The sequence below is a fragment of the Pristiophorus japonicus genome, chromosome 19 (genome assembly GCF_044704955.1).
Source record: "Pristiophorus japonicus isolate sPriJap1 chromosome 19, sPriJap1.hap1, whole genome shotgun sequence".
In the NCBI taxonomy this organism is placed as follows: Eukaryota; Metazoa; Chordata; class Chondrichthyes; family Pristiophoridae; genus Pristiophorus; species Pristiophorus japonicus.
Genome location: NC_091995.1, coordinates 39638658 through 39710746, shown reverse-complemented (window position 1 = coordinate 39710746; position 72089 = coordinate 39638658).

The window sequence follows — 72089 nt, the reverse complement described above, 5'->3', positions numbered from 1 at the left end:
TGCTGTAGTAGATCAGCCATGTTCTTATTGATTGGCGGAGTAGGAGACCAAGGGCCGAATGGCCTACTACTGCACTTATTTCGTATGCTCTTATGATCTTATATCACATAGGTGGCACTCGCTATCAGCAGTTATAAGACAAGGTAGAATATGGCATCAAAAAGAGGAGAAAATTGTTGCACAATTTCTGATCATGATATTATAACAACGAATTAACATTTGTAATAGCGTACAATATTATTCAATGATCTGTCTATTCGTGTCATTCGGTTGATAGTGTGAATGTTCTTTCTTTTATGTCACTCTCTGGTGAGTCTTTTCTCCTTAATTTTTGGTCCCTCCTCCTTCAATTGTGCGTTTCTCTTTTCTCTTTCATCTCCTGCTCCAATCTCCATCTCTGTACCTTCACTGTCTGTCTCCTTTTTGACTTAAGAACGCACATAAGAAGCAGGAGCAGGTGTACGCCATACAGCCCCTTGAGCCTGGGTAGAAAAGTCTCCTCCACTCCCCTCCTGATCTTTTCTCAATGGTTTTTAATCTATGACCATTGGCTATTGACCCAATCGCCAGAAGGGATAATGTTTTTTAATTCTATCAAAATCTCTCATCATCTGCAAAAAATGTTTTTTTACGTTACCTCTTCACTTTTTCTGTTCAAAGGAAAACAGTCCCAACTTCTGCAACCTCTCGTCATAACTGTCTTCCCTGGTAACATCCTGGTACACCTCCGCTGTACTATTTCTAATACTGTATTGTATGGGGTTAATCACATACTGTTAATTATGATATTTAGGCATTTACAGTGTGTTTCTGTCCCATGCCCCGTGGAATGTTGTTGCTATAGAGAGAGAGGGAGGGAAAGCAACCTTGAGACGCACACCATCTTGTTTATAAGACGGTCGGCAGCTCGAGATCTCATGCTTTGTGGACGAGCAGATGGGGCCTTACAATTTAGGAGTTGGCCATAAGCCACATGCACCCATGTTTCGTTCAATAGTATGTCTGTTTAATAGTATAAAGGAACAGCACTGTCCAGTAGCTCTTTGAACTTCACCTTGGACTGTGATTCGCGAGCGGTGCCGGGACACCCAAGGCTCCAGACCAGCCGTCGTTGCAGAGTTCCTGAAGGGCTGACGGCTGTGAGCTTTGTTGCATTTTATCATATTTCTCTTTTTCTTCATAAACTGTATTATTATGTTTCTTTCCTCTCAGTAAATGGTATTTTATCTTTACTTCATTTGTCTTGTCTCTTATTTAACAGTCATCCAGATCCCGAACCTGGATCTATTATTATCGATCCAAAACATTTTTGTCGTCACGAACAGGATCTGGTAAAATGTTTAAGAGAAAAGACAAGAAGCAGTATCCTCCTACGGGAGAGAAGTATAGAATACCAGGGTGGAGCACGAGGGATGAGGGTTTTGGCTCTCTTGCCAATGTGCTTGCCCGGTTTGGACCCCCGCAATATTGGAATATGCAGTTAATGGAACAGAGCAAAGATAGATCCGTACCCGATGTGGCACTGTCTCTCCTGGAGGAAGTGGGCTTCCTACAGGACAAAAATAGTCCCCCACAAATGGGATGGATTTTGTTGCCAGCCTTAAGGGCGATGTGTAAACAACTTAAGGAAAGTCAGGCAGAGAACCTACAGTTAAAAACAGCTGTTAAGGTTTTGGAAAGTCAAAACTCGACTCTGACTGAAGCGGTCCACACTGCATAAGAACAGGCGGACAAGGTCAATGAACAATCAGAAACTTTAATATGCCGTCTGGCGACAGTACAAAATGAAAAGATAGCCAGACGACAGAAATTACAGATCGATTAGTCAAAGGTACGTGCATTGATAGCTGGACCCACTTGGGATCCGGCTCGTTGGGACGGAGACATTTGGCACTCCTCTGAATCAGAATATGAGTGGACAGATGGAGAATGGGGTGGGGAACGGGAGGAAATTAAAAACCCTCCCCATATGCTCCGAGCACAGAAGCTCGACGCCTTATGACTATTGAGATGAAACAGCAAGATGGGGAACAGCCGGTAACCACTAGAGATGTGCGTGACTTCACCACTAGTGAGTTACAAGAAAAAGGGTCTCGATTTCGTCAAAAACCCAGGGAATCATTGTCAGAATGGCTAACCCAGATTTGGGACCAGGGAGGATTGGGCGTAATACTTAACTCCAAAGAGTAACAAAAATGGGGACTATGACTACCGACCACCATATCACAGCAGTGCTACGGAATGTCCAGGAATTGTTAGGACAGTTAGAGGATTCAGAAGATAGTGTGCGAGAGTTGAGAACGGCTAATGTAGAGGGGGATCGGGACTAGCAATACGGTTCAACCTCTGGGAAAGGTACAGGATCAGGAAAGACAAAAAAAAGAATTACGCGGAGGGACATGTTCACGGCTTTACTGAAGGCAGGGGTCCCCAAGGGAAACATTGATGGAATCCCAACTGGAGCGATGTACTCTATGTGGAAGCAACACTACGTCCCGGGAACAGGGAAGCGTGAAAGGAGGGAGGTAAGGGAGACTAAGTCGGATAGCGATAAGTCTGTGGATGTGGAGAAACCACCTCCTGCTAGCCTATACCCCAACATAGCAGAGCTGTCGAAGGCTGGTAATCCCCGTACGCTCCGTTAGAACCAGATCAACCCAGGCTCCCGGGGATCTGAGGCCACACATTCCGATTAAGATACATTCGCGGGGGGCGGGGCATACAAAGAGATGTGGCTTTACTAGACACAGGGGCAGAAGTTACTAATATCCATGGAAATCCTAGGAAACACACATGGACCCGTATGATGATTAATGGATTCGGAGGGGCAGAAACGCCCGCTGTCCAAACAACTATCAGAATGGTGTAGGGAAATGGGCCTCCGCACTGGGTAACTGTCTTAATATCGGCAGTAAAGGAACATATTATTGGGATGAACCTCTTAAAGGGAACCACACACAACACCTCGTTGGGCGATTCTCATTTGGGATACGGGCGATCACTGTGATTGCAGGCGAAGCAAAGTGGGAATCAATGGTAATATCATGGCCATGGCGTATAGTGACTACGAAACAGTACCGAATACCTGGGGGACACAATGAAATAGGGGAAACCATACAAGGGCTCTTGGAGGCAGGTATCATTAGACATGCGGTGTCCCTCTACAATAGCCCTGTTTGGCCTGTGCAGAAACCCAACAAAAGTTGGAGGATGACAGTGGACTACCGACAACTGAACAAATTTGCCCCTCCCCTGGCAACCGCTGTCCCAGATGTAGTAACTATAACAGAGCGGCTGTCTGAAGAAGGTGCGGAGTGGTATGCGGTAATCGACCTGGCCAATGCCTTTTTCTCCATTCAAATAGTGGAAAAATGCCAGGACCAGTTTGCATTCACTTGGGAAGGGAGGCAATACACGTTTAAATGCCTACCTCAAGGTTACCTACAGAGCCCTACCCTGTGCCACGGATTGGCGGCCCGGGACCTGGACATGTGCACGTTGGCTCCTAATGTCTCACTGGCACACCACATCGATGATATACTAATAAGGGTCCCACCGAGGCAATGGTGTCAGAAGCCCTAACTACTTTAGGCCAACACATGCGAGACAGGGGCTGGGAGATAAATCCGAAGAAGGTGCAGGGCCCTAGCCAGACTGTCCACTTTCTGGGGATCCAATGGTCTCGGGGTGAGTGCATCATACCCGAGAATGTGAAGAATAAAGTTCAATAAATGGCCACCCCCAAGAATAAAACTGAGACACAACGTGGGAGTTCGTGGGGCTATTGGATTAATTGAGGAGACACATACCTCACCCCCGAATGTTATTAAAACCGCTGTCTGCTGTAACATGAAAAAAGGCCCACTTCAAGTGGGGAAAGGAACAGCAGGTGGCTTTTGATGCATCCAAAGAAGCCGTAGCTCAAGCTTTACCCCTAGCCCCGCGAGTGCCTGGACAGCCTTTTGAGCTACAGGTATCCGTTACCAATGATACTGCAGTGTGGAGTTTGTGGCAGGTTCAACATGGCACTCGTATACCGTTAGGGTTCTGGTCTAGAAAATTGACAGATGCTGCTACTCGTTACACTCCATTTGAGAAACAGTTATTAGCATGTTATTGGGCCCTAACAGAAACAGAAGGACAGACAGGGGACGACAAAGTCAGTTTAAGACCAGACCTGCCCATATTATCGTGGGTTCTCTCAGAAAATGAGACACACAAGGTCGGGCGAGCCCAGCAAAGTTCCATAGTGCGCTGGAAATTGTATATCGCAGACAGAGCAAGTAAAGGAAAAGAAGGAATCACCCGACTACATGAGTATGTGCCTGAATACCCACAAAAAGCTGAGAGTGAAATTACGCAGTCATCTCTCAGTTTAACCCAAGAATCACCGATCTCCTGGGGCGTGTCTTTTGAACAGTAAACACCTGAATAACGCAGCCATGTCTGGTTCACAGATGGCTCAGTGGTCTGAGGAAACGGCCTTTGGCAATGGCGAGCCACTGCCTTCAATCCATAAACCTAGACAATTGTGCATGATGAGGGCGTGGGAGGCTCTAGCCAGCTAGCAGAACTAGCAGCTGCAGCCCTTGCATTAGAAGAGGAACAGTAACAAGTACACATATATACTGACTCATGGGCAGTAGACAATGGCATGGCGTGTTGGATGCGAAACTGGCATGAACATAACTGGCACATAACTGGGAAAGACTTGTGGGGAGAGCACCTATGGGAACAAATATGGCCCAAAGCCCAGAAGATGAAAATAACTGTATATCATGTGGACGCTCACATGAAAAACACTTCAAAGACCTCTGAATATAATAACACCGTTGATAATATAGCCCGGGTACGGGCCGTCAAAGAGGCGGAAGAAGAAGAATATGGCATAGGCAACTGGGCCCACCAGAAATCTGGACATTTGGGCATTCAGGGTACGATACAATGGGCACGAAATAGGGGGTTACATTTGACTATGGACGGTGTTAAACAGATCATAAACACCTGTGAAATTTGTCAAAACGTGAAGCATTTTCCCCTACGACAACCCGGTGCCCATATTAAGAGAGGGAGTCAACCAGCACAAATATAGCAAGTTGATTATGTAGGATTTTACCATTGCAACAACGGTTCCAATATTTGCTCACTGCTGTTGATACCTATTCTGGACTTTTGATAGCTTATCCAGTGACTAAAGCGAATCAACAAAGTACGATTAAAGGACTGGAGAATTTAATCACATACTACGGTGAGCCAGCAGAAGTACAGTCCGATAATGGGTCGCACTTCACAGGTCAAACAGTGCAACAGTGGGTGGTAGACAATGGGATCTATTGGAGGTTTCACATACCTTACTATCCGCAAGTTGCAGGTTTAATAGAACGCATGCATGGACTACTTAAGCAACAGATTAAAATATTAACTCCCACTAACACATTACAAGGGTGGTTAAAGGTCTTACCACAAGCAGTGCGCAGTCTAAATCACCGACCATTTCGGGGGGGAACTCCCGTAAGCCACATGTTAGGCAAAGTTAGTGTCCCTACTATTGAAAAAGGAAATCAGACTCAGGACACAGGTTGTGAAGGAGGAAAAGTGTGGGTGCAGTACCCCCAGATACCCTTACAAGCAGGGGAAATCTTGTGAAAGGAGAAGGAAACACTTATTGGATGCTCCTGACTGGTCAAGATATACCTCTCTGTGTTGACAAGGGTAAATTGACTAAACGGGGCTGAAATTAATATACTTATGCTTCCTCCCACAGGAATTCTGCCCAAAATGCCGACTTACCAACTCGTGCTGGCAAATCTCTGTGTCTCGTTATCTGTGACTGTGCTACTTCCATCCTCAAACACAGCATGGGATGGCTGTACTGATCGCACGCAAGACAATTTTACCTGTCCTTCGGGGCAAGCCTGCATTATAGAACACTGGAGCATCACTTGTGATGCATGCGGGTACTGGGGAGGCCCAGGACAAGTCGTATTAACAGTAAGCACGGGGGCCAACGTCACGTTATCAATCAATTGGCACAAAGATGTGACAATGATATGCAATGTGCACTCCAATATGTCATTATTGCACAATGTCACATGGTTAAGGTGTTGGGCCCGCAGCATTACGTCAAGCAATGACACTATTTTAGACGAAATTAAGTTGAATGCATCTCTATGTTATGGATGTACAAATGCCTCCGTAATCACTGGTGAGGGATTATGGGCCATTTTTGGTCAATGCATGTAGATAAGCATTCTAAGAGCCCCGTGGATCATTTGCAATGACGACACTTTACATGTACACCTGTGCTTACATCCCCACCGATGTTAAATCTCACACTACTAGTCCGGTATGCGGACAAACCATCTGGCACTTGTAATATAACAACAATTAAAGCAAATCTGAAAACGTCAGTGAGATAAAGGCGTGATATATTAGCCACAATATTAGGAGGTGTAGCAACAGGAATAGGAGCGTTAAGCTCTATGGATATCGAGATCTTACAAAACAAAATACAAAAGGTAGGGAGACGCAGTGGAGATGCAATTCGATTGCGAAATGCATGGGACAAAGATCTCACAGAACAGATGTATTCTATTTGGCTGTCAGACGTAATGTGATGGGAACACATAGATAGGGAGTGTCACCGGGCGACAACACGAATTAGGTCATCACACACAATGCATGTTTGAAGAAGTAACCCGGCAACTATTAAGGGCTGAGTTAGAATGTATTGCCATGTCAGGGCATGCAGATAGTTGGAACAAAATATTCCACTTCGGCAATAGAAATCTAGGGGTAAAACCTGATATGCAACATACACATTGTGATGACTAGGGTTGTGAAACTTTACTATGCGAATAGTCAATATCACAAAAACCAAAATTTTGTGCCAGTTTATAGTGCTTCCCCACCTGTATGGCCAAAATCTGTGGGTAGCCGAGTTCAAAGGTGGATGGATTGATGCTAGCAATAGAACTCACCAAGCTCAAGATTGTCAAATATGGCCTTTTGGTATGGTGTGTCCTTTGCACACACCTGTGTTTGAACCATGCTCCCTACAGCATACAGCAGGAACATGTATTTGGACAGTTGTACCATACAATGATACAATTTTACATGAAATCGGACAGAATCATGTTTGTATTACTAGTGTCTATCCCATTTATCTTGAAGGCGCCTGTAAAGAACATCCTCTAAATGCTGGCTCTAAAGATGTGTATACCATATATGACCTATATTCTAAAAGGTCATATCGATTGGGACGATGGAAAAATGTTGTTTGCCATCGCACCGTCCTAGGAATTACTGACCTTCTTCCCACTGTAGACCTAACTCATTTAGCTCAATTTCTAAAAGATAATCAAAAGGTCACTGACGAATTGAGCAAACATGGACGTACTCATCATAATCTGCAAGTTGCTATGAGCTACAGTGAAGACGCCTTGGTCAGAGTTGTGACAGCGGTCACCGACATTACGGTACACCATTGGTGGGACATCTTTTACGGATGGTCCCCAAAAACATCCGCCGCTTTGAAGCTGTTAATACATCCAATCGTTGTTTAATTCGTCACGTTATTACTGATATTACTGCTTGTATGTATTCTTTGATGTAGATTGCGGGCATTGCTTGCGCGTATTCAATGTGTAACTTATGCATTACGCCTTCAACTTGATTATATTACTTAGAATGTCTAAATATCAAGGGTGGAGTGTATTGTATGGGGTTAATCACATAGGGTTAATTATAATATTTTGACATTTACAGTGTGTTTCTGCTTCATGCCTCGTGGAATGTTGTTGATGCAGAGAGAGAGAGAGAGAGAGAGATAGACCTTGAGGCGCACAGCATTTGTTATGGGACGGTCGGCGCCTCGAGATCTTATGCTTTGTGGAAGAACAGCTGAGGTCTTACAGATTACGAGTTGGCCTTAAGCCACATGCACCCATATTGGTTCAATAGTATGTTTGTTCAATAGTATAAAGGAACGGAACTGTCCAGTAGCTCTTGGAACTTCACCTTGGACCATGATTCACGAGCGGTGCCGGGACCCCCAAGGCTCCTGACCAGCTGTCGTTGAGGAGTTCCCGACGGGCTGAAGGCCGTGAGCTTTGTTGCATTTTAGCATACTTCTCTTTTCTTCGTAAACTGTATTACGTTTCTTTTCTCTCAGTAAACGTTATTTTATCTTGACTTCATTTGTCTTGTCTCTTATTTAGCATTCATCCAGTTCCTGAAACTGGATCTATTATTATCGATCCAAAACATCTGCATTTGGAAAGGCAAGGATTCGTTAGTGTCAGTCGGCACGGATTTGTTAATGGAAGATCGTGTCTGACTAACCTGATTGAATTTTATGAGGAGGTAACCAAGAGGGTTGATGAGGGTAGTGCATACAATATAGTATATATGAATTTTAACAAAGCTTTTGATAAGATCCCACATGGTTGACTGATCATGAAGGTTAAAGTCCATGGGATACAGGGCAAAGTGTCAAGTTGGATCCAAAATTGGCTTGGAGGTAGGAAGCAAAATGTAATGATTGATCGATGATTTTGCGACTGGAAGGATGTTTCCAGTGGGGCTCCGCAGGGCTCAGTCCTGGTACCCTTGCTTTTTGTGATAAATATCAACAATTTAGATTTGAATACAGGGAGTATGATTAGGAAGTTTGCAGACAACACTAAAATTGGCTGTGTGGTTGATAATGAAGAGGAAAGTCATGGCCTGCAGGAGGATATCAATCTACTGGTCAAGTGGCAGAGCAGTGGCAAAGGGAATTTAATTCAGACAAGTTTGAACTGATGCACTTTGGGAGGGCTTAGAAGAAAAGGTTATGCACATTAAGCATTGGTCCACTTACGAGTGTAGATGAAGAAGGGGACCTTGGAGTCCTTTGCCACAAATCCCTGAAAGTAGCAGGCCAGGTGTACAAGATGGTTAAGAAGGCACACGGAATGTTTGCATTTATTGGCTGAGGCATAGAATATAAAAGCAGGGAGGATATGCTTAAATTATATGATACTTTGGTTAGGCCAGAGCTGGAGTATTGCATCCAGTTCTTGTCACTGTATTATAGGAAGGACGTGATTGAACGAGAGAGGGTGCAGAGAAGATTTACTAGGATGCTGCCTGGAATGGAGAATCTTAGTTATGAGGACAGATTATATAGGCTGGGTTTGTTCTCATTGGAACAGAGGAGGTTAAGAGGAGACCTCATTGAGGTGTACACAATATTGAGGGGCCTGAACATAGTTGATATTAAATGTATATTTCCATTGGTGGAGGGGTCTATTACGAGGGGCATCGTTTTAAGGAGATTGGTGGAAGGTTTAGAGGGGATTTGAAGGGGGGGGTGGCTTCTTTACGCAGAGGGTTGTGAGGGTCTGGAACTCGCTGCCTAGAGGAGTGATAGATGCAGAAACCCTCACCACTTTTAAGAGATGGTTGGATGGGCACTTAAAATGCAGTAACCTGCATGGTTATGGATCTAGAGCTGTAATCGGGATGAGACTGGATGATCTTTTGTTGAACGGAGCAGATATAATGGTAAGTACTGCAGAGAATAGAATACGGCTGGGGTGATCTCCTGGACTAGTTTTGATCACGTGGATGGGCCGGAGAGTAATTTTCCCAGATTATTTCTTCCTAAGTTGGCCTGGGTTTTTATCTGGTTTTTGCCTCTCGAAAGGATGTCGCATGGCCTCCGTTGGGGTGGAGTGCAGAATATTTTAGTAAAAGGGGTGTCGCAGTTGTGGTCAGGCGGACTGGTTGGACCAGTTGCTCTTTGCCTTTCCTTCATTGTTTATAGGTTTATATGTAACCTTTAGGGCTGCTGACCAAGAGCCCTGTGGCTCTTTGTTGGCCGCCCTGGATACGATAGTCTGAAATAGCCTCCTTCTGTGCTGTAAATTTCTATGTTTCTATGTTCTATAAACTTATTTATTTCGTATTAGGTCACCTATCATTCTTCTGAATTCCAATGAGCAGAGGCCGAACCTACTCAACCTTTCCTCATAAATCAAACCATTCATCTCTGGAATCAACCTAGTGAACTTTCTCTGAACTGCATCCAGAGCAAGTATATCCTTTCGTCAATAAGGAAACCAAAACTGTACGCAATATTCCAGTTGTGGCCTCAACATTACCCTGTATAACTGTAGCAAGACTTCCCTGCTTTTATACTCCATCCCCTTTGCAATCAAGGCCAAGATTCCATTGGCCTTACTGATCACTTCCTGTACCTGCATACTAACCTTTTGTGCTTCATGCATAAGTACCCCCAGGTCACGCTGTACTGCAGCACTTTGCAATTTTTCTCCATTTAAATAATAACTTGCTCTCTGACTTTTTTCTGCCAAAGTGAATGACCTCACACTTTCCAACATTATACTCCATCTGGCAAATTTTTGCCCTCTCAGTTAGCCTGTTTATGTCCTTTTGCAGATAGTTTGTGTCCTCCTCAAACGTTCTTTTTCGTTCCATCTTTGTATTGACAGCAAATGTGGATACATTACTCTCGGTCCTTTCTTCCAATTCTTGTAAATAGCTGGGGTCACAACACTGATCCCTGTGGCAGCCCACTAGTTACTGATTGCGAATCAGAGAATGAACCATTTATCCCGACTCTCTGTTTCTGTTAGTTCGCCAATCCTCTATCCATGCTAATATATTACCCCCCAACACCGTCGCTGTGCATGAGGGCAAATTCTGCAGGGTGGATCAGCAAAATGAACACAGTCCAAAGGTACAAGAGAGTAGTCAAGTAGGGGAGTGAAAAATAATGTGTTACTGGTAGGGGACAGTAATGTCAGGGAGATAGATTTTATTCTCTGCTGCTGCGAATGTTAGTTCTGAAGGTTAGGTTGCCTGCCCGGTGTCAGGGTTAAGGAAGAACTTGGAGTAGGTGGGGAAGGATCCAGTTGCCATGGTTCAGGTTGAAACAACAGCATATGTGGAACTAGAAATGTTGCTCATCTGGGGGATTTTGGGGTGTTAGGGTCCAAATTAATAAGCAGGACTTCAAACATAATAATCTTTGGAAGTTTACGTGAGCCACGAGCAAATTGGCATCAGGTCAAACACATCAGATAGTTGAATGAGTGGCTCAAAGAATGGTGTGTGGGACAGGAGGATCTGGCTATATATGGTGCACTGGCACCAGTACTGGGGAAAGAGGGAACTGTTCTGTTGGGACGGGCTCCACTTAAATGAAGCTGGGATCAGTGTCCTGGCAAACCCAATAACCAGGGCTGTAGATAGGATATAAACTAAAAAGTGGGGAGGGTTCAGTTGAGGAGAATTTTATAAATTAATTGAGAAAAGTCAATGCCATAGAGCAGTGTAGCAATTTGGATAAAGATAAGAAGAATGTGACAGGAAGGGAAAGAGAGTTTAACAATAGTAGTGCATCAGTGAATTAAGTCAAATCAGGGAATTAATGCAAAGAGTTAAAATTGAATGCTCTTTATCTGCATGCACGAAGCATTCCTAACTATTTAGATTAACTAATTGCACAACTCGAGATAAATGGGTTTGGCCAAATAGCCATTACAGAGAGGTGGTGGCAAATTGAGCAAGGTTGTGGAATAAATAATCCAGGGTAATTGACGTTTCAAAAAGACAAACAATATGAACAATGAGCTGTTGGTAGCCCTGGTAATAAATAACATCATAAGGACAGTAGTGAGGAAAGATCTTGACTCAGAAGGCCAGGAAGTAGAATCAGTATTACGGATCTAAGTAATAACAAGGGGCAGAAAAGGCCGGTGGGAGTTGTTTATAGGCCCCTTAACAATGGCTGTACTGTTAACAGAATAGTTATCACAAAAGAGCTTATAAAAAGGCAATGCACTAATCGCGGAGGACTTTAGTTTTCATGTGAAATGGCAACATCAAATTGGCAAAAATAGTTTAGAGGACAAGTTAATGGAATGCATTCAGACAGTTTCCGAGAACAACACATCGTACATCCAACCAGGGGACAGGCTATTTTCGACCAAGTATTGTGTAATTAGATGGGGTGAATTAGTAATCTCATAGTAAGGAATCCTCTGGGGAAGAGCAATTATAGTATGATCGAATTTTAAGTTGAGTTCGAGAGTGAAGTACTTAAATTTGAAACTAGAGGCTAAAACTTAAATAAAGCCAATTACGGAGCTATGAGGGCTAGTTTTCGAAGGTATATTGGGACATTTGATTAAAAGGTAAGATGTAAGATAAGCAATGGCAAACAATTAAAGAAATGTTTCATAATTCTCAACTAATATACAGTCCATTGATCAATAGCATCTCCATGTGAAATGTGATCCATGTATGGCTTCCGAAAGCAGTTAAGGAGAGCATTAGATAAAAAGCAGTGGCTTATAATGATGTCAAGTTAGTAGTAAGCCGAAGCATTGCGAGAGTTTTACAAACCAGCAAACAATGACCAGTAAATTGATAAAGATGGAGAAAATAGAATATGAGAATCAACAAGAACGAAATCTTGAAACTGATTTTAAGAGCTTCTACAAGTATGTAAAAAGAAAGTGAGTTCCGAAAGTAATTGCGGGACCCTTTGAGACAGGGACAGGAAAATATATAATGGTGAATAATGCTGGCAGAGATGTTAAACGCATGTTTTGTATCTATCGTAACAGTCGAGGATACAAAAAAACCCAGAAATAATGAGGAACCAAAGGTCTAATAAAAGCGAGAAACTTAAAATGTTTAATATTTGTAAAAAAAACATGCTGGAGAAATTAATGGGACTAAAAGTCTAAAAATCACCTGGACCTGATGGCCTATGTCCTAGTGTTCTGAAAGTGGAGCTGCAGTGGATACATTGTCCCATTATCATCACCGTTTGCCTTGCACCATCATTCATTTAATCTTTCCTGCCTTCCACCCTTTCACAAACGTTCTCTTTTGTTCCTTCGTCCCTTTCCACTTTCCCTGCCTTTGTTTAATCTGTAATTCTCCAGTTCTGATAAAAGGTCACGGATCTGAAATGTTAACTCTGTTTTGTTCTCTACAGGTACTGCTGAGTTTTTGTAGCTTGTTCTCTTTTTATTTCGCATTTCCAGCATTTGCAGCATTTTGCTTTTGTATTAGCGAATACATTGGTTGCGATCTTCCAGAATTTCCTAGATACTGGAATGATCCTAATGGATTAGAAGTTAGCAAATGTAATCCAGCTATTCAAGAAGGGAGGGAAAATGAACACGGGGATTTATAAAAGGGAAATCAGGTTTGAGAAATCCATTAGTGTTTTTTGAGGATGTAACTAGCAATGTAGATAAACGAGAACCAAATAATGTAGTGTATTTAGATTTTCAAGTTACCTTCGATAAGGTGCCACATGACAGGTTGTTCCTCAATAAAAGGATTCATTAGTATATATAGTGGATTGGCTAAATGACAGAAAACAGAATAGGAATTAACTGGTCATTTTCAGATTGACAGACAGTCACTAGTGGGGTGCTGTAAGGATCAGTGCTGGAGCCTCAGCTATTTGCAATCTATATTAATGATTAGATGAAGACATCGTGTGTAATGTATTCAAGCCCGCTGACTATACAAAGTTAGTAAAGTAAGCTCTGAGGAGAACACAAAGAATGTTCAAAGATATATAGGCAGATTAAGTGAGAGGCCAATACGTGCCAGATGGAGTAACATGTGGGGACATGTGGGGCTATTAAGTTTGGGAGGATGAATAGAAAAGCACAATATTTTTCAAATGGCGAGAAATGATTAAATCTTTGTGTTCAGAGGCTGTCCTTGTACACGAAGCGCAGAAATTTAACATGCAGGCACAACAAGCAATTAGGAAGGAAAATGGTATCTTGCCATTTATTGGCCGATAAATCCGCTGGAACTGATGGCAAATATCCCAGGGTTTTGAAAGAGCTGCCTTTGGAAATAGTTGAAGCATTGGTTATCATCGTGCAACATTCCATAGATTCTTGAACGGTTCCCACAGATTGGAAATTAGTTAATGTAACCCCGCTATTTAAGAAAGGAGGGAGAGAGAAAACAGGGAACTGCAGCCCAGTTAGCCAGATATCAGTAGTAGTGAAAATGCTAGAAATTATTCTTAAGGACATGGTAACAGTGCACTTAAAGAATAGGATTGGACTTATGGAATTGAAATCATGTTTGACAAATCTGTTAGAGTTTTTAGAGGTCCAACTAACAGAATAGATAATGGGGGCCAGTGGAAGTGGTGTATTTGGATTTTTTGAAGCCATTCAATAAGATGCGGACTAAGAGATTATAAAATAAAATTAGGGTTCATGGAATTGGGCGTAATGTACTAGCATGGATTGAAGATTGGTTAATGGACAGAAAATATAAAGTCGGGATAAATGGGTAATTTCAAGATTGGCAGGCTGTAACTAGTGGGGTGCCACAAGCATGGGAACTTGGGCCCCAGCTATTCACAATCTATATCAATGATTTGGATGACTGGACCAAATGTAATATATCCAAGTTTGCTGATGATGCAGAGCTAGGGGGGAATATAAGTTGTGAGGAAGATGCAAAGAGGTTTCAAGGGGATATCGTCAGGCTAAGTGAATGGACAAGAACATCGCAAATGGAATATAATATGAAGTAATGTGATGTTACCACTTTGGGAGGAAAAATAGAAGAGCAGAATGTTTTTTTTTTAAATGGTGACAGATTGGAAATGTTGGTGTTCAGAGGGACCTGGATGTCTTTCTACACACCTCATTGAAATTTAATATGCAGGTACAGCAAGCAATTAAGAAAGCCAATGGCATGTTGGCCTTTATTAGGAGGATTTGAGTATAAGAGTAATACATCTTAAAGCAATTATATAGGAGCATGGTGAGATCACAGTTGGTGTATTTTTTACAGTTTTGGTCCCCTTGCATAAGGAAGGATATAATTGCTATTGAAGGAGTGCAATCAATGTCCAGCAGACTGATTCCTGGTATGGGCGGATTGTCCTATGAGGAGAGGTTGAGTAGACTCGACCTATATTCTCCAGAGTTTAGAAGAATGAGAGGTGTTCTCATTCAAACATATAACATTTTTACAGGGCTTGACAGGTTCGATGCAGGGTGGATGTTTCCCCTCGTGGAGGAGTCTAGAAACAGGGGTCACAGTCTCAGAATAAGGAGTCAGACATTTAGGACTGAGACGCGGAGAAACTTCTTCACTCAGAGGGTGGTGAATCTTTGGAATTCTGTACCCCAGATGGCTGTGAGGGCTCAGTCATTGAATATATTCCAGACAGAGTTCGATACCTTTTTGGATCTTAAGGGAATCAAAGGACATGGGGATAGTGCAGGAAAGTAGAGTTGAGGTAGAAGATCAGCCATGATCTCACAGAAAGCCGGAGCCGGCTCGAAGGGCTGAATGGCCTATTCCTGCTCCTAATTATTGTGTTCTTATTGCCATGGAGTTAGAGTACAAGTGCACGGAAGATTGCTGCAATTTTACAGCGCTTTGGTGAGACCACACTTGCGGCATTCTGCACAGATTTGGTCTCCATAGCTCAGGATACACTTTCTTTCGAGGGCTTGCAAAACATTTCACTAGATTGATTCCTGGGATGAGATGGCTGTCCTATTAGGAAAGGTTGTGTATAATGCGGCTACATGCATTTTGGGAAGACAGAGTACAAGTGACACGCTTTCCAAAATTGTAGATGAACAGAGAGAACTTGGTGTCTATACAAAGAAATCCTTGAAGGTGGCACAATTTTATAAGGTTGTTAAAAAGCATAAGATTCACGAGCTTTCTTTCCATGTTGAGATGGGTGTGCTATGAGGAAAGATTGAGCATAATGGGCCGAAACTCTCCGGTTGTTAGAGGAATGATAGGTGATTGCATTATTATATATATGACTCTGAGAGTCCTAGCCAGGATAAATACTGAGAGTTTTTTTCTCCTGGATGGAGAGTCTAGAATGAGGGGCCACAGTCTCAGCATAAGGGGTGGGCCATTTAAGACTGAGATGAGGAGGAATTTATTCATTCAGGGCATGTGAATCTTTGGAATTCTCTATCCCAGAGGGTTGTGGATGCTGAGTCATTGAAAATATTCAAAGCTAAGATAGATCATTTTTGGACTCCAGGGGAATCAAAGGATATCCAATTCGCGAAGTGAATTGGAGTTAAGGTCGAAGATCAGCCATGATCTGCTTGAATGGTGGAGCAGTTCTGCTCCTAATTCTCAACTTCTTTAATTCTTATAAGCCGCAGCCACTGGGGAAGTAGCTAATATTAGCACTAGGCGAGGCAAAGGCACAAGGAAAACAGGAACTAATCGAATATGTAAGGGTGATTAGTTTATTTTTGCAAGATTATGATATAATTAAATTTAAAATTTCGGATTGATATCTCCATTTTCTGATGTTTTTTTATTTTTGTTGTTTAAAACAAGATGATTTAATGATCAGATAGAGGAAAGGTGAATTTCTGGTGAATGGGAAGGTGTAGTTGTTGTTACTGGTATCACTCATTAATTACTTCATCACATAGAGCCCGGGCTTAGAGGGGTTGTCTACATTGCAGCCTGCCTTCCTCTTCCTGTTCTACCACATCCTATAGAAGAACATATGAAATTTGACCAGGAGTAGGCAATTTGGCCCCTTGAGCCTGCTCCACCTTTCAATAAGATCATGGCTGATCTGATCTTGGCTTAAACTCCACTTCGCTGCGTGCTCCCCATAACCCTTGACTCCCCTATCATTCAAAAATCTGTCTCTCTCCAAGCTAAATACACTCAATGAGGCAACCTCCACACTCCCCTGGGGTAGGGAATTCAAAAGAGTCGCGACCCTCTGAGAGAATAAATTCCTCTTCATTTCCATTTTAAATGGGCGACCCCTTATTCAGAAACTATGCCCCTTCGTTCTAGATTCCCGCATGAGGGGAAACATCCTCTCTGCATCTATCCTGTCAAGCCCCCTGAGAATCTTATATATTTCAATAGGATCACCTGCCATTGTTCTAAACTCCAATGAGTGTAGGCCCAACCTACTTCTTCATAAGACAACCTCTTCATCTCAGGAATCATCCTCCTGAACCTTCACTGAACTGCCTCCAATGCAAGTATATTCCTCCTTAAATAAGGAGACCAAAACTGTACGCAGTGCTCCAGGTGTGGGCTGACCAATGCCATGTTCATATGTAGCAGGACTTCCCTACTTTTATACTCCATCCCCTTTGCAATAAAGGCCAACATTACATTTGCTTAACTAATTACTAGCTGTCACTGCAGACTAACTTTTTGTGTTTCATGGACAAGGAACCTCAGACCCATCTGTACCATCGCATTGTGTAATCTTTCCTCACTTAAATAAGAATGTTTTTTTATTTTTCTCACCGAAGTGGATAACCGCACGTTTTCCCACATTATACAACAGCTGCCAATTTATTGTCCACTCACGTAGCCTATCTTTATAGCTTTGCAGATTATTTGCCCCCTCCTTAAAACTTGCTTTCCCACCTAACTTTAATCACCTACATTACACTCGGTCCCTTCACTCAAGCCATCAATATAGATTATAAATAGTTGAGGCCCCAGCACCTGAAAATGACACATTTATCCCGACTCTTTGTTTTCTATTCGTTAGCCAATCCTCTATCCATGCTAATATATTACCCCCAATCCCATGAGCTCTTATCTTTTACAGTGGCCTTTTATGTGGCACCTTATCGAATGACTTTTGGAAATCCAAATACACGATGTCTACTTTATTCTCCATGCTCGGTACATCCCCAAAGAAATCCAGCAAATTTATCAAACATGATTTCGCTTTCATAAAATCATGCTGAGTCTGCGTGACTGTATTATGCTAAATGTTCTGTTACTACTTCCTTAATAATGGACTCCAGCATTTTCCCAATGATAGCTGTTAGGCTAACTGGTCTATAGTTTACTGCTTTCTCTCTCCCTTCTTTCATAAATATGGGGCGTTACATTTGCGATTCTCTAATCCGCTGGAACCTGTCCAGAATCCAGGGTATTTTTGTGGATTACAGCCAATGCATCCACCATCTCTGCAGCCACTACTTTTCAGTCCCTAGCATGCAGGCTATCAGGTCCAGGTGACTTGTTCACCTTTAGTCCTATTAGTTTGCCGAGTAATTATTCTCTGGTGAAAGTGATTCTTTTAAGTTCCCTCCTCCCAATTGCCCCTTGTTTCTCAATTATTGGGATACTTTTGGTGCCTTTTACTATGAAGACCAATACAAAATATTGTTGAAAGTCTCTGCCATTTCCCAGTTTCCCATTATGAATTCCCCAGTCTCATCATTTAAGGGACCAATGTTTACTTTAGCTCCTCTCTTCCTTTTGATATATCTGTAAAATCTCTTACAGTTTGTTTTAATTTTCTTCCTTGTTTACTCTAATAGAATATCTTCTCTCTGTGTTACTTTCTTGGACTTCTTTTGCTGGTTTCTAAAAATATCCCAATCCTCTGGCATTCCACTATTCTTCGCAAAATTGTCTGCCTTTCTTTTCATTTTTATACCATCCTGTACTTCCTTAGTTATCCACGGATGATTCATCCTTCTCTTCGAGTCTTTCTTTTTCAATGGAATATATCTTTGCTGAGACTTATGAAATATCTCCTTAACTATTTGCCACTCCATATCTACTGTCTTATGCTCTAATCTATTTCCTAATCCACTTTAATCAAATCTGCCTTCATATCTTTGTAATTGCCTTCATTTGATTTCAGGACCCTAGTGTGAGGCCTAGCTTTCTCACCCTCAAACTGAATTTGAAATTCTACCATGCTATGATCACTCTTACCAAGAGTATCCTTTACCATGACATCAGTATTTAGTCCAGTCTCGTTATACATTCCATGATCTAAAATAGGCAATTCTCTGATTGGTTCCAGAACGTAGTGTTCTAAGAAACCATCCCGAATACACTTCAGGAACTCTTCCTCAAGACTACTGCTTCCACTTTCATTTTACAGATCCAGAAAGGCTGGGATGTCCTGACCTATCGGCTCAATTGTCCCAGATCATTTGCGCCGTTTCTTTTGCCGTATTTTTTTTCCATGTCTCCCCCTGTGATCTATGCTGGAGAAACTGACGTGGTTACGATATTTCTAGGCCATAAGGGGCTTTATGACGTCATAAGGGGATTTCCCTCATGTCTGCGGCAACTTTTAAAACCTTTTGGCCAATTAAGTAAACCAGCCCACATTGAGAAGTCGGCGCTGAAAGATGCCATTTTTTAAACATCAAAAATTGTGGAGCGAGTCAAAAACACTGTAAAAATCAAAAATAAAGTTCAAATCTTTTTACCTGTCATCATAGTCAATGGAAGTTTTAGGGATTTCAAAAGTTTTCTCATTTTTTTAGTCACTCACACTCCACCATCGAATATCTTGAAGCAGGGCTGGAGAGTAGTAGATTTGGCAAGCAAAATTGGCCCCGCGCCTGGACACAGTGGCTCGGGGCTATGCTAGAAACGCAGTCATGGGACGGTGGAGGGGCAGAAGAGAGAATGAGGTGCTGACGGAAGACTTCGAGCCCAGGGAGCGAGGTGCCGATCGGATGCCTTCTGTTGATTGCAATGAATGGTGCAGGGTGTGGGCGGAGGGAGAGGAGGGGAGAAGACACACAACTTCAATTAGTTAAGGGGGAGGGAGAAAGAAGAGGTCACAAGACTGCAATTAGTTAAGTGGGGTGGGGAAAGAGAAGTCACAAGACCTTGGGTGTGGTCCATCCATACAAACCTTGCGTTAAAAGATAACTGTAAACCTGTCCTGCCTGCCTGCTTTCCTGCCGATTTGAGCTTCTATCAAATGGGAAATTTAAGTATGGGGGAAACACTGACAATGCCATGCCTTGTGCGAGCCTTCTGCATCACGACGCTACGTAGAAAACAATTGATTCAACGTCATCGCATCAGGAACATAAGAGCCCATAGGGTGCTGGGCAGGAGGCCTTACCCACCTCGGGTACATCGAAACAGGCGTTTGTACCTCCACCTGAGTGAATCAGACTGTGTCAGAAGGCTGCGTTTCTGCAAAGAAGTTGGAACTGAGATCTGTGAGATGGTCAAAGCAGACCTGAAACCTAGAAGCATCAGGGTGACTGCTTTGTCAGTTGAAGAGAAGGTTACAGCTATAATTTCATTCTGTGCCTCCGGCTCATTTCAAGCTACTTCTGGGGATGTGTGGACCATCTCTCAACATTCAACACATGTCTGCATTCGCCAGGTGATGGCTGCACTGGATGCGCTGAGGAATTACTTCCTAAAGTTCCCCCATGACCACCCAAACAATCTAAGTCGGGGATTTTGGCTTCTCCAGGATTGCTGGCTTCGCAAAAGTACAGAGCTGCATTGATTTACATAGAAACATAGAAACATAGAAACATAGAAAATGGTGCAGGAATAGGCCATTCGGCCCTTCGAGCCTGCACTGCCATTCAATGAGTTCATGGCTGAACATGCAACTTCAGTACCCCATTCCTGAGTTCTCGCCATACCCCTTGATCCCCCGAGTAGTAAGGACTACATCTAAATCCTTTTTGAATATATTTAGTGTATTGGCCTCAACAACTTTCTGTAGTAGCTAATTCCACAGGTTCACCACTCTCTGGGTGAAGAAGTTTCTCCTCATCTCGGTCCTAAATGGCTTACCCCTTATCCTTAGACTGTGACCCCTGGTTCTGGACTTCCCAACATTGGGAACATTCTTCCTGCATCTAATCTGTCGAAACCCATCAAGTTTTAAATGTTTCTATGAGATTCCCTCTCATTCTTCTGAACTCCAGTGAGTACAAGCCCAGTTGATCCAGTCTTTCTTGATATGTCAGTCCCGCCATCCCGGGAATCAGTCTGGTGAACCTTCGCTGCACTCCCTCAATAGCAAGAATGTCCTTCCTCAAGTTAGGAGACCAAAACTGTACACAATATTCAAGGTGTGGCCTCACCAAAGCCCCGTACAACTGTAGTAACACCTCCCTGCCCCTGTACTCAAATCCCCTCGCTATGAAGGCCAACATGCCATTTGCTTTCTTAACCGCCTGCTGTACCTGCATGCCATCGTTAATGACTGATGTACCATGACACCCAGGTCTCGTTGCACCTCCCCTTTTCCTAATCTGTCACCATTCAGATAATAGTCTGTCTCTCTGTTGTTAACCACCAAAGTGGATAACCTCACATTTATCCACATTATACTTCATCTGCCATGCATTTGGCCACTATCCTAACCTATCCAAATCACTCTGCAGCCTCATCGCAGCTCACACTGCCACCCAACTTAGTGTCATCTGCAAATTTGGAGATACTACATTTAATCCCCTCGTCTAAATCATTAATGTACAATGTAAACAGCTGGGGCCCCAGCACAGAACCTTACGGTACCCCACTAGTCACTGTCTGCCATTCTGAAAAGTACCCTTTTACTCCTACTCTTTGCTTCCTGTCTGCCAACCAGTTCTCAATCCACGTCAGCACACTAACCCAATCCCATGTGCTTTAACTTTGCACATTAATCTCTTATGTGGGACCTTGTCGAAAGCTTTCTGAAAGTCCAATACACCACAACAACTGGTTCTGCCTTGTCCACTCTACTGGAAAAATCCTCAGAAAATTCCAGAAGTTTTGTCAAACATGATTTCCCTTTCACAAATCCATGCTGACTTGGACCTATCATGTCACCTCTTTCCAAATGCGCTGCTATGACATCCTTAATAATTGATTCCATTATTTTACCCACTACCGATGTCAGGCTGATCGGTCTATAATTCCCTGTTTTCTCTCTCCCTCCTTTTTTAAAAAGTGGGGTTACATTGGCTACCCTCCACTCGATAGGAACTGATCCAGAGTCAATGGAATGTTGGAAAATGACTGTCAATGCATCCGCTATTTCCAAGGCCACCTCCTTAAGTACTCTGGGATGCAGTCCATCAGGCCCTGGGAATTCATCGGCCTTCAATCCCATCAATTTCCCCAACACAATTTCCGGACTAATAAGGATTTCCCTCAGTTCCTCCTTCTTACTAGACCCTCTGACCCCTTTTATATCTGGAAGGTTGTTTGTGTCCTCATTAGTGAATACCGAACGAAAGTACTTGTTCAATTGGTCTGCCATTTCTTTGTACCTTGTTATGACTGCCCCTGATTCTGACTGCAGAGGACCTACGTTTGTCTTTACTAACTTTTTTCTCTTTACATATCTATAGAAACATTTGCAGTCCGTCTTAATGTTCCCTGCAAGCTTCCTCTCGTACTCTATTTTCCCTGCCCGAATCAAACCCTTTGTCCTCCTCTGCTGAATTGTACATTTCTCCCAGTCCCCGGGTTCGCTGCTATTTCTGGCCAATTTGTATGCCACTTCCTTGGCTTTAATACTATCCCTGATTTCCCTTGATAGCCACGGTTGAGCCACGGTCGCTTTTTTATTTTTACGCCAGACAGGGATGTACAATTCTTGTAGTTCATCCATGCGGTCTCTAAATGTCTGCCATTGCCCATCCAATGTGAACCCCTTCAGTATTATTCGCCAATCTATCCTAGCCAATTCATGCCTCATACCTTCAAAGTTACTCTTCTTTAAGTTCTGGACCATGGTCTCTGAATTAACTGTTTCATTCTCCATCCTAACGTAGAGTTCCACCATATTATGGTCACTCTTTCCCAAGGGGCCTTGCACAATGAGATTGCTAATTAATCCTCTCTCATTACACAACACCCAGTCTAAGATGGCCTCCCCCCTAGTTGGTTCCTCGACATATTGGTTTAGAAAACCATCCCTTATGCACTCCAGGAAATCCTCCTCCAGTTTGGTTAGCCCAGATTTCATCCAGATCACCTTGCAAGCACTCCATTAACGTACAGCTCCCGTGTGTCAACATGATTCATATCATGTCAGTCGGTGCAAGATAACCTGGGAGCACTCATTATGCATTTATCCTACACGGCAGCGTTTTATCTGCCTTGTTTCAGCAGCAACCAGAAGGGCAGAGCTGGCTACTGGGAGACAAAGAATGTCGCCACCTGGCTCATGAAGCCCCTACGCATAACCCGGACGGAATCTGACAGTGAATAAAACATGTCGCACATTACGACGTGCAGCATCATAGAGAGGACCATTGGCATCTTGATACAGCCTTGCCGATGCCTGGACCATTCCTGAGTCTACTTGCTGTACTCCTCTGAGATTGTCGGTCAGTTCACTGTTGTGTGCTGCATGCTGCATAACTTAGCCATCATGAGGCAGCAGCAACTGTTAGTGGAAGACCCAGCTGCGTTGAAAGTGGCTGATGTTAATGATGTGGAAAATGCAGATGACAAGCAGGAGGACAACGACGACGATGAGGAAGCCATGCAAGTGCCTGAGGCTGGAGCATGACAGCAGAGGAGGGCGGGCCATCGTATCCCTTTATCGATTGCTCGAGCCTTGTGCCAGCAGCTCATCCGTGAATGCTTTACTGATGCCTGAGGGCTCAGCGACAACTGTTCCCAATGGACATGTATATTGCTTGGAGTTGTTCTGTAATGTTGTGTTGTGTTAATGAAACGAATAATGGAAATGATTCAGTTTTAATGTAAAAAATATTTTATTCAAAAGGTTAACAAGCAGTTCTTTTGTACTTAATTAAACTTTAATAAAATTATTCTTGGATCAAACTTTACTTTAAGATCACTCTATAAGAACGCTTACAAACTTTTCAACTTGAAAATTTACATAACTTACAAAAAACTTTTAATTTGAGAACAGTTACAACAGTAACAACAAAAATAATAACAACAAAAACAACTCACCCATCTCTCCTCTACCTTATGCTAAGCCCGCTGTAATTGGTCTTGAACACGTCACCACCCCTGCCCGCAGGTAGTGGTACAGTGTTTCTGGGCTTGGGATCATGATGGCCAAGTTATTCTTTCTAAAATCTCGGGTATTGCGCACCTCTTGAGGGTGGGGGGCGTTGGCAGCAGGTGGCAAGTGGGAGGGCCCGGCTTTGGGCTCTTCAGAGGCTGATGTGGGGATTGGTGTGGGAGTGGCAGTTGATTCTGTCAATGGGTGTGAGGTCTGGGTGTGTTTCCTTATTGCAGCAGCTAACTCCAACATGCTGTTCCTCATGCACGCTGAAAGTGTTTCAACGCTCTGCAGCATTCCCTCCCTCATGTTGAGCAAAACTGTCTGAACTACCTGCAACATTCCCTCCCTCATGGTCAGTGACCATGTTTGCCCTATCTCTGACATTCCTTTCCTGATGGTAACTGGCAGCGCATCGGCTATCTTGACATTTCCTCCCTCATGACCACTAGTCCCTCACTGATGTTCCCGGACATTGTTCCCATTTCTCGTGTCATTGCTGTCACTTCTCCCGACAGTCCCGCGACCTCATCACTCACCCCACTGATGGTGTCCAGGAGTGATCGGGTAAGGGCAATGCTGTCTGCACTCAATACATCATCTGAACCACATCTGTTAGATCCTGCACCTCAGGTGAGCTCGTTTGAGCTCTCCTTCTCATCATCCTTACGGGTGCGCCTCGCTGCACCCCACCACTGGGACCCACAGCCTCGGACGGTGGGGCCCTGGGTGTGCCTCGCTGCACCCCACCACTGGGACCCACAACCTTGCAGCCCTGACTTTAACAAATCCAATTCTATCTTCCTTTTCACTGTAATTTTAATCCAGGAAGCATACTGCGCATTACTCTGGAACCGGAGGCTTTTTTTCTTCATTGTAGCAGTCACTTCCTTTCAATCGCACAGATCCATACCAATGTCTTTACCTGGACCTGCTTGTTGCATTAAAACGTTGGTTTCTTTATGGAACATGTATCAGTGCCTTGGTAAAGGCATTTTTCCCACTCTCTTGAGCAACATTAATAATTCAATTTAATGCCATTGTCAAATGACTGATTATGTCTGAAATCAGCTCTTCAGAGCATCTTCACCATGTATTTCCACATGCGAGATGCCTCACATGCAACATAACATATTTGTACACATACAGACACTTGCACACGGTATCCCACGAGGGGCAAAGGTAAGGCAACCAAAGTCAGAAGTTCCTGGATGACAAAAGAAATGGAGAATAAGATGAAGCAGAAAAGGGTGTGTATGACAGATGTCAGGTTGAGAATATTTGAGAACCAGGTTGAATATAAAAAGTTCAGAGGAGAAGTGAAAAAGAAAATAAGAGGGACAAAGAGAGTATGAACATTGATTGGCAGCTAAAATAAAAGGGAATTGAAAAGTTTTCTATCAGCAAATAAATAGTAAACTGGTCGTAAGAGAAATGTTGCGGCCGATTAGGGACCAAACAGGAGACATACGCATGGAGGCAGACCGAATAGCTGAGATATTAAATGAGTATTTTGCATCTGTCTTTATGAAGGAAGAAGACACAACCAAAATCATAGTGAAAGTGGAGGTAGTGAAGATACTAGATGGGATAAAAATGATAGAGAGCTACTTTAAAGGCTGGCTGTATCGAAAGTAGATAAGTCACATGGATGGTATGGGAGAATTTAAGCAGGCAATTGCAAATGTTGTGGTCATTATCTTCCAATCCTCCTTAGAATCGGAGGCGGTGCCATCGCATTGGGTAATCGCAAATGTTACATCGTTGTTCAAAAAAGTTTGTCAAGATAAACGCAGCAACTACAGGTCAGACAGATTAACTGTGGTAGTGGCGAAGCTCTGGCAAACAGCAACATGATAATGACCAGATAATCTGTTTTAGTGATTTTCGTGTTTTAGTGACCCAGAGACGCAGGGTGTCCACAGCGCCTGGTCTGCCCTCAAGGCCTCCATAATTAGCACCTGTGAAGAGATGCTTGGTCAGTCGACCAGGATACATCAAGACTGGTTTGTCGAGAATGACCAAGAGCTCCCAGAGCCAATAAGTCACAAGTGCAAGGCATTCTTGAACTGGAAAATCAACACAACTCGACAGCAAGAATGCAGGCCTAGAGATGTCTGAACGCTGAGGTCCAACACAAAACGCGTGGCCTAAAGAACGGATGGTGGGTGGAGAAAGTGCGGGAGATCCAACAATTATCCGACAACCATGACGTGCGTGGATTCTTTAGCGATGTCAAGACCACCAACGGCACAAGCACCCAAGCTCCGACTCCACTGCGGGCCAAGAATGTAGAGGTACTCATCAAGGATAGAGGGGCATTCAGTGCCCACTAGAGGGAGCACTTCCAATAACTCCTTAATGCCTTCGACATGAGTGTCCTTGACTCTATCCCCCAGCATGCTACCCACCACCACCTCAGCACAAGCCCTGCCCAGCATGAGGTTGAAAAGGCCTTCCGAAAACTGATGCATGACCAGGCCTCAGAAGCACATGGAATCCCCACCAAAGCACTAAAGTATGGCAGAGAAGCACGAATGGTGTGAATCCAGGAACTAATTTCTTCTTTTTGGAAGGAGGAGAGAAAGCCAGGTGATCTCAGAGACGCCATAATCGTGACCATGTACAAGAAAGGTGACCAGTCCGATTGCATTAACTACAGAGGAAGTTCCCTGCTGACTGCCACAGGGAAAGTCATCGCAAAAATTCTCCTCAATCGCCTTCTCCCAGTGGCTGAAGAGTTCCTCCCAGTCGCCATGCTGATTCCACCCACTAAGGGGCACAATGGATATGATCTTCACCATGCATCAATTCAAGAGAAATGCAGGGAGCAGCACCAACTTTTGTACATTGCCTTCTTTGACCTCACAAATGCCTTTGACGTTGTCAACAGTGAGGGATTAAGGAGTGTCCTCCTCAAATTCGGCTGCCCTCAAAAGTTTGTCACCAGCCTCCTCCTGATCCACGATGATATGGTCCTGACCAAAGGATCCACCACAGACCAAATTCACGCACGGACCGGGAACAAGCAAGGCTTAACATCGCAACAACACTCTTCTCTTTCTTCCTTGCTGCTATTGTCCATCTCACCCTCAATAATCTCCCCGCTGGAGTGCAGCTAATCCACAGAACAAACGGGAAATTGTTCAAACTCTGTCTCCTCCAATCCAGATCCAAGGTCGGCCCATCCTCTATCATTGAATTACAGTATGCACAGGATGCTTGCGTTTACACACACTCAGAGCTTGAACTCCAAACCATCATCAACACCTTCACCGAAGTGTACTAGACTATGGGCCTTACATAAAACATCCGAAAGACAAACGTTCTCTTGCAAGCTGCCCCTGCCACCCAGTACTGTCCCCCGATTATCAAGATCCATGATGGCGCCTTTGGATAACATGGACAATTTTCCGTACCTCGGGAGCCTATTTTCAACAAGGGTAGACATCGATGACAAAGGCCAACACCGCCTTCAGTGTCCCAGTGCAACCTTCGGTCGGCTGAAGAAGTGTGTGTTTGAAGACCAGGACCAAAACCCGGCACCAAGCTCATGGTCTACCTACCCACCCTTCTTTTCGCTTCACAGATATGGACTTTGTACAGCAAGCGCCTCAAAGTACTGGAGAAGTACCAACGCTGCCTCCATAAAATCCTGCCAATGCATTGGCAGGATACGTGCACCAACGTCAGTGTTTTCGCTCAGGCCAACATCCCCAGCATCGAAGCATTGACCATACACGATCAGCTCCGATGGATGTGTCACATCATCCGCATGCCCATTGCTGGAATCTCAAAACAAGCACTCTACTCAGAGCTCAGACACGGCAAGCTAATCCAGCTGGGCAGAGAAAACGCTTCAAGGACACCATCAAAGGCTCTTGAAAAAGTGCAACATCCACACCGACACCTGGAAATCCCTGGTGCACGACCACTCAAAGTGGAGGAGAAGCATCCAGGCAGGTGCCGAACACCTTGACTCATTTTGCCAAGAGCAAGCGGAAGAAAAGTGCAAACATCCGAAGGAGCACATGACAACCCATGCACCTCTTCAACCCGTCCCTTCAACAACCAGCTGCCTCACCTGTGACAGAGACTGTGGGTCCCGCATTAGACTCATCAATCACCTGAGAACTTATGTTAGTGTGGAAGCAAGTCATCCTCGACTCCGAGGGACTGCCTATGAGAGAAAGAGAGAGATAATCTGTTTTAGTGCTGTTGCTTGAGGGATACATTTTGGCCAGGACACCAGGTATAACTCCCCTGCTCTTCTTCGAAGTCTTGCCATGAGATCTTTTACGACCAGCTAACAAGGCAGACGGTGACTCAGTTTTTGACTCATCTGAAAGACGGTATATCCGACAATGCAGCACTCCCTCAGTACTGCACTGCAGTGTCACCCTAGATGTTGTTATGCTCAAGTTCCAGGAGTGGGATGTGAACCCACTCTAACCAGGAGAAGATGGTTCTACCATCTGAGCAAAGGCTTACACACTTTAAAGTGCCAAATAATAGGCTTACCAGAAAGTTGAAGCCCATGAAATAAAAGGGACAGTGGCAACATGGATACAAGATTTTTTAAGTGACAGGAAACAGAGATAGTGGTGAACGGTTGTTTTTTGAAGTGGAGAAAAGGTACATCCTGGTGTTCCCCAGTGGTCGGCAGCAGAACCACTGATTTTCTGAATAAAATTTAAGCGACTTGAACTTGAGGGTACAGGGCACAATTAAAACATTTTCAGAAGTCCAAATGCTTGGAAGCATAGTGAACAGTGGGGAAGATAGTGGTCGAGTTTAAGAGAACATAGACAGGCTGGTGGATTGTGCAGACACGTGGCAGATGAAACTTAATGCAGAAAAGTGCGAAGTGATATATTGTGGTAGGAAGGACGAGGAGAAGGAATATAAACTAAAGGCTACAATTCTAAAGGGGTTCCAAGATCAGAGCGACCTGAGGGTATATGTGCACACACCTTTGAAGGTGGCTGGGCAGGTTGAGAAAGCAGTTAAAAAAGAATAAGGGATCCTGGGCACATAAATGGAGGCACAGAGTATAAAATCAAGGCAGTTATGATGAACCATGTAAAATACTGGCTCGGTCTCAGTTGGAGCATTGTGTCAAATTTTGGGCACCGCACTTGAGGAAGGATGTGAAGGCCTCATAGAGGGGACAGAAAAAATAGATGAAAATGGTTCCAGGAATGAGGATCTTCGGTTACGTGTATAGATGAGATAAGCTGGGGTTGTTTTCCTTCGAGCAGAGATGATCGAGAGGCGATTTGACAGAGGTGTTGAAAATCATGAGGACTCCAGACAGAGTTCATAGAGCGAGATGTTTCCCATTGGCAATAGAACCAAAGGACACATACTTATAGTGTTTGGCAAAAGAACCAAAGGCAACATGAGGAATAACATTTTTATGCGGCGAGTATTTAGGATCGGGAATGTACTGCCTGAAAGGATGGTGGAGGCAGACTCAATCATGGTTTTCAAAAAGGGAATTGGCTAAGTACCTGAAGTGAAAGAAAATACAAGTTTACGGGGAAAGGGCGGTGGAGTGGAACTTGCTGAATTGCTTATAGAGAGACAGCACCGGCACACCAGGCCAAGTGACCTCGTTCTGTGCAATAAACGTTCTATGATTCGATAATTGTATCCCAAGATCATGCCATACGTGACATATCTAGAAGCCATTCTGGGCCTTCATGTGATCTTAACAACAGATTGGGTTGGTTGTGGGACTCGGGGACTAGAGAGTGGGTCTGGAGATCATTGTCATCTCACCCTGCATAGGTGCGATACCTCTGGTAATGGCCAGGATATCAAATAGAGTTACCTTATTGTTCTGTACAGGCAAGGACATAAGATTTTCTAAGATAAACTCATCAGTTAACTATTCTTAAATAAATTTACTGAATTTCACTAGACTGTACATCAATATCAGATTGTATGAAAGTGATTTATGTTACTCACTGGTTCATTCACACAGCTTTCCCAAACCCCTTTGGATTGATTCCAATTCAGCTATTATCACGTAAGAATTTATTTTTTTTAAATTTCCATTCGGTTTTGTACCTTTCCTGTTTTATTCATTCATGCGATGTTGGCATCGCTGGCAAGGGCAGCATTTATTGCCCATCTCTAACTGCCATTTAAAAAGGTAGTGGTGAGCCACCTTCTTGAACAACTGCAGTCCGTGTGGTGAAGGCACACCCCCAGTGCTGTTAAGGAGGAGGTTCCATGATTTGACCCAACGACAATGAAGGAGCAGCGATATATTTCCAGGTCAGATGGTGTGTAACTTGGAGGGGAACTTGAAGCTGATGATGTTCGCATGCACCTGCTGCCCTTCTCCATTTAGATTGTAGAGGTCATGGGTTTGGAAGGTGATGCCGAAAAAGTCTTGGCCATTTACAACAGTGCATATAGTAGATGCGCACACTGCAGCCATGGTGCGCCAGTGGTGGTATGGGAATGATGTCCCAGGGCTGAGTTGATTGACCTCCAATAACCACAACCTGCTAACATTATGCTAGTTATAACTACAGCCAGTGCAGAGCTTCCTCCCGGATTCAACTTGACTTTAATTTTACGAGGGCTCCTTGATGCCACATTCGGTCAAATGCTGCCTTAACATTAAGGGCAGTCACTCTCACCTCACCTCTAGAATTCAGCCCTTCTGTCCATGTTTGGACCAAGACTGTAATTAGGTCTATAGCCGAGTGGTCCAGGCGGAACCCAAACTAAGATTCGGTGAGCAGGTTATTGTTGAGTTTCTGCATGTACCAACGTTTCAGGCAATGAGTTCCCAATCTCCACCATCCTCTGGGTGAAAAAATGTTCTCCTCAACTCCCTTCTAATCCTTCTATCAGGTACCTTAACTCTATGACATCTGTTTGTTTACCACTCTGCTAAAAGAAAAAATCCTTCCTATACACAATCTCCCGGCCCCTCACAGTGTTATACACCTAAATTAAATATCCCTCAGCCTCCTCTGTTCCAAAGAAAACACCTGCATATACAATCGTTCCACATAGCTAAACTTCTCCAGTCCTGGCAACATCCTCTCCAGTCCTGGCAACATCTGTACCCTCTCTCGTGGAATCACACATTTCCGTAAAGTGGACAGGGAGAACTGCATGCAGTATTCCAGCGGAAGCCTAACTAATGTTTTATACAGTTCAAGCATAGCCTCCCTGCTCATATATTCTATGCCTCAGTTAATAACGGAAAGTCTCTCGTATGCCTTCTTAATCACCTTATCTACCCATACCGTTACCTTCAGGAATCTGTGGACATTCACACCAAGGTCCCTCTGTTCCTCTACACTTCTCAGTGTCCTACAATTTATTGTGCTTTCCCTTGCATTGTTAACCCTCCCCAAATGCATTACCTCACTCTTCTCTGGATTGAGTTCAATCTGCCACCTTTCTGCCACCTGACCAGTCCATTGTTCGTTTGTTCACAGCGTGAAACAAAGTTATCAACCAATCCTTTGCTCAGTACGCCCAATCTCTCCCTTCCTGGAATGGCAAACACTTCAGAATTAAGACTTTTTTCCATATATCTTAAAATACACAACATAAATGGAAATTGTCGTGTTGCCTCTCGTTTCTCACGTTAAAATTCCAGCAACTTACTGATTAATTCAGTGCAGTGTCTATTGCACGAGACATTAAGAAACAATGTCCTCGCCGGGTAAGCAACATGGTCGATAACCCTGTGATTTTAAAATAAAACAGACCATCCAGGCATTTCTGGTTGGTTTTCCTCATCACAGCTCAAATACACCAGTGATTCGGGAAGCAAGGATAGTAATGGGACAGAACTCGCTTTCAATACAGATTAACCCATTTAACACACACTCCAGTGAAGTTCCGGTACAGAAATAAAATAAGGGCTTTGGAGCTGAAAGAAAGGGAGATTCTTCTAAGACTTGATTCACGTCAAACTTAAAAATTCAAACCCGTAACCCATTTTAAAACCTTTGAACTGATGTTAGTATACATCGGAAAACACAAGTGAGTGGAACACAGAGACCATGCGCTGCCGATTCTACCATGAAGTCTTACTCGCCCGTTTAATATCCCGAGGGTAAGGTATACATTAAAATATGCAGTCCGTATACATATCCTGTGAATACTGAAAATATGAAGTCATTGGTTTTTAAAAGTATTGGCTGAATTACCACACACAGTTCAAGAACCTCTTGCACGGTTCTTTTCCAGCAGTTTTCCTCTTCGGAATCGGAAATCCGTCTGAATTTGGGGGCAAGTATGAACATCTCAAAATAAAAAAAACCCGGTCAGAGCAGTGAATCTTAATGCTACAACTCCACTCTCCGCCACCAGAGAGCGCTTTACTAACCATGGCTCACTGAGGGTCTCCTGTGGTAGAAAAGCTGTACTACAACAACACTGTCCATTCCTTGTTGGAAACATTTCCTAATATAATTGCACTGATCAGAGGATGGAGGCAGATGAAGAAAGCTGTTGGACAATTTGCTTTGTTTGTTCCAAAATATGAACCTCACTGTCTTCCCAATACGGCATCTAGATATGGCTTAAATACGTCTAGTGCCCTGGCTTCAATTCCTTTCCATGATAACCCATCCCAGATGTTACTGATCCCGGGTCCTAAACTTGCCTTTCACAAACTAGCATAATTTAAACGGTTAATGTTGTGCTTACATGTTCTGCATGTTCAGCGTCTTGTACGTTAACACATTTGTATATTAACTTACATATCTTCCCCCAACCTGTGACATTTGATATTTTCTAAATTCTGCAGATTAAGTCTTAAATTCTTAACACCAGTGAATCACTGCCTGCACCAACATTTTTCCAACAAACATTATTTTTTAACTCTGTGAAGTCATTTATACTTCATATAACTAATCTCATTAATCCTGCACCATTAACACTCACGTGGCCGCAAACAAACATGATCCCCTGTTTCAAAACAAAATAATAGCAAATAATCCATTGTGGTTCTTCTTGTGAGTCCAGTCGGTTAATTCTTTAAGTTATAATTCCTTTGCCACTGTGAGGAAATATCCACTCAAAGTAAGAAACGTTAAAAGTTAATAATGCCCAAAATGTGGTAACTTTCAGCAATGTAAGAGTTGTTGCACCGTCAATTAAACACAGCGGTCAGTGGAAAGTGTTAACTTCTTTGCCTTTAAAAGAAAACAGACCCAGACACCATCAATCAGCGTCATATTGCATCACACACATTTGCAAAGCATTCAAGTAAATTAAAACAACTTTAAGAAACTTTAGAAATAGGGGGAACAGTAGGCCATTTGGCCCCTCGAGCCTGCTCCACTGTTTAATCAGATGATGGCTGATATGATCATGGGCTCAGCTCCACTTGCCTGCTCACTCCCCTAAACCCTTTATTCCCTTATCGCTCAAAAATCTTTCTATCACCGCCTTAAATATATTCAATGACCCAGGCTCCACAGCTCTCTGGGACAGAGAATCCTACAGATTTACCACCCTCTGAGAGACGAATTCCTCCACATCTCAGGGCGGTCGCTTGTGCTATGTCCCCTAACTTTAGTTTCCCGTATGTATGGAAATATCCGCTCTGCATCCACCTTGTCGAGCCCCCTCATCATTTTTTATATTTAGAGAATATCACCTCTCATTCTTCTAAACTCCAATGTGTATAGCCCCAACCTACTCAACCTAAGTTCATAAGGTCAACCCCCTCATCTCTGTAATTAACCCGTGAACCTTCTCTACACAGCCTCCAAAGTAAGTACATCCTTTCTTAATTACAATGACCAAAACTGTAGGCAGTACTCCAGGTGTGGCCTCACCAATACCCTGTTCGGTTGTAGTAGAACTTATCTGCTATTATACTTTATCACCTGTGCAATAAAGGCCAGCATTCCATTTGCCGTTCTGATTATTTGCTGTACCTGCATACTACCTTTTTGTGTTTCATGCACAAGGACCCCCACGCCTCTCTTTACTGCAGCACTTTGCAATTTTTCTCTATTTAAATTAGAATTTGCTTTATTTTGTTTCTGCCAAATTATACAACCAGAGTTTCCCACATTATACTCCATCTGGAAATTTTTGCACACTCAGTTAGCCTGTCTATATCCCTTTGCAGATTTTTTGTGTCCTGCTCTCAATTTCCTTTCTAACCCATCTTTGTATCAGCAGAAAACTTGGCTACGTTGCACTCAGTCCCTTCATCCAAGTTATTAATATAGATTGTAAACAGTTGAGGACCCGGCAACGTTCCCTGCGGCACCCCACTAGTCACTGATTGCCAACTGGAAAATGACCTATTTAGCCCGACTCTCTGTTTTCTGTTAGTTAGCCAATCCTCTATCCATGCTAATATATTACCCCCAACCCTGTGAGCTTTTATCTTGTGCAGTAACCTCTCATGTGGCACCTTATTGAATGCCTTCTGGAAATCCAAATACACCACATCTACTGGTTCCCCCTTATCCACCGTGCTAGTTACATCCTCAAAGAACTCTAGCAAATTTGTCAAACATGGTTTCCCTTTCTTAACATAAGAAATAGGAGCAGGAGTAGGCCATACGACTGCTCGAACCTGCTCTGCCATTTACTGTGATCATGGCTGATCCGATCATGGACTCAGGTCCACTTCCCTGCCCGCTCTCCATAACCCCTTATTTCCTTACATGGTCGAGAACCATGGCTCCTTCTCCACTTCGATATTGTCTTTAACAGTAGATCTGTGACTTACAGTTGAATTTGAGTATGCTTTTACATTTGGAAACAGCACAAAAAGCCCATTAAGCTTTTAAGCTTCTAGCAACTGGTTAGCTGGGTGTTCTGAAGGTTGTGTGGCGATATAAAATGATGCAGATAATTAGTTCAAGACCAAGTAATAAATCTTGAAGTTTGAAGCTGGCTATGTATTCACTGAGCTTACGCTGAATGGTCTGTGTGATTGTCCATTTAATAAAACCTTGTCATCTGATCTGTCGAACAAAAAGTAGCACTGGTGGCAATTAGCAGCACTGATAGGATTTGGCGGTATTGGAGAAAACTACCATTTCACGTTCAGTAATAACTAATAAAGTGAAGGGATAATGCTTAGAATACCACAAAAAATTATTTCAGCCCAATTCATGGTTTTGAGCTGTATGAATTGCAATCTTTTTGGATGTGTGGTTCCACTTATGGAATATATGTTATGGTATATACGCTCCGACCTGTGGGAGAACAGCATCGCAGGCCGGGGCTATGAATAGAGCTGGAGTGCTGGGCCCTGGAACATCGTGGGCGAAGGTGCGGTGAATGAGGTTATGGGGCCCTGAAGAGCCGAGGGTCCAGGGGCAGCATGGGCCTGCCCACACTGCAGTGTGTGTGCGCACTAGATCCGTGCAGCAGAGTAGATCCCCAGTCGCACTGGTTCAACCCTTGCTACTTGATAAATGCATACATCTGTCGAGCCCGTGTGGTCGCTGATGTGCAACAGTTACGAGATGTTAAAACAATCCACGCTCAGGCATCTTCCATTCCCTCAATTAGAGTTCAAGCCTGGAACATCGGGTCCTTCATTGAAACATCTGTGAACTCTTGTGGAAGCAAGTCATCCTAGTTCGAGGGACCGCCGATGATGATAATGATTCACTTATCGTTTAAGAAACTGTCTATTTCTGTTTTAAATTTATACAATGTCCCAGCTTCCATAGCTCTCTGAGGCAGCGAATTACACAGAACCACAACACTCTGAGAGAAGGAATTTCCCCTTATCTCAGTTTTGAATGAAAAGCCCCTTATTCTAAGATTATGCTGCCTAGTTCGAGTGTCCCCATCAATGGAAACAACCTCTCTGCAGCCACCTTGTCAAGCCTAGTCATAATCTTATACGTTTCGATAAGATCACCTCTCATTTTTCTGAATTCCAATGAGTAAAGACCGACATTGCTCAACCTTTCCTCATAAGTCAATCCCCTAATCTCCGGAATCAACCTGCTGAACCTTCTCTGAACTGCCTCCAAAGCAAGTATATCCTTTCATAAATATGGAAACCAATACTTCATGCCGTATTCCAGGTGTGGCCTCACCAATACCCTGTACAAGTGTAGCAAGACTTCCCTGCTTTTATACTCCATCCCCTTTGCAATGAATGTCAAGATTCCATTGGCCTTCCTGAAATCTTGCTGTATCTGCAAAGTAACCTTTTGTGTTTCGTGCACAATTACCCCCAGGTCCCGCTGTATTGCAGCATTTTGCAATTTTTCTCCATTAAATAATAACTTGCTCTTTGATTTTTTCTGCCAAAGTGCATGGCCTCACACTTTCCAACATTATATTCCATCAGTCCCAGCACTGATCCCTGCGGCACCCCACTGGTTACTGATTGCCAACCTGAGAATGAACCATTTATCCTGACACTCTATTTTCTGTTCGTTAGCCAAACCTCTATATATTACCCCAACCCCGTGATCTTTTATCTTTTGCAGTAACCTTTTATGTGGCACCTTGACAAATGCCTTCTGAAAGTCCAAATACACCACATCCACTCATTCCCCTTTATCCACCCTGTTCGTTACATCCTCAAAGAATTCTGGCAAATTTGTGAAACATGACTTCCCCTTCACACCTGGAATACGGCATGAAGTTTTGGTTTCCATATTTATGAAAGGATATACTTGCTTTGGAGTCATGTTGACTCTGCCTGACCGTATTTTGCTTTTCCAAGTGTCCTGCTACTGCTTCTTTAATAATGAACTCCAAGATCTTCACAACCACTAACTGGTCTATTGATTCCTGCTTTTTGTCTGCCATCTTTTTTCAATAGGCACCTTACATTTGCAATTTTCCAATCTGCTGGGATCTCCCCAGAATCCAGGGAATTTTGGTAAATTACAAACAATGCATCCACTATCCCTGCTGCTTCTTCTCTTAAGACCCAAGGATGCAAGCCATTAGGTCCAGGGGATTTATCCACCTTTCGTCCCATTATCTTACCACCTCCTTCGTGATTGTGATTGTGTTAAGTTCCTCCCCGCAACCACTGTTGGAATATTGTTAGTGTCCTCTACTGTAAAGACTGATACAAAATATTTGTTCAGAGTTTCTGCCATCTCCATGTTCCCCATTACTAATTCCCCGGTCTCCTCCTCTGAGGGACCAACATTTACTTTAACCACTATTTTATTTTTATATACCGAAAGAAACTTTTGCTATCTGTTTTTATATTTCGTGCTAGTTTACTTTCGTAGTCTCTTTTCACTTTCTTAATCATTTTTTTGTCATTCTTTTTTGGCTTTTAAACGCTTCCCAATCTTTTGTCCTCCCACTAGTTTTGGCCACATCTTTTGCCCTAGTTTTTAATTGGATACCGTACTTTATTTCTTTAGTTCGCCACAGTTGGCTATTTTTTCTCTTACGCCCTTTCCTCCTCAGTAGAATATATTTTCTTTGTGAGTATCTCCTTATATGTATACCACTGTTCATCAACCGTCCTACACGTTAATCTATTTCCCTGTCTATTTTAGCAAACTCAGCCCTCATACCGTCATAGTCTCTTGTATTTAAGTTTAGTCCACTGGTTAGAGATCCAACATTCTCACGCTGCATTTGAATTTGAAATCCAATCATGCTATGTTCACTCATTCAAAGGGGATCCTTTACAAGGAGATTGTTTATTAATCCTGTCTCATTACACAGGACCAGATCTAAGATAGCCTGCCCCTTGGTTCGTTCCGTTCCATGCTGCTCCACCAACCCATCCCTTATGCACTCTATGAACTCTTCCTCAAGGCTATCCTTTGCAATTTTATTTGTCCAATAAATGTGGAGGTTAAAGTCACTCATGATTATTGCTATTCCCGTTTTATAAGCCCCCACTTTTTCCTGGTTTATGCTCCGACCAACAGAGTTGCTACTGTTAGGGGGCTTATAGACTGCGCCCACCAGTGACGTTTTCCCTTTATTGTTCCTTATCATCCTGTTTCAACATCCTGATCATTTGAGCCAATACATTTCTCACTATTGCAGTGATAACATCCTTTATCAATCGAGCTACCCCACCTCCTTTACCTTTCTGTCTCTCCTTCCGGATTGTCAAATACTCCTGAATATTTAATTCCCAGTCAGGATAACCTTGCAACCACGTCTCTGTAATGGCTATCAGATCACACCCATTTCTCTCAATTTTTGACTTCAACTCATCTATTTTGTTTCAAATGCTACGAGAATTTAGACAAAGTTGCTTTAAATTTGTTTCTTCACCATTTTATCCTGCTTGTTTCTCCGCTCCTTCAAACTCACCGCCTTTATTTTTGCTTAATAATTCCAGCTTTACTCCCCTCACTACTGAATATATTGTAAGGTAACCATCCCCCTGCCAAACTAGTTTAAACCCTCCCCAAAAGCACTAGCAACCTCCACACCCCGCCCCCCCCCGCCCCATCCCCGCGGCCCCGCAAGGATATTGGTCGCGGCTCTGTTGAGGTGCAACCCTTCCGGCTTGTACAGGTCCCACCTCCCCCAAAAGCGGTCCCAATGCCTCAGCAAACTAAAGCCCTCCCACCTGCACCGTCTCTCCAGCCAAGTATTCATCTGCTCTACCCTCCTATTGCTGTACTCACTAGCTCGTGGCACTGGGAGTAATCTGGAGATTACTCCATTTGAGGACCTGCTTTTTAACTCTCTCCTAGCTCGCTAAACTCTGCCTGCAAGACCTCATCCCTCTTCCTACCTATGTCATTGGTACTGATGTGGACCACGATCTCTGGCAGTTCAATCTCTCTGCCCAGAATGCCCTGCAGGCGATCAGTGACATCCTTGAGCCTGGCACCAGGGAGGCAACATACCATCCTGGAGTCATGTCTGCGGCCGCAGAAATGCATGTCTGCTCCCCTGACTATCGAATCCCCTACCACTATAGCTCTTCCATTCTTCATGTGCAGCTGAGCCGCCCCTGGTGCCGTGGATTTGGATTTGGCTGCACTCCCCGGAGCCACCATCGCCCTCACTGGTACTCAGAAGAGAATACCGGTTGGAGAGCGACATGGACTCAGGGGACTCCTGCCCTACCTGCCGAGTCCATATCTTCTGTCCAATGGTCACCCAATTCCTATCTGCCTGCACACTCTTAAGCTGCGGGGTGACCACCTCCTTAAATGTGCTATCCACGTAGCTCTCAGTCTCACGGATACACCGCAGTGACTCCCGCTGCCGCTCAAGCTCGAAAACACGGAGCTCGAGTTGGTGCAGCTGGAGACAGCTCCTGCACACGTGCTCGTCCCAGCTTCGTGAAGCAAACAGGACTACCCACATGCCACAGGATGTGCAATCCATGGAACTGAGCTGCCATGCCATCCCTCTAGTTACACTCACAACTATCAAGTAGAACCTCTAAGTTCTAAAACTCAGCAAAACACATCCAGCCGCTACTCAGCAAACAGCCAATTTAATTAACTGGTTCTCCTTAGATAATAATCATCACTTTCATATTTAATTGCAGTACCTAACGTACAACAAGGCAAAATGTTTCTTAAAACAAACTTACCTGCATGGTTGTGACGTCACACTTTGATTTTGATTTTTTAAAAACTTTATCTCGCTACTGCAACTGGCTCCTCCCGAACTGTCGCTGCTCCAAGCTACCTCCGCCCTTTGTACTCCCACGCCCGCTCAGGTCTCGCGAAGCTAGCCTCCTCCACAGATGTTGGGCTAACTGGTCTACAGTTCCTTGCTTTTTGTCTGCCTCCTTTTTTGAATCGGGGCCTTACATGTGCGGTTTTCCAATCCGCTGGGATTTTCACCCCACCTCTCTCCAATCTTCCCAACAGTCATTGTGGCCACAACTAAACTAGGGCAATATATAGACTTTAGATTCAATGAGAAATTCAGGTGCAGGAGACAAGTGCAGGTCAATCACAACTCATCAGATGCTCTTTAAAACTAGGAGCAGGAACCTGGCCTTCATTTCTCGCCTTTACCTGATGCCTATTAACTCAACCCTACAGCTGCCCAGACTGTTTGTGAGGTCCCACGGTGTACAGGATAACCGTCTGTCAAACAGTACTCACTGCATCCAATTAATTGTATTTGATGAAATGATTCATCTTCAACAATTTTTCTCACGGCTTTTATTTCAAGCACACATCTTATAAATACCACAGGGATAATTTACTGACACAAGACGCTGGGCCCAGAGCCTCAGCCGCCACATTGTAAATTCGTGCTTTGGCTTCCCAGGCTGTGATTTTCACCCATTAAGTTACTGGATGGAGAACCATGAGGTGAAGGCATGGTTTTACAATCGGTGCTCGTGGGCAGTGCTCAGATCACCAAAGTGGTCATTCTCCTTAAAACAGACCAAGCTGGTCACAGGTTCCAACCCTGGTCTGAGCTGAGTTATCAGGTCTCAGTGGGAACAGCAGTAGAGGGGCTGCAATCGGCCCCCTTACAACGGCCGGCCAGCAGTCACAGCAAAAGCTCAACCTGAAGACTGACCAGCAGTGTGTGGCATGGGAGAGTAATCGTCAATCACTGACCCTGAACCCATTCATTGCAGGTGAAAGGATAAGGATGAGGAAAAATATTTGCAAATTGTCTTTTACACCTGTAAGAGCGTTTGGTTACTGTGGTTACTAGAATTCATGGCCACAATATCTGACTCTTAATTGACAGAGCCCCGAATGTGCCATCTTTCTTATTGAATGGTATGTGATGATGTGGTTGTTTTTCTTTGAAGGACATTTACTGAAGGGTGCCAGCATTTAAACTGTCATAATTTACCAGTGCCAGCTTTATGCCCTACAACCAGGTCTGTTACAGATACTGAGAACCAGCTCTGGGAAATTGGGGAGACTTGGAAGGAACAACACCTATTTTTTACAATTATATTAGGAAAAAGAAGGTGGACTCGATCAATTTGGGACACTTGACAAATTGAATGCAAGCAAAATAACAGTAATGAAGAAAATAATGTAACTAAAGAGTGACAAATCCTAAGGACCATATCGTTTCTATCTCAGGGTTTTAAACGAAGTAGGTGAGAACATGCCAGGTGCCCAAACTATACGCTTCCAAGGTTCTCTCCATTTGGCAACCGTTCCTTTAGATTGGAAAATTGTGCATGTCACTCAGCTATTTATGAATGTTCAGAGAGGAAAAACAAAGAATTAGCCTAACATCTGGTGTCAGAAAGTGACTGGAGTTTATGGAATGAGTGGCTGAACACTTTGAACATTTTCAGCTGAATAGAGAAAGCCAGCATGGTTTTGTAAATGTAAAGTCATGCCTAATCAACTTGATTAATTATTTTGCAAATGTGGCATTGAAGAGGGAAATGTTTATGGATGTTATTTATCGTGATATTCAAAAGGCATTTGATGAAATACCTGATAAGAGACTGTTAGCGAACATAGAAGCTCATGGAATTGAAGGCAAATTATTCACCTGGTTAGGAAATTGGCTGAGCAGTGGAAGAAAGAGAGTAGGGATAATGGGCGGATACTATAATTGGCAGGATGTGATTAGTGGTGTCCTGCAAGGATCTGTCTTTGAGCCTTATCTATTCACCATATTTATTATCGACTTACATAATGGGGTAGGAAGCCACATATCCAAGTTCTCTGATGACACAGGAATAGGCAGCATTATAAGCAGTCTAGATAGAAGCATAAAATTAGAAAGAGATATTAATATATAAACTGAATGGGCAACACTGTGGGAATAGGATTTCAACGTAGGGAAAAGTGAATTCATTCACTTTGGTATTAAAAAGGATAGAACTGTATACTTTCATAATGGTGAAAAGCTAGCAGCAGTGGCGGTCCAAACAGACTTGGGGTCCATGTACACAAATCATTAAATTCATTAAACAGGTGCAGAAAATAATTTAAAAGCCTAGTTGAATGTTGGCGTCTTTATGTAGAGGACAGGAATACACGGGGATAGAAGTTACGCTGCAGCCTACAAAGCCCTAGTTAGACCACACCTGGAGTACTCTGACAAGTTCTGGGCACCACATGTTGGGAAGGATGTATTGGCGGAGGATGAGTGGGGCATAAATTTACCAGAATGTTACGTGGAATTCAATGGATCAATTACGAGGAGAGATTACACAAACCAGAGTTATATTTCATGGAATTTAGAATGTTAAGAGGTTATTTGGTTGAAGTTTTCAAGATTTGAAGGGGAACTGATAGGGTAGATAGAGAGACATTATATCTGCTGGTTTGTGTAGTCGAGGACTTGGGGGGGTAGTTGAAAGAATTAGAGCCAGGATATTTAGAGTGAAGTTAGGAAACACTTCCACACACACAGAATGGTTGTTGTTTGAAACGCTCTTCCACAAAGGGCAATTGTTGCTAGATCAATTATTAATTTTAAAACTGAGCTTGATAGCGCTTTGTTAACTAAAAATCTTAAGCGATATGGAGCAAAGGTGAATATATGAAGTTTGACCACAGAACTTCCAGGATATGGCAGCATAGGGTCAGCGGATTAAATTGCCTGCTCCTGTTCCTACGTTCCTAAGGAGCGTAATGGTTTAAATTTCGTGCTGTTAATTTGATTTAATTAACTTAATCATCTGAGAAAAGGGATATTTAATCATATTATTTAACGCATCCCTGTACTTAGTCTGGGCCACTGCATAAATAACCGCGTTCATGCAGGAACTCAAACGTTGGAATATATATCCGCTGTGTTCCATGATGGTAAAATGATCTGTTAATCTATTCTGAGCAATTGAGTATCTGTAATTTGTACACATATTTGATGAAGGAATGTTATCAACCATAACAGGATAAAGCTGCCTGAAATTGTGAGCAGTAAAATGATGGATTTCCTTCGGTTCTCCATCTCTGGGTCATTATGACTCTCACCCGTCTTACTCCCTCGGAGTCCTCTCCTCACTCTACTGGCCTGCACAATGTGCCTGATGGTCAGAGCATTGAGCAGTGCAATAAACACAAATGGAGTGAATGGGGTTAAAATAATCCGAAACCAGAAATAAGCTATCCAAATGGGCAAGATGTAAAAGTTGGATTTTACAGCACAAAACCATTGTATGTTGTTAATTATTTCACCAGCTTCATTTGCAAAGTAAAGTGGAATGTTTAGTAACAGGCCCAACCCACACACGATTGTTATAATCATAGCTGCAGTTTTCTCGTTGCAATATTTGACTCTCAGCTTCTGGTCACAAATGGCGATGAATCGATCAAAGGTGAAGGTGACGGTTAACCAGACAGAACAATCAATGGCAACAATTGCCAGGCTGAAAATGATGCGGCAGATGAGTGTGTAGTTCAGGAATGAGTGTGGAAAATAAATTCCTTTAATCTCATTCAGAATTACATCAAATATCAGGACCAGTAGATCTGCCGCTGCCATGGACACCAGGTAACGAGTAATACATGCAAAGAGACTGCACTTTCCCCGGGAGAGAATCACAATTGTGAATACATTCGCTGCAATAAAGATGCTGCAGTCCACCACTGGGATCCACAGCCTCGGACGGTGGGCCCTGGGTGTGTCTCGCTGCACCCCACCACTGGGACTCACAACCTTGCAGCCTTGACTTTTAGAAATCCAGTTCTTTGTTCCTTTTCACTGTCATTTTAATCCAGGAAGCTACGCAGAAGCATACTGTGCATTACTCGGGAACCAGAGGCTTTTTTTCTTCATTGTTAGGAGTCACTTCCCTTCAATCGCACGGATCCACACCAATATCTTTACCTGGACCTGCTTGTTGCATTAAAACATTGGTTTCTTTATGGAACATGTATCAGTGCCTTGGCAAACGCATTTTTCTCACTCTCTTGAGGAACATTAATAATTTAACACAATGCTATTGTCAAATTACTGATTATGTCTGAAATCAGCTCTTCAGAGCATCATCACCATGTGTTTCCTCATGGGAGATGCCTCACATGCAACATAACATATTTGTACAAAAAAGATACACACACACACGGTATCCCACGAGGGGGAAAGGTAGGGCAACCAAAGTCAGAGCTCATTGGATGACAAAAGAGATGGAGAATAAGATGAAGCAGCAAAAGGGTGTGTATGACAGATGTCAGGTTGAGAATATTTGAGAATCAGGCTGAATATAAAAAGTTCAGAGGAGAAGTGAAAAAGAAAATAAGAGGGACAAAGAGAGTATGACCATTGATTGGCAGCTAAAATAAAATAAAAGGGAATTGAAAAGCCTTCTATCAGCAAATAAATAGTAACCGGGTCGTAAGAGAAAGGGTGGGGCCGATTAGGGACCAAAAAGGAGACATACGCATGGAGGCAGACCGAATGGCTGAGATATTAAATGTGTATTTTGCATCTGTCTTTATGAAGGAAGAAGATGCTGCCAAAATCATATTGAAAGCGGAGGTAGCGAAGATACTAGATGGGATAAAAATGTTAGGGAGCTACTTTAAAATCTGGTTGTATCTAAAGTAGATACGTCACATGGATGGTATGGGGCAATTTAAGCAGGCAATTGCAAATGTAGTGGTCATTATCTTCCAATCCTCCCTAGAATCGGGGGCGGTGCCATAGCATTGGATAATTGCAAATGTTACATCCTTGTTCAAAAAAGTTTGTAACGATAAACGCAGCAACTACAGGCCAGTCAGATTAACTGTGGTAGTGGGGAAGCTCTGGCAAACAGCAACATGATAATGACCAGATAATCTCTTTTAGTGATTTTCGTGTTTTAGTGACCCAGAGGCGCAGGGTGTCCATAGCGCCTGGTCTGCCCTCAAGGTCTCCATAATTAGTACTTGGGAAGAGATGCTTGGTCAGTCGCCCAGGAGACATCAAGACTGTTTTTTCGAGAACGACCAAGAGAGTCCCAGAGCCAATAAGTCACAAGTGCAAGGCATTCTTGAACTGGAAAACAACACAACTCGACAGTAAGAATGCAGGTCAAGAGACGTCTAAACGCTGAGGTCCAACACAAAACTCGCGGCCTAGAGAACGGATGGTGGGTGGAGAAATTGCAGAAGATCCAGCAACTGTCCGACAACCATGACGTGCGTGGATTCTTCAGCAAAGTCAAGACCACCTACGGCACAAGCACCCAAGCTCCTACTCCACTGCGGGCCAAGAATTAATAGGTACTCATCAAGGATAGAAAGTCAGCGATTGCTCACTGGAGGCGGCACTTCGAATAACTCCTTAGCCGAGACTCTGTCTTCGACATTAGTGTCCTTGACTCTATCCCCCAGAATGCTACCCAGCACCACCACAGCACAAGCCTTGCCCGGCATGAGGTTGAAAAGTCCATCTGAAAACTGATGCACGACAAGGCCTCAGGAGCAGATGGAATCTCCGTCAAAGCACTAAAGCATGGCAGAGAAGCACGAATGGTGCGAATCCATTATCTCATTTCTCCTTTTTGGAAGGAGGAGAGAAGGCCAGGTGATGTCAGAGATGCCATAATCGTGACCATGTACAAGAAAGGTGACAAGTCCGGTTGCGTTAACAACAGAGGAGGTTCCCTGCTGTCTGCCACAGGGAACGTCAGTGCAAAAATCCTCCTCAATTGCCTTCTCCCAGTGGCTGAAGAGTTCCTCCCAGTCGCAATGCTGATTCCACCCTCTAAGGGGCACAATGGATATGATCTTCACCATTCACCAATTCAAGAGAAATGCAGGGAGCAGCACCAACTTTTGTACATTGCCTTCTTTGACCTCACAAATGCCTTTGACATTGTCAATTGTGAGAGATTAAGAAGTGTCCTCCTCAAATTCGGCTGCCCTCAAAAGTTTGTCACCAGCCTCCTCCTGATCCACGATGATGTGGTCCTGACCAACAGATCCACCACAGACCAAAGTCACACATGGACCGGGAACAAGCAAGGCTTAACATCGCAGCAACACTCTTCTCTTTCTTCCTTGCTGCTATTGTCCATCTCACCCTCAATAAGCTCCCCAGTGGAGTGCAGCTAATCCACAGAACAAACGGGAAATTGTTCAAACTGTGTCCCCACCAATCCAGATCCAAGGTTGGCCCATCCTCTGTCATTGAATTATAGTATGCACAGGATGCTTGCGTTTACGCACACTCAGAGCTTGAACTCCAAACCATCATCAACACCTTCACCGAAGTGTACTAGACTATGGGTCTTACACAAGAAATCCGTAAGACAAACGTTCTCTTGCAAGCTGCCCCTGCCACCCAGTACTGTCCCCCGATTATCAAGATCCATGATGAGGTATTTGAACAACATGGACCATTTTCCGCACCTCGGGAGCCTATTGTCAACAAGGGTAGACATCGATGATGAAGGCCAACACCACCTTCAGTGTCCCAGTGCAACCTTAGGTCGGCTGAAGAAGAGAGTGTTTGAAGACCAGGACCAAAACCCGGCACCAAGCTCTTGGTCTACCTATATGCTTCACAGATATGGACTATGTACAGAAAACGCATCAAAGCACTGGAGAAGTACCAACACTGCCTCCACAAAATCCTGCCAATCCATTGGCAGGATACGTGCACCAACGTCAGTTGTTTTCGCTCAGGCCAACATCCCCAGCATCGAAGCATTGACCATACATGATCAGCTCCGATGGATGTGTCACATCATCCGCATGCCCGATGCTAGAATTTCAAAACAAGCCCTCTACTCAGAGCTCAGACACGGCAAGCTGATTCAGGTGGGCAGAGAAAATGCTTCAAGGACACCATCAAAAGGCTCTTGAAAAAGTGCAACATCCCCACCGCCATCTGGGAATCCCCGGCGCACGATTACTCAAAGTGGAGGAGAATCAACCAGGAAGGTTCCGAACACCTTGACTCAATGCGCCAGCAAAAAGTGGAAGCCAAGCGCAAACAGCGGAAGGAGCAAATGACAACCTATGTACCCGACCAACCCGTCCCTTCAACCACCGTCTGCCTCACCTGTGACAGAGACTGTAGGTCCTGCATTCGATGCATCAATCACCTGCGAACTCATGTTAGTGTGGAAGCAAGTCATCCTCGACTCTGAGGGTCTGCCTACAAGAGAAAGAGAGAGATAATCTGTTTTAGTGCTGTTGCTTAAGGGATAAATTTTGGCCAGGACACCAGGGATAATTCCCCTTCTCTTCTTCCAAATCTTGCCATGAGATCTTTTACGTCCAGCTCAGAAGGCAGACGCGGACTCGGTTTTCAACTCATCTGAAAGACGGTATATCCGACAATGCAGCGCTCCCTCAGTACTGCACTGCAGTGTCACCCTAGATGTTGTTCTGCTCAAGTTCCAGGAGTGGGACTTGAAACCACAACCTTCTAACCCAGAGAAGGTTCTACCAACTGAGCAAAGGCTGAAACACTTTAAAGTGCCACAAAGTAGGCTTACCAGAAATTTGAAGCCCTTGAAATAAAAGGGAGAGTGGCAACAATAATACAAAATTTATTAAGTGACAGGAACCAGAGATAGTGGTGAATGGTTGTTTTTCGGAGTGGAGAAAAAGGTACATCCTGGTGTTCCCCAGTGGTCGGCAGCAGAACCACTGCTTTTCTTGATAAAATTTAAGTGACTTGGACTTGAGGGTACAGGGCACAATTTCAAAATGTTCAGAGGACCGAAAGCTTGGAAGCATAGTGAACAGTGGGGAAGATCGTGGTCGAGTTTAAGAGGACATAGACAGGCTGGTGGATTGTGCAGACACGTGGCAAATGAAACTTAATGCAGAAAAGTGCAAAGTAATATATTGTTGTAGGAAGAATGAGGAGAAGCAATATAAACTAAAGGGTACAATTCTAAAGGTGTTCCATGATCAGAGAGACCTGAGGGTATATGTGCACACACCTTTGAAGGTGGCTCGGCAGATTGAGACAGCAGTTAAAAAAGAATACGGGATCCTGGGCACATAAATGGAGGCACAGAGTACAAAATCAAGGCAGTTATGATGAAACTTACAAAATACTGGCTCGGTCTCAATTGGAGCATTGTGTCAAATTTTGGGCACCGCACTTGAGGAAGGATGTGAAGGCCTCATAGAGGGTAAAGAAAAGATCGATGAAAATGGTTCCAGGGATGAGGAACTTCAGTTATGTGGATAGATGAGATAAGCTGGGGTTGTTTTCCTTAGAGCAGAGATGATTGAGAGGCGAATTGACAGAGCTGTTGAAAATCATGAGGAGCCTAGATAGAGTTGATGGAGAGAAACGTTTCCCATTGGCAATAGAACCAAAGGACAGATACTTATGATGTTTGGCAAAAGAACCAAAGGCAACATGAGGAATAACATTTTTATGCAGCGTGTATTTAGGATCGGGAATGCACTGCCTGAAAGGATGGTGGAGGCAAACTCAATTATGGTTTTCAAAAGGGAATTGGCTAAGTAAGTACCTGAAGGGAAACATAATACAAGTTTATGGGCAAAGGGCAGGTGAATGGACCTCGCTGAATTGCTTCGAGAGAGCCAGCACCAGCACAGCAGGCCGAGTGACTTCCGTCTGTGCAATAAACATTCTATGATTCTATAATTCTATCCCGAGACCATGCCACACGTGAAATAACTAGAAGCCATTCTGGGCCTTCTTGTGGTCTTATCAAAAGATTGGGTTGGGTGTGGAGCCCGGAGGCTGGAGAGTGAGTCTGGATATCATTGTCATCTCACCCTGCATAGGTGCGATACCTCTGGTAATGGCCAGGATATCAAATAGAGTTACCTTATTGTTAAGTACAGGCAAGGACATAAGAGTTTCTAAGATAAAACTCATCAGTTAACTATTCTTAACTAAACTTTACTGTATTTCGCTGGACTGCACATCAATATCAGATTGTGTGAAAGTGATTAATGTTAATCACTGGTGCATTCACACAGCTTTCCCTAACCCCTTCGGATTGATTCCAATTCAGCTATTATCATGTAAGAATTTTTTTTTTTAAATTTCCATTCATTTTTTACCTTTCCTGTTTTATTCATTCATGGGCAGCATTTACTACCCATCTCTAACTGCCATTTAAAAAATATAGTAAGTCACCCTCTTGAACAACTGCAGTCTGTGAGGTGAAGGCACTCCCCCAGTGCTGTTAAGGAGGAGTTCCATGATTTGACCCAACGACAATGAAGGAGCAGCGATATATTTCCAGGTCAGATGGTGTGTAACTTGGAGGAGAACTTGAAGCTGATGATGTTCCCATGCACCTGCTGCCCTTCTCCATTTAGAATGTAGAGGTCGCAGGTTTGGAAGGTGATGTCGAAAAAGTCTTGGCCAGTTGCAACAGTGCATATAGTAGATGGCGCACACTGCAGCCACAATGCGCCAGTGGTGGTATGGGAATGATGTCCCGGGGCTGAGTTGATTGAACTCCAATAACCACAACCTGCTAACATTGTGCTAGTTATGTCTCCAGCCAGTGCAGAGCTTCTGCACGGATTCAACTTTACTTCAATTTTACTAGGGCTCCTTGATGCCACATTCGGTCAAATGCTGCCTTGACATTATGGGCAGTCATTCTTATCTCACCTCGAGAATTCAGCCCTTCTGTCCATGTTTGGACCAAGGCTGTAATTAGGTCTGGAGCCGAGTGGTCCAGGCGGAACCCAAACTAAGATTCGATGAGCAGGTTATTTTTGAGTTTCCGCCTGTACCAAAGTTTCAGGGAATGGGTTCCCGATCTTCACCACGCTCTGGGTGAAAAAATGTTCTCCTCAACTCCCTTCTAATCCTTCTATCAGGTACCTTAATTCTATGACATCTGTTTGTTTACCACTCTGCTAAAAGCAAAAGGCCTTCCTATACACAATCACTATGCCCCTCACAGTGTTATACACCTAAATTAAATATCCCTCAGCCTCCTCTGTTCCAAAGAAAACACCTGCATATACAATCGTTCCCCATAGCTAAACTTCTCCAATCCTTGCAACATCCTCGTCAATCTCCTCTGTACCCTCTCTCATGGAATCACACATTCCGCAATGTGGTCTCAAGAATTGCATGTAGTATTCTAGCGGAAGCGTAACTCGTGTTTCATACAGTTCAAGCATAGCCTCCCTGCTCATATATTCTATGCCTCAGTTAATAACGGAAAGTCTCTCATATGCCTTCTTAATTACCTTATCTACCTGTTCTGTTACCTTCAGGAATCTGTGGACATTCACTCCAAGGTCCTTCTGTTCCTCTACACTTCTCAGTGTTGTACAATTTATTGCGCATTCCCTTGCATTGTTAACCCTCCCCAAATGCATTACCTTAATCTTCTCTGGATTGAGTTCCATCTGCCACCTTTCTGCCACAGTGTGAAACAAAGTTATCAACAATCCTTTGCTCAGTCCGCCCAATCTCTCCCTTCCTGGACTGGCAAACACTTCAGAATTAAGACTTTTTTCCATATATCTTAAAATACACAACATAAATGGAAGTTGTCGTGTTGCCTCTCGTTTCTCACGTTAAAATTCCAGCAGCTTACACATTAATTCAGTGCAGTGTCTACTGTACGAGACATCAAGACACAATGTCCTCGCCTGGTAAGCAACATGGTCGATTTTAAAATAAAGGAGACCAATCTTGCATTTCTGGTTGGTTTTCCTCATCACAGCTCACATACACCAGTGATTAATACAGATATTTAGTTCAAGACCAAGAAATAAATATTGAAGTTTGAATCTGGCTATGTATTCACTGAGCTTACGTTGAATGGTCTGTGTTATTGTCCATTTAATAAAATCTTGTCGTCTGATCCGTCTGACAAAAAGTAGCACTGGTGGCAATTAACACTGATATGATTTGGCGGTGTTGGAGAAAAGTACCATTTCATATTCAGTAATAACTAATAAAGTGAAGGGATAATGCCGAGAATACTTCACAAAAAATTATTTCAGCCCAATTCATGGTTTTGAGCTGTATGAATTGCAATCTTTTTGGATGTGTGGTTCCACTTATGGAATATATGTCCCTGGAACATGGTGGGCCGCTCCGACCTGTGGGAGAACACCACCGCAGGTCGGGGCTATGAATAGAACTGGAGCGCTGGGCCCTGGAACATCGTGGGCGAAGGTGCGGCGAATGAGGTTATAGGGCCCAGAAGAGCCTAGGGCCCAGGGGCAGCATGGGCCTGCCCACACTGCGATGTGTGTGTACGCACTAGATGCGTGCAGCAGAGCACGTCTCCTATCTTCCTGGTTCAACCCTTGCTACTTGATAAAGGCATACATCTGTCGAGCCCGTGTGGTGGCTGATGTGCAACGGTCACCGCACATTAAAACAATCCACGCTCAGGCATCTTCCATTCCCTCAATTGGAGTTCAGGACTGGAACATCGGGTCCTTCATTGAAACATCTGTGAACTCTTGTGGAAGCAAGTCATCCTCGTTCGTGGGGCCGCCTATGATGATGATAATGATTCCCTTATCCTTTATGAAACTGTCTATTTCTGTCTTAAATGTATACAATATCCTAGCTTCCATAGCTCTCTGAGGCAGCAAATTACACAGACCCTCTGAGAGAAGAAATGTCCCCTTATCTCAGTTTTGAATGGAAGGCCCTTTATTCTAAGATTATGCTGCCTAGTTCTAGTGTCCCCTATCAATGGAACCACCGTGTCAAGCCCCCTCATAATCTTATACATTTCGATAAGATCACCTCTCATTCTTCTGAATTCCAATGAGTAAATGCCAAACCTGCTCAACCTTTCCTCATGGTCAACCCCCTTATCTCCGGAATCAACCTGGTGAACGTTTTCTGAGCTGCCTCCAAAGCAAGTACATCCTTTCATAGATATGGAAAGCAAAACTTCATGCCATATTCCAGGTGTGGCCTCACCAATACCCTATATAACCGTAGCAAGACTTCCCTGCTTTTATAGTCCATCCCCTTTGCAATAACTGCCAAGATTCCATTGGCCTTCCTGATCACTTGCTGTAACTGCATACTAACCTTTTGTGTTTCATGCACAAGTACCCCCAGGTCCCTCTGTACTGCAGCAATTTGGAATTTTTCTCCATTTAAAAAATAACTTGCTTTTTGATTTTTTTCTGCCAAAGTGCATGGCCTCACACTTTCCAACATTATACTCTATCAGTCCCAGCACTGATCCCTGCGGCACCCCACTGGTTACTGATTGCCAACCCGAGAATGAACCATTTATCCTGACTCTCCATTTTCTGTTCATTAGCCAATCCTCGACATATTACCCCCAACCCCATGAACTGTTATCTTGTGTAGTAACCTTTTTATGTGGCACCTTTTCAAATGCCTTCTGGTAGTCCAAATACACCACATTCCACTCGTTCCCCTTCATCCACCCTGTTCATTACATCCTCAAAGAATTCTAGCAAATTTGTCAAACATGACTTCCCCTTCATAAATCCATGCTAACTCTGCCTGACCGAATTTTGCTTTTCCAAATGTCCTGCTATTACTTCTTTAATAATGGACTCCAACATCTTCACAATCACTAACTGGTCTATTGATTCCTGCTTTTTGTCTGTCAACTGTTTTAAATAGGCGCCTTATATTTTCAGTTTTCCAATCTGCTGGAACCTCCCCAGAATCCAGGGAATTTTGATAAATTACAACCAATGCATCCACAATGCCTGCCGCTACTTCTCTTAAGACCAGGGATGCAAGCCCTCAGGTCCAGGGGAGTTATCCACCTTTCGTCCCATTATCTTACTGAGTACCACCTCCTTAGTGATTGTGATTGTATTAAGTTCCTCCCCGCTATCCACTGTTGGAATATTGTTAGTGTCCTCTAACGTAAAGACTGATACAAAATATTTCTTCAGAGTTTCTGCCATCTCCATGTTCCCCATTACTAATTCTCTGGTCTCGTTCTCTAAGGGACCAACATTTACTCAAACCACTATTTTCCTTTTTATATACCTAAAGAAACTTTTGCTATCTGTTTTTATATTTCGTGATAATTTACTTTTAAAGTCTCTCTTCCTTTTCTTAATCATTTTTTGTCATTCTTTGTTGGCTTTTGGAAGCTTCCCAATCTTCTGTCCTTGTTTTTAGTTTGATACCGTCCTTTATTTCTTTAGCTAGCCAAGGATGGCTAATTTTTCTCTTACGCCCTTTCCTCCTCACTGGAATATATTTTCCTTGAAAGTGTGAGTATCTCCTTATATGTTCACCACTATTCATTCACCGTCCTACACTTTAATCTACTTCCCAGTCTATTTTAGCCATCTCAGCCCTCATACCTTCATAGTCTCCTTTATTTAAGCTTAGTCTGCTGGTTAGAGATCCAACTTTCTCACCCACCATTTCAATTTGAAATCCAATCATGCTATGATCACTCATTCAAAGGGGATCCTTTACAAGGAGATTGTTTATTAATCGTGTCTCATTACACAGGACCAGATCTAAGATAGCCTGCCCTCTGGTTGGTTCCGTTACATGCTGCACAAGGAATCTGTCCCTTATGCGCTCTTTGAACTCTTCCTCAAGGCTACCCTGAGCAATATTATTTGTCCAATCAATATGGAGGTTAAAATCACCCATGATTGTTGATATTCCCTTTTTACAAGCCCCCACTATTTCCTGGTTTATGCTCTGACCAATAGAGTTGCTAATGTTAGGGGGCCTGTAGACTGCGCCCACCAGTGACGTTTTTCCTTTATTGTTCCTTATCCCCACACAAACTGTTTCAAAATCCTGACCCAATATTGAGCGAATATCATTTCTCACTATTGCAGTGATACCACCCTTTATCAATAGAGCTATCCCACCTCCTTTTCCTTTCTGTCTCTCCTTCTGGATTGTCAAATATCTCTGAATATTTAATGCCCAGTGATGAAACCTTGCAACCACGTCTCTGTAATGACTATCAGATCATACCGATTTGCCTCAATTTTTGCCATCAACTCATCTATTTTGTTACAAATGCTATGAGAATTTAGACAAAGAGCTTTTAATTTGTTTTTTCACCCTTTTATCCTGCTTGTTTCCCCGCTCCTTCAAACTCACTTTCTTTATTTTTGCTTACTAATTCCAGCTTTACTCCCCTCCCTACTGAATCTATTGTAAGGTATCCATCCCCCTGCCAAGCTAGATTAAACCCTCCCCAAAAGCTCGAGCAATGACCCCACCCTTGGCCCCGCGAGGATATTGGTCGTGGCTCTGTTGAGGTGCGACCCATCCGGCTTGTACAGGTCCCACCTCCTCCAGAAGCGGTCCCAATGCCTCAGCAAACTAAAGCCCTCCCACCTGCACCATCTCTCCAGCCAAGTATTCATCTGCTCTACCCTCCTATTGCTGTACTCACTAGCTCGTGGCACTGGGAGTAATCTGGAGATTACTACCTTTGAGGTCCTACTTTTTAATCTCTTTCCTAGCTTGCTAAACTCTGCCTGCAAAACCTCATCCCTCTTCCTACCTATGTCATTTGTACTGATGTGGACCACGATCTCTGGCAGTTCAATCTCTCCACCCAGAATTCCCTGCAGCCGCTCAGTGACATACTTTACCCTGGCACCAGGGAGGCAACATATCATCCTGGAGTCACGTCTGTGGCCGCAGAAATGCATGTCTGCTCCCGTGACCATCGCATCCTCTACTACTATAGCGCTTCCATTCTTCATGTGCAGCTGAGCCCCGCCCTGATGCCGTAGATTTGGCTCTGGCTGTGCTCCCCGGAATCACCATTGCCCTCACTGGTACTCAGAAGAGAATACCGGTTGGAGAGCATGATGGACTCACTCCTGCCCTACCTGCCTCGACCATATCTTCTGTCCAAGGGTCACCTAATCCCTATCTGCCAGCACACTCTTAAGCTGCGGGGTGACCACCTCCTTAAACGTGCTATCCATGTAGCTCTCAGTCTCACGGATGCAGCGCAGTGACTCCCGCTGCCGCTCGCTCAAGCTCCAGCTTGAGTTGGTGCAGCTGGAGATACCTCCTGCACATGTGGTCTCCCAGCCGGTTCACGGGCTCCCAGGCCGCCTGCAATTTCCGTGGTCTGGAAGAGTCCGTGTTCCACGTTTTTATGGAGTGTGCGAGGTTGCAGCCCCTGTTCCATTATTTAAAGGGGCTGCTCTTCAATTTCTGGCTGCACTTCAGTCCCACACTCCTGATCTTTGGGCACCCTGTGCAGAGGGGAGCGGGTAGGTCTGAGGGCCTCCTCGTAGGACTGCACCTGGGTACGGCCAAGGGTGCCATCAGCCGGTCCAGGCAGCGGGCGGTCGAGGAGGTCATTCAGCCTGACTGCCTGCCTCTCTTCCGTGCTTACATCCGGGCCAGGGTGTCCCTGGAGATGGAGCACACGGTGGCCACCAGTACGCTGGCAGCCTTCCGCGAGAGGTGGGCGCCGGAGGGACTGGAGTGCATCATCATCCCCGGCAACCAAATTTTAATTTGATTTTATACGTTTCAAAGTTTAATTTATTTTAAATGCCGGTTTTAGTGTCCCCCTCCCCTTTTATTAGAGTGTCCCGCAGATCGGGGGGCACGATTTAATGTTTATGATTTAATGTTTATTGTTAACTCCAAAAGAGTTGTGGTTGTCCCAGCTTCTTGAAGCAAATGGGACTACCCACACGACACAGGATGTGCAATCCATGGGACTGAGCTGCCATGCCTTCCATCTAGTTACATTCACATCTATCAAGTAGAACCTCTAAGTTCTAAATCTTAGCAAAACACACGCAGCCGCTAATCAGCAAACAGCCAATTTAATTAACTGATTCTCATTAGATACTGAACATCACTTTCATACTTAATTGCAGTTCCAAACCTACAACAATGTCAAAGGTTTCTTAAAAAAAACTTACCTGCATGGTTGTGACGTTACACTTCGATTTTGATTTTTAAAAAACTTTTTCTCCCTGCTGCAGCTGGCTCCTCCCGAACTGCCATTGCTCAAGCTACCTCCGACCTTTGTACTCCCACGCCCGCTCAGGTCTTGCAATGTTAGCCTCCTCCACAGATGTTGGGCTAACTGGTCTACAGTTTCTTACATTTGGTCTGCCTCCTTTTTTGAATAGGGGCCTTACATTTGCGGTTTTCCAATCCGCTGGGATTCTCACCCCACATATCTCCAATCTGCCAACATTCATTGTGGCCACAACTAAACTAGGGCAATATATAGACTTTAGATTCAATGAGAAATTCAGGGGCAGGAGACAAGTGCAGGTCAATCTCAACTCATCAGATGCTCTCTAAAACTAGGAGCAGGAACCTGGCCTTCCTTTCTCACCTTTACCTAATGCCGATTAACTCAACCCTACAGCTGCCCAGACTGTTTGTAAGGTCCCACGATGTACAGGATAACTGTCTGTCAAACAGTACTCACTGCGTCCAAAGAATTGTACTGGATCAAATGATTCATCTTCAACAATTTTTCTCACGGCTTTTATTTTCAAGCACACATCTTACAAATACCACACGGCTAATTTACTGACACAAGACGCTGGGCCCAGAGCCTCAGCCGCCACATTGGAAATTCGTGCTTTGGCTTCCCAGGCTGTGATTTTCACCCATTAAGTTACTGGATGGAGAACCATGAGGTGAAGGCATGGTTTTACAATCGGTGCTCGTGGGTAGTGCTCAGATCACCAAAGTTGTAATTCTCCTTTAAACAGACCAAGCTGGTCACAGGTTCCATCCCTGGTCTGAGCTGAGTTATCAGGTCTCAGTGGGAACAGCAGTAGAGGGGCTGCAATCGGCCCCTTTACAACGGCCGGCCAGCAGTCACAGCAAAAGCTCAACCTGAAGACTGACCAGCAGTGTGTGGCATGGGAGAGTAATCGTCAATCATTGACCCTGAACCCATTCATTGCAGGTGAAAGGATAAGGATGAGTAAAAATGTTTGCAAATCGTCTTTTACACCTGTAAGAGCGTTTGATTACTGTGGTTACTCGAATTCCTGGCCATAATATCTGACTCTTAATTAAGAGAGCCCGAATTTGCCATCTTTATTATTGAATGGTATGTGATGATGTGGTTGTTTATCTTTGCAAGACATTTACTGAAGGGTGCCAGTATTTAAACTGTCATCATTTACCAGTGGCAGCTTTATGCCCTACAACCAGGTCTGTTACAGCTATTGAGAACCAGCTCTGGGGAAATTGGGGAGACTTGGAAGGAACAACACCTATTTTTTACAATTATATTTGGAAAATGAAGGTGGACTCGAGTAATTTGGGACACTTGACAAAATGAATGTAAGCAAAATAATAGTAATGAAGAAGATAATGTAATTAAAGAGTGACAAATCCTAAGGACCATATTGTTTCTATCTCAGGGTTTTAAACGAAGTAAGCGAGAACATGCCAGATGCCCCAACTATAATCTTCCAAGGTTCTCTCGATTTGACAACCGTTCCTTTAGATTGGAAAATTGTGCATGTCACTCAGCTATTTAAGAATATTCAGAGAGGGAAAAACAAAGAATAAGCCTAACATCTGGTGTCAGAAAGTGACAAGAGTTTACGGATTGAGTGACTGAACAGTTTGAACATTTTCAGCTGAATCGGGAAAGCCAGCATGGATTTGTAAAGGTTAAGTCATGCCTGACCAACTTGATTAATTTTTTTTGCAGAGGTGTTATTGACGAGGGAAATGTTTATGGATGTTATTTTTCTGGATATCCAAAAAGCATTTGATGAAATACCTGATAAGAGACTGTTAGCGAACATTGAAGCTCATTGAATTTATGGCAAATTATTGACCTGGTTTGGAAATTGGCTGAGCAGTGGAAGAAAGAGAGTAGGGATAATGGGCAGATACTATAATTGGCAGGATGTGATTAGTGGTGTCTTGCAAGAATCTGTCTTTGAGCCTTATCTGTTCACCATATTTATTATCGACTTACATAATGGGATAGGAAGCCACATATCCAAGTTCTCTGATGACACAGGAATAGGCAGCATTATAAACAGTCCAGATAGAAGCATAAAATTAGAAAGAGATAATAATACATTAAATGAATGGGCAACACTGTGGCAAAAGGATTTCAATGTAGGAAAATGTGAGTTCATGCACTTTGGAATTAAAAAGGATAGAACAGTGTACTTTCATTGTGGTGAAAAGCGAGCAACAGTGGCGTTCCAAACAGACTTGGGCTCCATGTACATAGATCATTAAATTCATCAAACAGGTGCAGAAAATAATTTAAAAGCCTAGTGAATGGTGGCCTCTTTTTGCAGAGGACAGGAAAACACGGGGATAGAATTTGCACTGCAGTAACAAAGCCCAAGTTAGACCACACATGGAGTACTCTGACTAGTTCTGGGCACCATATGGTGGGAAGGATATATTGGCACAGGACGAGTGCAGCATAAATTTACCAGAATGTTACGTGGAATCCAAGGGTTCAATTACGAGGAGAGATTACACAAACTAGAGTTGTATTCAATGGAATTTAGAAATTTAAGAGGTGATGTGGTCGAAGTTTTCAAGATTTTAAGGGGCACTGATAGGGTAAATACAGAGGCATTATATCTGCTGGTTTGTGCAGTCAAGGACTTGGAGGCGTAGTTGAAAGAATTAGAGCCAGGCCATTCAGAAGTGAAGTTAGGAAACACTTTCACACACACAGAGTGGTTGATGTTTGAAACGCTCTTCCACAAATGTCAACTGTTGCTAGCTCAATTATTAATTTTGAAACTGAGCTTGATAGCTTTTTGTGAATCAAAGATCTTAAGCGACATGAGGCAAATGTGGGTATAAAGAGTTATACTGCAGAACTGCCAGCATATGGCAGCAGAGGGTCAAGGGACTAAATTGCCTGCTCCTGTTCCTACGTTCCTCTGGAGCATAATGGTATAAATTTCGTGCTGTTAATTTGATTTAAGTAACTTCATTATCTGAGTAAAGGGATATTTAAGCATGTTCTTTAACGCATCCCTGTACTTAGTCTGAGCCACTGCATAAATAATCGTGTTCGTGCAGGAACTCAAACGTTGGAATATATATCCACTGTGTTCCATGATGGTAAAATGATCTGCGTAATCTGTTCTGAACAATTGAGTATCTGTAATTTGCACACATATTTGATAGAAGAAAATTACCACCCATAACAGGATAAAGCTGCCTGAAATTGCGAGCAGTAAAATTATGGATTTTTTTCGGTTCTCCATCTCTGGATCATTATGGTTCTCACCCGTCTTACTCCCTCGGAGTACCCTCCTGACTCTACTGGCCTGCACAATGTGCCTGATGGTCAGAGCATTGAGCAGTGCAATAAACACAAATGGAGTGAATGGGGTTAAAATAACGTGAAACCAGAAGTAAGCCATCCAAATGGGCAAGGTGTAAAAGGTAGGTTTTGTGATACAAAACCATTGCATGTTATTAATTATTTCACCAGCTTCATTTACAAAAAAAAGTGGAATGTTTAGTAACAGGCCCAACCCACACACAGTTGTTATAATCACAGCCGCAGTTTTCTCGGTGCAATATTTGACTCTCAGCTTCTCGTAACAAATGGCGATGAATCGATCAAAGGTGAAGGCGACGGTTAACCAGACAGAACAATCAATGGCAGCAATTGCCAGGCTGAAAATGATACGGCAGATGAGAGTATAGTTCAGGAATGAATGTGGGAAATAAATCCCTTTAATCTCATTCAGAATTACATCAAATGTCAGGACCAGTAGATCTGCCACTGCCATGGCCACCATGTAATGAGAGATACATGCGGAGAGACCGCACTTTCCGCGGGAGAGAATCACAATTGTGAATAAATTCGCTGCAATAAAGATGGGATAAATAAGTTAATCATTGCAGGCATAACAAAATGGCCGGAAGAAAAAGACAGTTTATCAAATTCCAGCACAAATTTTCTCCCACTCAATTCAGGTTCTCTCTTCAACTCTCTATGTATTTCTATAGCTGTCAATGATTCTGGACATCCCTCTGTTGTCCTCACATCTGCGTTTCTCCATCTCTCTCGGTGCAGGAGTAGGCACTGCGATTCAATGAGTTCATGGCTGAACATGCAACTTCAGTACCCCATTCCTGCTTTCTCGCCATACCCCTTGATCCCCCTAGTAGTAAGGACTACATCTAACTCCTTTTTGAATATATTTAGTGAATTAGCCTCAACAACTTTCTGTGGTAGAGAATTCCACAGGTTCACCACTCTCTGGGTGAAGAAGTTTCTCCTCATGTCGGTCCTAAATGGCTTCCCCCTTATCCTGGTTCTGGACTTCCCCAACATTGGGAACATTCTTCCTGCATCTAACCTTTCTAAACCCGTTCAAGTGGAGTCCTTCCCGATGGAACAGCTCCCTCTTTCCCCCAGTACAGGTGTCAGTGGCCCACGCAGCAAAACCCCTGCCTCCCACACTACTCTTTGAGCCACAGATGAGGGGCCTGTACAGAGTAGATCGAGAGAAACTGTTGCACTGGCAGAAGGGTCGAGAACCAGAGGACACAGATTTAAGACGATTGGCAAAAGAACCAAAGGCGATGTAATAAAAAACTTTTTTGCTCAGTGAGTGGTTAAGACCTGGAATTCACTGCCGGAAAGGGTGGTCGGGGCAAACTCCATTTTAGTTTTCAAAAGGGAGATGGATAAGTATCTGATGGAAAAATAGTCAGGGTTACGGGTAAAGGGCAGGGGAGTGGGAGTAGCTGAGATTTGGCACGGGCTCGACGGGCCGAATGGCCAACTTCCGTGCTGCAACCATTCACTGATTCTCTGACTCAGGGCACGAGCTGCTGTGCGTGGATCCATGTCATTCAAACACACACACAGCCAATCAGCTCCAGTCCCACTGGGAGACCTGCCCACTGCCGCACCCTCAAATCATAGCCGGCTGGATCCAATGGATCCTCAGAACTTGAACTGTGAGGTTCAGGACCCAGAAGGAGTGAACCGCTCCTTTTTGCCTGCTGGAAATGGATGTGGCCGAGACTCGCCAGTCAAAAGTGCCCCCTCCCAGTCCGAAGCCCATCACCTGCCGGGTGATACCTTTCCAGCGAGTGTGGGAGAGCCGGTGAGTCTGTCTGTGACTGGGGGGGGGGATGAGGCGTTTCTGTCACATTCAATGTTCCAGGGGGTGCCTATCTGACCCTGTGTGCACCTCCCCCTCTGACCCAGGCTGTTCCCTGGGGATTCAGCTACTCAGTGCCCGGCTCTTTAACCATCGAGTACCGGCAGGCACTGAGCTGATCCGCTGCGGGGAGCTTCACTCATCTGTACAGGTGCATTGCTCCGACCTTGCTTCACTTACATCAGTGCAGTTATCTTGTTCCATCATTTTGTGTGTATGTTTTTAACCTGCTGTTATGTTTCTGAAACCTCTTCAGTTCTGATCTCATTTTCCTGATTTCCGGGGGGGTCCCCTTCCTATTTTTGTTCAGGAGGTTCCCCCCCCCCCCCCCACAACTGGCAATCACCCCCCGTCTCTCTGTTATTCCCTCATTCCCCTTTTAGACCCTGACATTCCCACAATTACCCAGCTCACAACGTTAATTTTGTGTATGCCCTCTCCCCGAATCTCATCCGCCCCTCCCCCTCTCTCGACACCCCTCCCCCTCTCTCGACACCCCTCCCCCTCTCTCGACACCCCTCCCCCTCTCTCGACACCCCTCCCCCTCTCTCGCCTCCCCATCCCCCTCTCTCTCCCCCCCTCCCCGTCTCTCTCCCCCCCTCCCCATCTCTCGCGCCCCCCTCCCAGTCTCTCGCCCTCCCTCCCCGTCTCTCGCCCCCCGTCTCTCGCCGCCCCTCCCAGTCTCTCGCCCCCCATCTCTCGCCCCCCGTCTCTCGCCGCCCCCCTCCCAGTCTCTCGCCCTCCCTCCCCGTCTCTCGCCCCCCGTCTCTCGCCGCCCCTCCCAGTCTCTCGCCCTCCCTCTCCGTCTCTCGCCCCCCGTCTCTCGCCGCCCCCTCCCAGTCTCTCGCCCTCCCTCTCCGTCTCTCGCCCCCCATCTCTCGCCGCCGCCCCTCCCAGTCTCTCGCCCTCCCTCCCTGTCTCTCGCCCCCGTCTCTCGCCGCCCCCTCCCAGTCTCTCGCCCTCCCTCCCTGTCTCTCGCCCCCGTCTCTCGCCGCCCCCTCCCAGTCTCTCGCCCTCCCTCCCTGTCTCTCGCCCCCGTCTCTCGCCGCCCCCTCCCAGTCTCTCGCCCTCCCTCCCCGTCTCTCGCCCCCCGTCTCTTGCCGCCCCTCCCAGTCTCTCGCCCTCCCTCTCCGTCTCTCGCCCCCCGTCTCTCGCCGCCCCCTCCCAGTCTCTCCCCCCCATCTCCGTCTCTCGTCTCCCCTCCCCGTCTCTCGCCCCCTCCCCGTCTCTCGCCCACCACCTCCTTGTCTCTCACTCCCCCTCCCCAACTCTCACCCTCCCTTCCCATCTCTCATTCCCCCTCCCCGACTCTTACCCTCTCTCCCTGTCTCTCGCCTCCCCCCGTCTCTCGCCCCCCCTCCCCGTCTCTCGCCCACCACCTCCCCGTCTCTCACTCCCCCTCCCCGACTCTCACCCCCCTCCCCGTCTCTCACTCCCCCTCCCCGACTCTCACCCACTCCCGTCTCTCGCCCCCCCCCATCTCTCGCCCCCTCTCCCCATCTCTCACCACCCCTCCCCATCTCTCGCCCCTCTCCCCGCCTCTCGACTCCACCCACCTCGCCTCTCGACCCCCCCTCCCTGCTTCTCGACACATCCCACCCTGCCTCTCGACACCTCCCTTCCCGCCTCTCCTCTCCCCGCCCCTCCGCGCCGCACCCCTCCCCGCCCCTCCTCTCCCCGCCTCTCCTCTCCCCGCCCCTCCTCTCTCTGCCCCTCCGCGCCGCTCCTCTCCCCGCCCATCCTCTCCCTGCCTCTTCTCTCCTCGTCCCTCCCTGCCTCTCCTCTCCCCTCCCCTCCACGCCCCTCCACGCCTCCCTCTCCCCGCCCCTCCCTGCCTCTCCTCTCCTCTCCCCGACCCTCCCCGCCTCTCCTCTCCCCTCCCCACCCCTCCCCTCCTATCCTCTCCCCGCCCCTCCCCGCCTCTCCTCTCCCCGCCTCTCCTCTCCCCACAATCCCCGCAGCACCCTTCTCTCATCCCCTCACACCTCCCTGCCTCTCTTCTCTTCTCTTTTTAAGAAAAAGGTGAGGGACCTTGTGACATCAGCACGACGCGGCACTTCTACTTTGGGCGGACATTATCACCACCGCACTGATGTGCTTAGTGTGCCGCTGATCATCATGCCCCGCTATCACCCTGACAGTGCCCCGAGGAGGCCATTCCCACCTCCAATACCACCCCACAATGTTTTCTCGTTCTAAATGTCCCAATTGAGCAAGATTTAGGATCCCATCTCGCCGGTCGCTAATTCTTCACTTAACTCTAATTGTATGCCGGGCAACAAGGACATTTAGACTCCATAGAATACAAAAGCAGAGGTTGATGATGAACCTGTATAAAACACCGGTTAGGCCTCAACTGGAGTACTGTGTACAATTCTGGGCTGGACACTTCAGGAAGAAGGTGAAGGCCTTGGAGAGGGTGAAGAATCAATTTACAAGAATGTTTTCAGGGATGAGCGGCTTCAGTTATGTTCATAGACTGGAGAAGCTGGGGTTGTTCTCCTTAGAGCAGAGAAGGTTGAGAGGAGATTTGATAGAGGTGTTCAAAATCATGATGGGCCTGGACAGAGTAGATAGAGTGAAAATATTGATGGAAGTGTCAAGAACCAGAGGACACAGATTTAAGGTGATCGGCAGAAGAACCAAAGATGACATGAAAAACCTTTTTACGCAGCGAATGGTTATGATCTGGAATGCACTGCCTGAAAGGGTGGTGGAGGCAGATTCAATCGTGGCTTTCGAAAGTTAATTGGATAAGTAGCTGAAGGAAAAGAATTGCAGGGCTACGGGGAAAGGGCGGGAGAGTGGGACTAGCTGAAGTGTGCTTGCAAAGAGCTGGCCCGAGCTCGACGGTCAAATGGCCTCCTGTGCTTTAACTATTCCACGATTCTTTCTCAACTTTGTAATTTTATGCTTCCATCTACACTGCCAACAATTCCACCAACCTTTGTATTATCGGCAAATGTGGATACATGACTTTTTATGCCATCATCTAAGTCGTTGATAAATACTGTGAATCGCTGATGCCCCAATACCGCAAGTCACTTCCTGCCACTTTGATAGCTACATTTTATCCCCACGGCTAGTTCCTGATGCTCAGTCAATTTCCAAACCAGGTCAATAATTTGCTTCGATTCCTTGGGCCTCTACCATAGTTAACAGTATCTTATGAGGGACTTTATCAAATGCTTTCTGGAAGTCCTTTTAAATAACATCCATAGACATTCCCCTGTCCACTTCTTTAGTCACCTCTTCAAAAACTTGAAACTTGTTTGTTAGGCATAACTAACTTTTCACAAATCCATGCTGGCTCTCTCTGATCAACTGAAAATCTTTGAGGTGTTCAGTCACCCGATCCCGATCCTTAACTGTAGACTCCAGCAACTTCCCGACAACAGGTTTTAGGCTAAACGGTCTTTTGTTCCCAAACTGGTCTGTAATTCTCCCACTCGTTGTCTCTGTCTTTCCCTCGATCTCTGTCTTTCCTTCAGTCTCTCTCTCTGTCCCCCACTATCTCTCTCTGTAACCCCCCTGCTCGTTGTCTCTGTCTTTCCCTCGATCTCTGTCTTTCCTTCAGTCTCTCTCTCTGTCCCCCACTATCTCTCTCTGTAACCACCCCCCCCCGCCCTCTCTGTCTCCCCCCCTCCGTCTGTCTCCCCCTCTCTCTCATTGTCTCCCCCGCTTTCTCTCTCTGTCTACCCCGCTCGCTCGATCTCTCTGTCTCCCCCCTTCTCTCTCTCAGTCTCCCCCCCTCTCTGTCTGTCTCCCCCCCCCACTCTCTCTGTCTCTCCCCTCTCTCTGTCTGTCTCCCCCACCCCTCTCTCTCTGTCTCCAACCCTCTCTCTCTCTCTGTCTCCCCCCCTCTCTCTGTCTCCCTCTCTCTCTCTTTCTCCCCCCCTCTCTCTCTCTCGCCCCTCCCTCTCTCTCGCCCCTCCCTCTCTCTCGCCCCTCCCTCTCTCTCGCCCCTCCCTCTCTCTCGCCCCTCCCTCTCTCTCGCCCCTCCCTCTCTCTCGCCCCTCCCTCTCTCTCGCCCCTCCCTCTCTCTCGCCCCTCCCTCTCTCTCGCCCCTCCCTCTCTCTCGCCCCTCCCTCTCTCTCGCCCCTCCCTCTCTCTCGCCCCTCCCTCTCTCTCGCCCCTCCCTCTCTCTCGCCCCTCCCTCTCTCTCGCCCCTCCCTCTCTCTCGCCCCTCCCTCTCTCTCGCCCCTCCCTCTCTCTCGCCCCTCCCTCTCTCTCGCCCCTCCCTCTCTCTCGCCCCTCCCTCTCTCTCGCCCCTCCCTCTCTCTCGCCCCTCCCTCTCTCTCGCCCCTCCCTCTCTCTCGCCCCTCCCTCTCTCTCGCCCCTCCCTCTCTCTCGCCCCTCCCTCTCTCTCGCCCCTCCCTCTCTCTCGCCCCTCCCTCTCTCTCGCCCCTCCCTCTCTCTCGCCCCTCCCTCTCTCTCGCCCCTCCCTCTCTCTCGCCCCTCCCTCTCTCTCGCCCCTCCCTCTCTCTCGCCCCTCCCTCTCTCTCGCCCCTCCCTCTCTCTCGCCCCTCCCTCTCTCTCGCCCCTCCCTCTCTCTCGCCCCTCCCTCTCTCTCGCCCCTCCCTCTCTCTCGCCCCTCCCTCTCTCTCGCCCCTCCCTCTCTCTCGCCCCTCCCTCTCTCTCGCCCCTCCCTCTCTCTCGCCCCTCCCTCTCTCTCGCCCCTCCCTCTCTCTCGCCCCTCCCTCTCTCTCGCCCCTCCCTCTCTCTCGCCCCTCCCTCTCTCTCGCCCCTCCCTCTCTCTCGCCCCTCCCTCTCTCTCGCCCCTCCCTCTCTCTCGCCCCTCCCTCTCTCTCGCCCCTCCCTCTCTCTCGCCCCTCCCTCTCTCTCGCCCCTCCCTCTCTCTCGCCCCTCCCTCTCTCTCGCCCCTCCCTCTCTCTCGCCCCTCCCTCTCTCTCGCCCCTCCCTCTCTCTCGCCCCTCCCTCTCTCTCGCCCCTCCCTCTCTCTCGCCCCTCCCTCTCTCTCGCCCCTCCCTCTCTCTCGCCCCTCTCTCTCTCTCCCCCTCTCTCTCTGTCCCCCGTCTCTCTGACTCCCTCTTTCTCTCTCTATCTCCCACTCTCTCTGTCTCCCACTCTCTTTCTTAGTTTCCCACTCTCTCGCTCTGTCTCCCACTCTCTCCTTCTTCCCCCTCGCTCTCCTTCTTCCCCCTCTCTCTCCTTCTTCCCCTCTCTCTCCTTCCCCCCCTCTCTCTCCTTCCCCCCCTCTTTCTCCTTCTCCCCCTCTCTCTCCTTCCCCCCCTCTCTCTATTCACCCCCACTCTCTCTTCCCCACTCTCTCTCCTTCTCCCCACTCTCTCTCCTTCTCCCCCCTCTCTCTCCTTCTCCCCCCTCTATCTCCTTCTCCCCCTCTCTCTCCTCCCCCTCTCTCTCCTCCCCCTCTCTCTCCTCCCCCTCTCTCTCCTCCCCCTCTCTCTCCTCCCCCTCTCTCTCCTCCCCCTCTCTCTCCTCCCCCTCTCTCTCCTCCCCCTCTCTCTCCTCCCCCTCTCTCTCCTCCCCCTCTCTCTCCTCCCCCTCTCTCTCCTCCCCCTCTCTCTCCTCCCCCTCTCTCTCCTCCCCCTCTCTCTCCTCCCCCTCTCTCTCCTCCCCCTCTCTCTCCTCCCCCTCTCTCTCCTCCCCCTCTCTCTCCTCCCCCTCTCTCTCCTCCCCCTCTCTCTCCTTCTCCCCTCTCTCTCCTTCTCCCCTCTCTCTCCTTCTCCCCTCTCTCTCCTTCTCCCCTCTCTCTCCTTCTCCCCTCTCTCTCCTTCTCCCCTCTCTCTCCTTCCACCCCCTCTCCCTCCTTCTCCCCCCTCTCTTTCCTTCTCCCCTCCATCTCACGCTCTCCTGCACCCGTCACGCGCTCCCTTTCCCTCATCTCACGCTCTCCCTTCCCCACGTCTCGCGCTCTCCCTTCCCCACGTCTCGCGCTCTCCCTTCCCCCCGTCTCGCGCTCTCCCTTCCCGCGTCTCGCGCTCACCCTTCCCCCGTGTCTTGCGCTCTCCTTTCCCCCATCTCACGCTCTCCTTCCCCGTCTCGCGCTCTCCTTTCCCCCATCTCACGCTCTCCTTCCCCGTCTCGCACTCTCCTTTCACCCTCTGTCTCGTGCTCTCCATTCTGCCCCCGTCTCGCTCTCTCCCTTCTCCCCCATCTCGCCCTCTCCCTTCCCCCTGTCTCGCCCTCTCCCTTCCCCCCGACTGGCCCTGTCCCTTCCCCCCGCCCCGCCTCGCCCTCTCCCTTCCCCCCGTCTCGCCCTCTCCCTTCCCCCCATCTCGCCCTCTCCCTTCCCCCCGCCCCGTCTGGCCTTGTCCCTTCCCCCCGCCCCGCCTCGCCCTCTCCCTTCCCTCCGCCTCATCTGGCCTTCTCCCTTCCCCCCCGCCCCATCTCGCCCTCTCCCTTCCCCCCGCCCCTTCTCGCCCTCTCCCTTCCCCCCGGCTCGTCTCGCCCTCTCCCATCCACCCGCCCGGTCTCGCCCTCCCCCTTCCCCCCGCCCCGTCTCGCCCTCTCGCTTCCCCCGCCCCGTCTCACCCTCTCCCTTCCCCCCGCCCCGTCTCGCTATCTCCATTCTCCCCCTGCCCCGTCTCACCCACTCCCTTCCCACCGCCTCGTCTCGCCCTCTCACTTCCCCCGCCTCGTGCACTCCTACTGACGATTTGCGCTCTCATTCCCCCGTCTCGCGCACTCCTGCCACTGTCTCGCGCTCTCGTTCCCTGTCTCGTGTTCTCGTTCCCCGTCTCGCGATCTCCCTCCCCGTTTCGCACTCTCCTTACTCCCATCTCACGGTCTCCTTCCCTGCTTCTTGCTAACACTTTCCCTGTCTCACGCTCTCGCTCTCCCGCCTCACACTCTCCTTCCCCCGTCTCACGGTCTCCTTCCCCCGTCTCGCACTCTCCTTCCCTGCCTCCCGCTCTCCTTTCACACCCCTCTCGTGCTCTCCATTCTGCCCCCCGTCTCGCGCTCTCCCTTCCCCCCCGTCTCGCCCTCTCCTCCCCCCTATCTCGCGCTCTCCCTTCCCCCCCGTCTCACCTTCTCCCTTCCCCCGCCCCGTCTCGCCCTCTCCTTCCCCCCGTCTCGCCCTCTCCCTTGCCCGTCTCGCGCTCTCCCTTCCGCTCCGTCTCGCGCTCTGTCTTCTCCCCGTCTCGCGCTCTCCCTTCCCCCGTCTCGCCTTCTCTCTTCCCTCGCCCCGTCTCGCCCTCTCCCTCCCCCCGTCTCGTGCTCTCCCTTCCCCCCCATCTCGCTCTCTCCCTTCTCCCCGTCTCGCCCTCTCCCTTCCTGCGCCCCATCTCAAACTCACCTTCCCCCCCGTCTCGCGTTCTCCCTTCCCCCCGTCTCGGCCTCTCCCTTCCCCCACACCGTCCCGCCCTCTCCCTTCACCCACCCCGTCTCACCCTCTCCCTTCCCCCACCTCTTGCACTCCAACTGACGATTTGCGCTCTCCTTCCCCAGTCTCGTGCTCTCCTTCCCCATCTCCCGCTCTCCTTTCACACCTTGTCTCGTGCTCTCCATTCTGCCCCTCATCTCGCGCTCTCCCTTCCCCCCTGTCTCGCCCACACCTTCCGCTGTCACGCGCTCTCCTTCCCCCTTCTCGCTATCACATTCCCTGTCTCGCGCTCTTCTTCTCCCGACTCGCGCTCTCCTTCCCCCGTCTCGCGCTCTCCTTCACCGTCTCTTGCTCTCCATTCACCCCCCGTCTCGTGCTCTCCATTCTGCCCCCATCTCACACTCTCCCTTCCCCCGTCTCGCCCTCTCCCTTCCCCCACCTCGTGCACTCCTACTGACGATTTGCGCCCTCCTACCTCCGTCTCGCGCTCTCCTTCCCCCGTCTCGTGCTCTCCTTCCCCGTCTCGCGTTCTCGTTCCCCCGTCTCGCGCTCCCCCTCCCCGTCTCGCGCTCTCGTTCCTCCCATCTCGCGCTCTCCTACCCCCTTCTCGCTATCACATTCCCTATCTCGAGCTCTCCCTCCCCTGTCTCGTGCTTTCCTTCCTCCCATCTCATGATCCCCTTCTCCCTTCTCGCTATCACATTCCCCCTTGCCTCGCACACTCCTTCCCCCGTCTTGCGCTCTCCTTCCCCCGTCTTGCGCTCTCCTTCCCCCGTCTCGCGCTCTCCATCCCCCGATCGCGCTCTCCTTTCCTGTCTCGCGCTCTGCTTCCCTGTCTCATGCACTCCTTTCACCTCCCTTCTCGTGCTCTCCATTTTGCCCCCCATCTCGCACTCCCCTTCCCCGCCTTGCGCTCTCCTTTCCCCATCTTGCGCTCTCCTTTCCCCATCTTGCGCTCTCCTTCCCCCATCTCGTGCTCTCCTTCCCCAGCCAGGCGCTCTCCTTCCCCGTCTCGCGCTCTCGTTCCCCCTTCTCGCTATCACATCCCCCGCTCTTCTCGCGCTCTCCTTCCCACCCGTCTTGTCCTCTACTTCCCCCCCATCTCGCGCACTCCATTGCCTCCGTCTCGCGCTGCTTTTACACCTGTCTCACGCTATTCTTCCCCATCACGTGCTCTTCTTTCCCCCTTTCTTGTGCATTCCTTCCCCCATCTCGCGCTCTCCTTCCTCCATCTCGCACTTTCCTTCCTCCATCTCGCGCTCTCCTTCCCCCGCCTCGCGCTCTCCTTCCCCCGCCTCGCGCTCTCCTTCCCCCGCCTCGCGCTCTCCTTCCCCCGCCTCGCGCTCTCCTTCCCCCGCCTCGCGCTCTCCTTCCCCCGCCTCGCGCTCTCCTTCCCCCGCCTCGCGCTCTCCTTCCCCCGCCTCGCGCTCACCTTCCCCCGTCTCGCGCTCTCCTTCCTCCATCTCGCGTTCTCCTTCCCCCGCCTCACGCTCACCTTCCCCGTCTCGCACTCTCCTTCCCCGTCTCGCGCTTTCCTTTCAGCCCCCATCTCGCGCGTTTCTTCCCCCCGCCCCGTCTCGTACTCTCCCTTCCCCCACCACATGCATTCCTCCTGACGATTTGCGCCCTCCTTCCTCCGTCTCGAGCTCCCCTACCCCCGTCCTGCGCTCTCCCCCCCGCCACGTCTCACGCTCTCCTTCCCCCGCATCTCGCCCTCTTCATTCCCCCGGCTCGTGCTCTCCTTCCCCCCCAACTCTCGCTCTCCTTCCCCCGTCTCGCGCTCTCCTGAACACCCCCGTCTCGCGCTCTCCTGAATACCCCCATCTCGCGCTCTCCTGAACCCCCTCGTCCCACGCTCTCCTGAACACCCCCGTCTAGCGCTCTCCTGAACATCCCGTCTCGCGCTCTCCTTCCTCCCCGTCACACGCTCTCCATCCCCCCCGTCACACGCTCTCCATCCCCCCCGTCACACGCTCTCCTTCCCCCTGTCTCTCGCTCTCCTTCCCCCACGTCTCACGCTCTCCTTCCCCCTGTCTCTCGCTCTCCATCCCTCCGTCTCGCGCTCTCCTTCCCCTCCGTCTCTCGCTCTTCATCCCCCACGTCTCTCGCTCTCCTTCCCCCTGTCTCTCGCTCTCCTTCCCCCTGTCTCTCGCTCTCCTTCCCCCGTCACGTGCGCTCCTTCCCTCCGTCTCGCGCTCTCCTTCCCCCCGTCTCGCGCTCTCCATCCCCCCCATCTCACGCTCTCCTTCCCCCTGTCTCTCGCTCTTCATCCCCCACGTCTCTCGCTCTCCTTCCCCCTGTCTCTCGCTCTCCTTCCCCCTGTCTCTTGCTCTCCTTCCCCCGTCACGTGCGCTCCATCCCTCTGTCTCTCGCTCTCCTTCCCCGACTCGCACTCTCCTTCCCCCTGTCTCATGCTCTCCTTCCCCCTGTCCCTCGCTCTCCTTCCCCTACGTCTCTCACTCTCCTTCCACCTGTCTCTCGCTCTCCTTCCCCCACGTCTCTCACTCTCCTTCCACCTGTCTCTCGCTCTCCTTCCCCCCCGTCTCTCGCTCTCCTTCCCCCCGTCTCTCGCTCTCCTTCCCCCCCGTCTCTCACTCTCCTTCCCCCCGTCTCACGCTCTCCTTCCCCCCGTCTCACGCTCTCCTTCCTCCCCTGTCTCACGCTCTCCTCCTCCCCGTCTCTCGCTCTCCTTCCCCCCCGTCTCTCGCTCTCCTCCCTCCCGTCTCTCGCTCTCCTTCCCCCCCCCCGTCTCGTGCTCTCCTTCGCCCACTCATCTCGTGCTCTCCTTCCACCAATCAAGCTCTTCTTCCCCCGTCTCTCGCTCTCCCTTCCCCCGGTCTCTCACTCTCCTTCCCCCCCGTCTCGCGCTCTCCTTCACACCCCTGTCTCGCGCTGTCCTGAATACCCCCATCTCGCGCTCTCCTGAACCCCCTCGTCCCACGCTCTCCTGAACACCCCCATCTCGCGCTCTCCTTCCCCCCGTCTCACGCTCTCCATCCCCCCCGTCACACGCTCTCCTACCCCCTGTCTCGCGCTCTCCTTCCCCCACATCTCACGCTCTCCTTCCCCCTGTCTCTTGCTCTCCTTCCCCGTTACGTGCGCTCCATCCCTCCGTCTCGCGCTCTCCTTCCCCCCCGTCTCACGCTCTCCTTCCCCCCCCGTCTCGTGCTCTCCTTTGCCCCCATCTCGCGCTCTCCTTCCCCGACTCGCACTCTCCTTCCCCTGTCTCATGCTCTCCTTCCCCCTGTCCCTCGCTCTCCTTCCCCCACGTCTCTCACTCTCCTTCCACCTGTCTCTCGCTCTCCTTCCCTCACGTCTCTCGCTCTCCTTCCCCCTGTCTCTCGCTCTCCTTCCCCCCCATCTCTCGCTCTCCTTCCCCCCCCGTCTCACGCTCTCCTTCCCCCCGTCTCACGCTCTCCTTCCCCCCCATCTCGCGATCTCCTTCCCCCACGTCTCACGCTCTCCTTCCCCCACGTCTCACGCTCTCCTTCCCCCACGTCTCACGCTCTCCTTCCCCCACGTCTCACGCTCTCCTTCCCTCCGTCTCGCGCTCTCCTTCCCCTCCGTCTCTCGCTCTTCATCCCCCACGTCTCTCGCTCTCCTTCCCCCTGTCTCTCGCTCTCCTTCCCCCTGTCTCTCGCTCTCCTTCCCCCGTCACGTGCGCTCCATCCCTCCGTCTCGCGCTCTCCTTCCCCCCCGTCTCGCGCTCTCCATCCCTCCCGTCTCACGCTCTCCTTCCCCCTGTCTCTCGCTCTTCATCCCCCACGTCTCTCGCTCTCCTTCCCCCTGTCTCTCGCTCTCCTTCCCCCTGTCTCTCGCTCTCCTTCCCCCTGTCTCTTGCTCTCCTTCCCCCGTCACGTGCGCTCCATCCCTCTGTCTCTCGCTCTCCTTCCCCGACTCGCACTCTCCTTCCCCTGTCTCATGCTCTCCTTCCCCCTGTCCCTCGCTCTCCTTCCCCCACGTCTCTCACTCTCCTTCCACCTGTCTCTCGCTCTCCTTCCCTCACGTCTCTCGCTCTCCTTCCCCCTGTCTCTCGCTCTCCTTCCCCCTGTCT